Source organism: Brachyhypopomus gauderio, chromosome 21, assembly GCF_052324685.1.
Source record: "Brachyhypopomus gauderio isolate BG-103 chromosome 21, BGAUD_0.2, whole genome shotgun sequence".
NCBI lineage: Eukaryota > Metazoa > Chordata > Actinopteri > Gymnotiformes > Hypopomidae > Brachyhypopomus > Brachyhypopomus gauderio.
In genome coordinates, this window is record NC_135231.1 from 9,428,581 (window position 1) to 9,496,271 (window position 67,691).

The 67,691-nt window shown below is 44.4% G+C and overlaps 8 protein-coding genes across 17 annotated transcripts in view; 5 read left to right on the top strand and 3 right to left on the bottom strand.

Annotated features, from left to right (window-relative positions):
* lima1a (LIM domain and actin binding 1a) overlaps window positions 1-758 on the bottom strand; it is a 12,671-nt gene extending 11,913 nt beyond the window's left edge. The window contains exon 1 of the mRNA XM_076983716.1: window positions 507-758. The gene's annotated coding sequence lies outside the window, so the exon portion shown is untranslated. The remainder of the gene's footprint in view (window positions 1-506) is intronic.
* Window positions 759-2,902: 2,144 nt separating this feature from the next.
* Window positions 2,903-5,377, top strand: LOC143484796 (uncharacterized). 2 transcript variants are annotated; one of them, XM_076983719.1, is made up of 4 exons: window positions 2,903-3,015; window positions 3,764-4,090; window positions 4,213-4,290; window positions 4,571-5,374. In XM_076983719.1, the coding sequence occupies exons 2-4, from the start codon at window positions 3,778-3,780 to the stop codon at window positions 4,852-4,854; spliced, it is 675 nt and encodes a 224-aa protein (XP_076839834.1). In that variant the 5' UTR covers window positions 2,903-3,015; window positions 3,764-3,777; the 3' UTR covers window positions 4,855-5,374. The 2 variants fall into 2 exon arrangements, with proteins under 2 accessions (XP_076839834.1, XP_076839836.1); XM_076983721.1 differs by lacking the exon at window positions 2,903-3,015 and adding an exon at window positions 3,022-3,380 and having other exon boundaries at window positions 4,571-5,377.
* A 1,780-nt stretch (window positions 5,378-7,157) lies between these two features.
* Window positions 7,158-11,881, top strand: csad (cysteine sulfinic acid decarboxylase). The gene is made up of 14 exons (XM_076984323.1): window positions 7,158-7,306; window positions 8,069-8,220; window positions 8,309-8,435; window positions 8,553-8,643; window positions 8,891-9,113; window positions 9,298-9,377; window positions 9,476-9,530; window positions 9,778-9,894; window positions 10,184-10,248; window positions 10,370-10,451; window positions 10,736-10,935; window positions 11,081-11,132; window positions 11,224-11,313; window positions 11,438-11,881. Exons 1-14 carry the CDS (start codon window positions 7,255-7,257, stop codon window positions 11,609-11,611), a joined length of 1,560 nt encoding a protein of 519 aa, XP_076840438.1. The 5' UTR covers window positions 7,158-7,254; the 3' UTR covers window positions 11,612-11,881.
* A 1,337-nt stretch (window positions 11,882-13,218) lies between these two features.
* znf740b (zinc finger protein 740b) lies at window positions 13,219-18,613 on the top strand. Of its 2 annotated transcripts, XM_076984165.1 has the most exons (7): window positions 13,219-13,337; window positions 14,461-14,616; window positions 14,858-15,088; window positions 15,477-15,611; window positions 15,698-15,827; window positions 16,344-16,462; window positions 16,857-18,613. In XM_076984165.1, exons 2-7 carry the CDS (start codon window positions 14,572-14,574, stop codon window positions 17,031-17,033), a joined length of 837 nt encoding a protein of 278 aa, XP_076840280.1. In that variant the 5' UTR covers window positions 13,219-13,337; window positions 14,461-14,571; the 3' UTR covers window positions 17,034-18,613. The 2 variants fall into 2 exon arrangements, with proteins under 2 accessions (XP_076840280.1, XP_076840281.1); XM_076984166.1 differs by lacking the exon at window positions 14,461-14,616 and having other exon boundaries at window positions 13,253-13,337.
* Window positions 18,614-29,524: 10,911 nt separating this feature from the next.
* On the bottom strand, window positions 29,525-35,513 carry copz1 (COPI coat complex subunit zeta 1). The gene is made up of 9 exons (XM_076984135.1): window positions 35,389-35,513; window positions 34,433-34,501; window positions 33,614-33,695; window positions 33,366-33,457; window positions 33,002-33,057; window positions 32,822-32,899; window positions 31,557-31,608; window positions 31,282-31,320; window positions 29,525-30,094 (listed from the first exon to the last, which is right to left on the bottom strand). Exons 1-9 carry the CDS (start codon window positions 35,407-35,409, stop codon window positions 30,047-30,049), a joined length of 537 nt encoding a protein of 178 aa, XP_076840250.1. The 5' UTR covers window positions 35,410-35,513; the 3' UTR covers window positions 29,525-30,046.
* A 6,270-nt stretch (window positions 35,514-41,783) lies between these two features.
* On the top strand, window positions 41,784-48,146 carry nfe2 (nuclear factor, erythroid 2). Of its 4 annotated transcripts, none has more exons than XM_076984492.1 (6): window positions 41,784-41,939; window positions 42,273-42,485; window positions 42,695-42,779; window positions 45,245-45,323; window positions 45,432-45,584; window positions 46,160-48,146. In XM_076984492.1, exons 4-6 carry the CDS (start codon window positions 45,276-45,278, stop codon window positions 47,366-47,368), a joined length of 1,410 nt encoding a protein of 469 aa, XP_076840607.1. In that variant the 5' UTR covers window positions 41,784-41,939; window positions 42,273-42,485; window positions 42,695-42,779; window positions 45,245-45,275; the 3' UTR covers window positions 47,369-48,146. The 4 variants fall into 4 exon arrangements, with proteins under 4 accessions (XP_076840607.1, XP_076840608.1, XP_076840609.1 ...); XM_076984493.1 differs by having other exon boundaries at window positions 41,837-41,939; window positions 42,044-42,485; XM_076984490.1 differs by lacking the exons at window positions 41,784-41,939; window positions 42,273-42,485; window positions 42,695-42,779 and adding an exon at window positions 43,006-43,378.
* hnrnpa1b (heterogeneous nuclear ribonucleoprotein A1b) lies at window positions 47,643-51,773 on the bottom strand. Of its 3 annotated transcripts, XM_076984496.1 has the most exons (12): window positions 51,621-51,773; window positions 50,944-51,063; window positions 50,714-50,860; window positions 50,426-50,636; window positions 50,254-50,346; window positions 50,079-50,171; window positions 49,764-49,847; window positions 49,473-49,646; window positions 49,243-49,386; window positions 49,068-49,154; window positions 47,832-48,880; window positions 47,643-47,735 (listed from the first exon to the last, which is right to left on the bottom strand). In XM_076984496.1, exons 1-10 carry the CDS (start codon window positions 51,630-51,632, stop codon window positions 49,084-49,086), a joined length of 1,149 nt encoding a protein of 382 aa, XP_076840611.1. In that variant the 5' UTR covers window positions 51,633-51,773; the 3' UTR covers window positions 47,643-47,735; window positions 47,832-48,880; window positions 49,068-49,083. The 3 variants fall into 3 exon arrangements, with proteins under 3 accessions (XP_076840611.1, XP_076840610.1, XP_076840612.1); XM_076984495.1 differs by having other exon boundaries at window positions 47,832-49,154; XM_076984497.1 differs by lacking the exon at window positions 49,764-49,847 and having other exon boundaries at window positions 47,832-49,154.
* A 511-nt stretch (window positions 51,774-52,284) lies between these two features.
* cbx5 (chromobox homolog 5 (HP1 alpha homolog, Drosophila)) lies at window positions 52,285-59,070 on the top strand. Of its 3 annotated transcripts, none has more exons than XM_076984498.1 (6): window positions 52,285-52,417; window positions 53,776-53,847; window positions 53,997-54,213; window positions 54,392-54,614; window positions 54,725-54,825; window positions 56,576-59,070. In XM_076984498.1, the coding sequence occupies exons 3-6, from the start codon at window positions 54,074-54,076 to the stop codon at window positions 56,715-56,717; spliced, it is 606 nt and encodes a 201-aa protein (XP_076840613.1). In that variant the 5' UTR covers window positions 52,285-52,417; window positions 53,776-53,847; window positions 53,997-54,073; the 3' UTR covers window positions 56,718-59,070. The 3 variants fall into 3 exon arrangements, with proteins under 3 accessions (XP_076840613.1, XP_076840615.1, XP_076840614.1); XM_076984499.1 differs by lacking the exon at window positions 52,285-52,417 and adding an exon at window positions 52,969-53,240; XM_076984500.1 differs by lacking the exon at window positions 53,776-53,847 and having other exon boundaries at window positions 52,297-52,417.
* Window positions 59,071-67,691: the final 8,621 nt, after the last annotated feature.

Here is a 67,691-nt window from a genome sequence, read left to right on the forward strand (position 1 = left end):
AAAGGACACAGCTGTACATGCCAAGCAGGACATGTTCATACACCAAACCCTTGTGCTTCTCTCTCTCTCTCTCTCTCAGCCACATGGAACTGACATTTTCTGGATTTTTATATCTTTTGTGACACTACAAGTTTAAACATTTTCATAGATGTAAAAAAAAAAAAAAAAAAATGGACAATTTTCTGCTGGTGATCCATATGTAAAATACTTTCAGCAGATTTCAGCAGAGTCAAAAGGACAGAAGTTTTAAAATTTTAAATAAATTTATAAAACAAATATTTGAGCAGTAGCACAATGTAACTCAAACAAGCAAGAGCCAGGTGTGTTTCTAACTAAAGCCACAGGAATGAACATTAGCCCGCTCCACTCTCAGAAAACTGTATAAACCTTCAAGTGGACAACTTTCTAAACTAAACTACCAATACAGCAGTGCAAGCTGTTTGTCCAAAACTACTGACTACACTTCAAAACAGTGATTTGCTCCACACAACAAGGACACCACGTACCTTGAGTAAGTGGACTGTGTGGCTTGTTAATCCTGCACTCACAGTCAGAAGTTTGACGTCTGCAGGCTCTTCTGCTGAGAGGAAGCTGCTCTTCTCCTCTCCTGCGTCTGTGCACACTGAGCAGCTCTTGGCCTTTACACACTGCTTCTGTCCAATGGGCTGTGTAAGCACTCAGCCAATGAGAACACAGCTCTCTCCTTCACCTAGCAGGTAAGGCCCCGCCCATTTGACAGACACACCATCTCCCCATCTTGTTAGACACTGGTGTTGGGATTAGGGTGATTCAACACTAAAGGAAGTTGGAATGCCCCTCACAGTTCCTGGAAATAGCGATCACTCTCCACCCACTTCCAATAAATCTGAAAGCAGCTACAGTCCGTGACTGTGATGAAAGTGATAGTGGGGGCAACACTTTGTGTTAGATTGTTTTCTTAGGAAGTCTTTTTAGACTGCATGGAATCTTTTTCCCGGGATTGTATGTCTGGCAAAGAAATCAAATCAAAGCAAAGAACAAACCAGTGTCAAAGAATGATAATTTAGCCAGTGTCCATTAGCCACTAGACTTAAATTCTGCAAGGGCTATTTAAAGCTTTTAAATGTGGCTAAATGTTCCCACATTATTAATCACAATGTGCCCCAGGGCATAGCCTCTGGTGGTGACCTGTTCCACCCGGGCGGAGACTGCTGTCTACATGAATGTTTTGTCATCATAATAATAATCCCACGGATGCTTTGTGTGTGGGTGGGCTTGGCTCTCTGTGCCTCAAACTCACTCCTCTTAACACACATGCACATCTTCAAAGGAGAGTCACTCCTTTGGTGCACTGTATTATCTCAGGGGGGTGTGAGGACACCACAGCCATCTACGAGACACGAGTCATGAGGTACCTCTAGTGCAACTGTACAAGGACCAGATGTGTTTTGGACCAAGCCTGTACATGCATTAAACAGGAAATAAATAAAGTCCTTAACAAAAAAACACGAACGCTAACCCGGACTTCAGCAAGCACTTGGTAATGGTTAAGTATCCTGTGGCCAGAGTGAACAGATACAGCTGAACTTCTCTCAAATTCTCCCATGCTGCCCGGCTTTTTATAGCTCCACAATCGCAAGATCTCTGCACAGTCTGCTGTAGAGTCGACTGGATCGTACAGTCTGCTGAGAGGAGAAAAGAAACAGAATGAGGTTTCTGCAGCCCTTCCGGAGTTCATTCACTTGACCACACAAATATACAAACGTTCACATGGTTATATTTAAATGATTCCTTATGGATGCTAACTGAATGTACATGCTTTCAGGGCTCCTGATACAAGGGGCACTTCCCACAGAGATTTACCCCAGCCAGCGGACGCCTATTAACCCCATGTGACTGTTGGTCAGAGCACCATGTATAAAACACTCACCCTCAATCCCACATGTGTACACTGCGAATCAAATATGCTTAGTGGTTTTATTTTAGGCTGATTTAGGCACTGCTGGTGCATACTGATGTCTCAGGTACATGGAAAATACCAAAGCACGCACAGTAGCCACCTACGCATAAAATCAGTGTTTGGGTCCAGTGATATGTGATATGAATCCCAACTTTTCCTGATGAAGAGTTTGTGTGTTCTCTCGCCTCTCTGCTTTTGGCACGAGTCATCACACAGTTGTGAGGCTAATAAAGAGTCTCAGATCCACGCAGGCTGTTCAGTTGGGCCGTCAGAACAGCTGTGGTAAAGGCAGCTGGGTGAACAGAACTGATTAACTGTACTGGCCACTTTTGAGCAACAATAACGTGGCTATGTGAGCAGGGTGCTGGGCTAGAACTAACATCACTAGTTTAATTGCGTAGCAGTCTTGTGCTTGACCGTCAGCTCTTGTGAAACTGACTTACCTCTGATTTCCTCTGTGACTCTGCAGTCTCTATTGTAGCAATGCTGAGCTCCAGAGTCACTTCTGTTTTGTCAGATACAACCGATTCTGCACACACCCCACAGACAGGAAGCGCCTGACTTATCAACACTGCCCTCCAGAATGATATGCCTTTCCAGCATATTTTGAGTCAAGCCTGGGTAGATATGAGAACCTTTGGCAAAACACTTCTGTTTGATGACCCCTGTTCTTTAAACTCCATTCAGGCAAAGTGGAAACAGCACTCGCAAATTATACATTTGATATATGTTGCTCCATAGATTGACATTCAGCAGGACTGTTATCTATCTATCTATCTATCTATCTATCTATCTATCTATCTATCTATCTATCTATCTATCTATCTATCTATCTATCTATCTATCTATCTATCTATCTATCTATCTATCTATCAGTATGTATGTATGTATGTATGTATGTATGTATGTATGTATGTATGTTTTTGTAGACAATACGTACTTGTCATCTATTTTTGGACGTGACAATCATCCTCCGTCCAGCAGGTGGCAGTAGAGGCATGTCAGGATACCCTCCACACACAGAAAGAGGGAAAGCCAAACTGAATCAAATCTTCCATTCATGTATCCTAAGCGAGGTAACTCTAAAAAACTTAAGTGATTCACTGTGCTGCGCACCATACACATACATAAGCAAACAAATGCGTTTGCAAAGCATAACGCATGAGGAAGGATCTCGAAGTACGTTTTTGATGTGCAGGTTTAGCTAATCTACAGTTAGCACCGTCGGAAACACCTCAAACTGTGTTTATGCTAAATGAGCTAACCTAGCTAAACACAGGAGCCGAATAGATGAATCGGCTCAACACTCGGCTCACAAACTTTATTACAAAAATGTGCATTTTCAGCAGTAGTTTATGCTCATATGGGCATATTTTTAAAAAGTCTAGCAAATGATGCACGTTATTGATTATCAAGACTATAGTAAACATCTTTACAGCAGGTAAATATGGGGGTAAGAACATTAATGTGTTCTCCTGTGCCAACACACAAGCAGGCATTCAAACGCTGTACACCCGCTCATAAACGAAAATGAACTATTTGTCTGGCTTAATATAGATCTTTACCCTTTATGCGTTATTACTGTATACATTAACTATAATTGAAATTGTATTAAGATCCATTTTATAGCCACCAAATTGGCGTGATTTCTCGCGATGAATAGGAGACGCTCGGTCTCTGAGACAGTGACGGTCAATGCTACTTGTTGATCAAGTGAACAAATATCATTTTGTAAAAATGCTTACATAAAATGTACCTTAAAGAATGACTAGTACTTATAATACTTATAAATTGTGTTTTCTGTGTTCTCTACTGATGGTCTAGCGATGTAAAGGACAATGGATGGAGAAGTTCAGGGTGATGCTGGACTGTTGCAGAAGTTTAAACCCCAGCTGATTGATGCTCTCAGTGGAGACGCAGACTTCGTCCTCCAGAATTGCCATTCACTCTTTTTACTGTCCCAGCGAGAATATGACCACGTCAAAGCCACCGCCATCCCGTCTCAGCAAGTGCGGGACATCCTGGATTACATGATGACGAAAAACGACGAACGTATTCAGACCTTCTTGGAGCTCTTAAAGAAAGATGAGATGCAAAAAACATTCCCAAAACTCCAGTTCCTCAAAGAGCTGAGAGAGACACGGACTGCAGGTAACATCACACACGTGTTTAACATCACGCTGGAAACAATAAATACATTAACCTGATTCAAAAAGCAGTGGCTGCGCATGCTTTATGAAATATGCTGTGCTTCATATGCGTTTAATCTCCAGGAGAAAAGAGCAGGAAAAAAACAAAAGAGATGCCGGCAGACGTAGAAGATGTTCCCCAGAAGCAGCTTTGCAAACCGGGTGAGACTGAAGTGGCAAAGCCTTTTTCCAGAATAAGACTGAGGTGGCTAAACATGTTTACAGTTTTTGCGGCTTTTATATTTACCCTAAATATAGCCAATCAGCCAGTGTTTTAGATCTTGTTTGCAAAGCAAAGCAAGAGTACTGAAACAAGAACAGGATACCATGTCTTGTCTGTTGGACTGCACTGTACACAGAATAATTAGCCAAACCATCCCTCCTTTTAGACCAATAACGCTTTTCAGCTAACTGACTCCAGTAAGTTCTGCTCTCTCCACAGTCCCCAAGGTGGTGTCGGAGAAGCAGCTGATGCTGGTGGCCCGGTGCATCGGGTCCAGCTGGAAGGAGGTGGCCAGGGTGGCCCTGGACCTCCCCAGCACCAGGCTGGAGCAGATCGCCGAGGAGAACCCCAGGAACCACAGGGAGTGTGTGTTCGCTGCTCTGCGCTTCTGGAGAATGCGTGAGCGGGACAGGGCCACGGGGGCACGCCTCCACCACCTCCTCACCCAGGAGGAGGGTGCCGTAGACCCAGGAAGCATCGACTTCCTGCTGGGGGAGAACTGAGCAGCCCTGGTGCCCCCCCCCCCCCCCCCCCCCCCCCCCCGGGGGGTTAGTGAGGCTCAGCGAACTTGGGCTGTAAAACAGAACCCGAATGGTTCAGAAACCTTATGTGATCAAGCGTGTGTTTTGAAGATGCACTCACAAACCAAAGTCCCGCCCACCCCCCTTTTTTTATTAAGTCTTTTATATCAGTGTGAGTAATATTTTGCTGTTTGTTTTAAGTGGTATACGGGTGGAGAAGAGTTGTCCAAAAGAATGAGCCACAATTATCTCACAAAAATGGTTTTATTGCCCTGTGGTCTACATTGTCCCTTATTCTCTTCACATTCCGACATGTCCTTAAGACACAAGTGCAGACCTTTAATGTGGGCTGCTGGATACAAATACTATAACTTTATTGCTATAATGACAGTGATGCTTAGCACTACCAAATCCATGAAAGGATTTACACTGGATAACATCTGTGCACAGGATGATGTTCATAATTCATTTTTAAATAAATTTTTTTATATCCTGTTATTAGAATGGTGTTTTTTCTGGTTTTAATCACTGCAGTGTTCCAGTATCGACTGAAATGTCAAAATGACCCAGTTTGCTTTTTAAAGAAACCATCAAATTTAATGTCCTGAACTAAACTGGTAATTTTCTGTTGAAACTCTTCCTGCAGAGTTTGTCGGGATATTGGCGTTGGGATAATAGCTAAGCTTTTTCTCTGAGAACTCGTGTGGAGAGACGTGGAGGGTTTAAAAGCGTTTATGTTCCAACTTAAACAGTTATCTGGCGACTCTGCGGAGACCTTTGTTCTCTCGGCAAGTATCACGTTGTTTCACCCTGATGCATTTTCACCCTGGTGTTTCACCCTTGTTCACCCTTGTACTGTGTGTATTTTCACCCTTGCTCACCCTTGTACTGCGAGCCAAGCGTTCGGGCAGGAGGAGGAGCGTTGTACTATTCCGTTGCACAGTCATCAAGTTGCTAATACAAACTGGCAGTGTGGAGTATTTTTAATCCAGTTACTTTTGGAATTCTTGCTTTTATGTCAATACAGTATTTGCTAAAAAAATTCACAGCGAGTGCCATTTGGCTACATTTTGTTTGTTTATCTTTTCATTTTTTCTAAATCTTTTTTAGGGCTTTTTTTAAACAAAAGCTTCTGGCATTGGGTCCATTTTAAGCAAATAGCAAAAAAAAAAGAGAAGAAATTTCACGGTTAATTATTATCATAGTGGTGAAAAGGGCTGAAAGTTAACCAGTAACAGTTTTATCAGGTTTTATAATGAATTTAGATTTGTGTTTGATTTAAGTGTATTTATTGTTTTATGAGCTAATGCTTTATCAAGTGTAGATAGTACCTAAAGTATAAATTCCTCAAAAATGAGGAATGTCACTTGATCAGGCTTTACTTTTTGTTCAAAATAACCATTAGTTAGCACACTAGGGCCTTTTTATTTAGGATCTGTGTTTGATGGTGAATGGATAACCTTTTATGGCTTAAAGATTCAAAGGTTCCCACTGAGAATTTTCAGAATAAAATGTGTTCTTTGGTAACCATTTCTGTATTAAGGTTAAATTGAATATGACTCAATTATTTAGCTCTGTTGAGGGAAGGAGAGACTGCCTAGGTCAGTTCACTCACACAGGCTCATTAACTGATCTACTCAGAGGATCATAAGTAATGTAAATGGAAGCTTTGAGCTGTCACCCTGGTTAGAAAATATGACTGGTGTGGTGCATATGGAAAACTAGGAAACTAGGCTGTGACTAAAGAGAATAGCTTAAGAAGGCAATATGAACATTGATTTCATCAGAAATTTTTTATGTGGGAAGAATTGGGGGGGGGGGTCGTTTTATGTTAAAGTGATATTAATTGTAATGTTCATTACTCTTTATTGTTGGAGTATTTATGATTGTGGTTATTGTAATTTTGATATTTTGCTTGGTAGTTAACGTAGTAATAATATTTGGAAAGACATCTATAATGCTGGGTTTAAAAGGTTGCTTGCCTCTTAATGTGCTGAGTCTTTTCATTAAATAAATTCTGTTTTAGTTTAAAATTAGTTTTTTCCCCTCATAATACCATGTAATATCTAAATATTTAAACATAAAAATTTTTAAAGAGTCGTATATAACCCATGCATAGAAATGACGATGTACATACTTATTCATGACATAGCGCACTCTGACTTTTCCAAAGGCTATAAAGATTAAAATCTACAAAGATTTCTCTGCAATCTTAATTCTTTACTATCTTTAGCCAGCTACCTTACTGAGATACTGCTCTGCAAACTAACCCACCCCGAGCACTCTAACCCAATTGTACGCTTGTACATCCACGCTCCTAAATGTTCATTGGTCTGTTCTTTTGCTTAAATTAGACTTCAAATATCGAGTTACATATAGGCTATGTGTGATACCAGACCGTGGACTACAGCAATGAGTGCAAACTTTTCCAAAGGTGAGAAAGAACCGGGTTTGTATAAAACAATGTGCTGTTGGGGCGTTTTAGATGGGCATTTCTGAGGTGACAGAAAAACTTAGACTAGGGTTGTGCCTTTTTTTAACCGTGCGATAAAATGTTCATTTTTAATGCTCTTCTGTGTAGTTAAGTTAAACAGCGCTGCATTAAAGTAAGAAATGCAGGGTGAAGTTGTGGAGATGGTTTGGAACAGTAGACCCATTATTTCAACAGATCATAAGCGCGGACAGGCGCAATGCCATGACTAACTTTACTCATTTACTCTGCAACTTTTACTCCGTATGAATGCAAACACTAGGAACGTGAACATTGTTTTTCTGCAGATACAGTAGAGCGTCAGCTGAAAAACATGCATTACTTTTTAAACGTAATTCACAAGCTTTCTCAACGTGGCGATTCCCCTCCCGTCGGGCGGAGAGTGAATGAGGGGTGTTACCTCTTCACTTTCTTCTGGCTCCCTTCTGCGCTGCTCTTAGCTTTGCCCTCGGCGAAACCCACAGAAAACAGATCTCAGATCAGTGGGACATGTGGTTGTTTCATTGTTTCAACAGTGGTTGTCATGTTTTCTTGCAGTTTTCCTGACTGCTGTATTCACTTTTTATGCTCCTGTAGCAATCAAATGTAGATCTTCTCTTTCAATACCATATATATCTATATTTCTATACCAAGATCACAAAATCGCTAATTCGTTTTTAACCTTATTTGTCTGTTTTTTTGTGCTTAATTGTCCAACACCGTTAGATACCATCATCAGTAATGGTAATGGCTTCAACAGCCATTATCAGCATGCTGAATCTGAGCTGAACTATTCAGAGGGTGAGCTATTCCTCTCCGAGGCTTTCAGCATCATCTTGGAAGAGGCAGTTCACAAGGCTACAGACGTGAAGGAAAAGGTCTCTTCTCTAAATATATACATTTCACCATAACGTTGCGTTTCAGTAAACGTCACACGGAGCAAACATCATCTCCAAATCTTCACAGGTGTGTGAGTGGAAGGATCCTGACCAGCTGAAGGATTTGATGGATCTGGAGTTGAGAGACCATGGAGAAACCCACCAGCAGCTGCTGCAGAGAATCCGCAATGTGGCCAAACACAGCGTGAAAACCAGTAAGTCACTGGGCAGGTCTTAATGGAGGACATAATTATCCAAAGAGAGCTACAGTGTTGTCTTCTTCGTCTTCTTCTTCTTCTTCTCTTCCTCATCCTCCTCCTCTTCCTCCTCAGATCACCCTCGTTTCTTTAACCAGCTGTTTGCAGGGGTGGACTACCATGCCCTCGCCGGACGGTTCCTCACAGAGACGCTTAACACCAGCCAGTAAGTCTGTAGTCGTGTAAGCTCGTTCAGTCTGAACGCACACCTGCCATGAGTGACGGCTTACTAAAAGAAGTGCCCTGTTACACACACGTCATACACACATTTCTCAGGATTTCATGGTTCAGAGGTAACTGGATTATTCTAATATTTAAGCAGCAAGCAATATGCTAATATTTAATTGGATGATGGTTCGCTGACAGCTTTTGCAAAGTAACCAATCATTTTTCACCTGATGGACATCTCTCAGGTACACCTATGAGGTGGCCCCAGTGTTTGTTCTAATGGAGGACGTGGTGCTCCGTAAACTGCGCTCGCTGGTGGGCTGGAAAGAGGGTGATGGGATCTTCTGCCCAGGGGGGTCCATGTCAAACATGTACGCCATGAATGTGGCCCGATACTGGGCGTTTCCGCAGGCAAAAACGCAGGGGCTGTGGGCTGTCCCTCGCCTGGCTGTGTTCACGTCGCAAGAGGTAAACACAACTACCATAAAGCCTTTTGCTCTTGAAAAAAATAGGGCCTGGTATCATCACCACGTAATCCAGACATAAGACTCTCATTTGAGATCATATTTGAACTGTTTGCTTTAAGTGCATTGCTGTTAATGAGGATTAATAGGTATGGCACAAAGTAATTTAGCATTTATGCTCCTTTCAGGGTCACTACTCGATGAAAAAGTCTGCTGCATTTCTTGGTATTGGGACAGAGAACGTTTACCACGTGAAAGTTGACGAAAGGTACATCAAGCTCTGCGAGGCTGTGGTGGTCTTTTCTACACGTACCCCACACGACCTGCGGTGTTCTTCATTCTCCTGTAACCTCTCTGTACCCACAGTGGCAGGATGATCCCAGAGGACCTTGAAGCTAAGATTGTTCATGCCAAATCCCAAGTACATGCCTTATCCTTCCAACTGACTTTCCGCTATACTACATTTAAGCATCAGAATTAAGCATGAGGACCTTGAACAGAGAAACCCTACCCAAACTCCTGCAAAAGCAAATATCTCTATACATGCCTTTTTGTTTTGGTAGACTCTGGTGCACATTTGTGCTTGAGATGTAGCTCAGTATTACTGCAGCACTAGCCAGGGGATAGTAAGTGTACAACTAGACCTGTTCTCCCCTCTCCCATTGCAGGGTGCGGTCCCATTCTTTGTCAACGCCACGGCCGGCTCCACCGTGCAAGGGGCCTTTGACCCCCTCGACCGCATAGCTGACATCAGCGAGAGCAACGGCATGTGGATGCACGTCGATGTGAGCCTTGTCTCCTTATCGGCAAAATCACGCGAAACAGTAAACCAAAGGCGGGAAAATCATGTGCATGAGTACTAGTGTGAAGTGTGATAACGTAACGCACAGAGTGTTCTGTCCTCCCGGCGTAAATGACTTGTTACACACATACAAATCTGAAGTGGAGTCAGAAACCGGACGTGTACACGGCTGTGCGGTATGAGCACGAGGCCTGATGTGGAACAGTGATCTGGGTTTTAGGTTATCCAGCACACAGGCAGGTCTCATCACGACCGCCATCTCCTCCCCACAGGCCGCATGGGGGGGCAGTGTGCTGTTTTCCAAGAAACACAAGCATCGGATTGCAGGCATTGAAAGGTATGGACATGGCGACTCTCAAATTAGCCTTTCTTCAGGGTGACCTATGCCATAGATATAAACACAACCTCTGATGGCCAATCTTGACCCTGTGATTTAATGATGTCGCACTCATCTCCAGGGCAAACTCTATGACTTGGAATCCACATAAAATGCTTATGGCTGGTCTTCAGTGCTCTGTGATTCTCATGAGAGACACAACGGTATGGTCCCATACTACAGCATGTGAAAATTCAACATTTCAAATGTATTCCAATACATTAAACCTGGGTTCCCCTACCTTGTACAGTGTTAAATGTGAACATAAATTATATTTCTCCTCAGGAATACATCTAATGGTGTAAATATGTACTGTTAAGAATCATTAGCTCAACACTTTCTCAAAGGACAAAATAAGAATTGACATATTTTATCACTGGATTGAGTATTTTCAGAATGAACGGGCACATTTTTGGACGACGTCCAGTAATCCTCTTTCTCTGACCAGGACCTCCTTATGCGCTGTCACTGTGCCAATGCTACATACTTGTTCCAGCAAGACAAGTTCTACGATATGAGTCTGGACACAGGGGACAAGTCCATTCAGTGTGGACGCAAGGTCGACTGTCTGAAACTCTGGCTCATGTGGAAGGCCGTGGGCTCTCAAGGCTTGGGCGAGCGCGTGGACAAAGCTTTCACCCACACACAGTACGTTATGAGTTGCTTCGCAGTGCCAGGACTGATGTGTACAAAAAAAACCCCGTTAGCTCTCTTCTTTAGATTGGAGACTATGCGTTACATTTCTAATAACACCGGAGTTATTATAACCTTATTTCCTTTCTGCCTGCTCTAGGTATTTTGTTGAGAAATTGAAGAAAAGGGAAGGATTTAAACTTGTTTCAGAGGTAAAGTGTTTAAGCTAATCTTTCTGGTAAATACGGCAACATATTTATTCAATGTAGCACTGAAATATTTTTCCCATGGATTTCTCCACAGCCCCAGTTTGTGAACGTGTGCTTCTGGTTTATACCGCCCAGTCTGAGAGGGAAGGAGACCAGTTCAGATTACCTGGACAAATTAGCCAAGGTTGCACATTATTCCTATGAAACTGCAATGTCTTCATGTTGATATGGAATCTTGACTGCCGCCATAATTTATTTTCCATTAAAAAAAAGCAAAGTACTGTGTTATGACAAATCTTGTTCAACAGGTGGCGCCAATCATCAAAGAACGCATGGTGAAAAAGGGCTCGATGATGGTGGGTTATCAGCCTCTTGACGGGAGAGTCAACTTTTTCCGCATGGTCATCCTGTCTCCTCAGCTGACCCAGAGTGACCTAGACTTCTGTCTTGATGAGATAGAGAGGCTGGGTAGAGATCTGTAACTGGAATGACTGCTTATAATTCTCCTTTACATCTCAGTGCTCTTTCAATGTCCTGTATAATTGTCACTGTATGTGTTCTATTGATGTATTTGGCCAACCAGTAACTTTTATAACTCACTATGTAAATTTGTTGTTAAAGGCAGGTTACTGATTGGTTGAAACAAAGGATTAGACCCCCTGTGGCTTTTTGTAGACTGTCATTTAGTGCAGTAGACTGTAATTTACTGCTTATGTCTCCATGGACGTAGTTTTGATTTCATAAGTGGGGGGGACACAACCTGGGGTGGCGAACTGTTGGGGGGGGGGGGGGGTGCTGCATGATCCTAGTGCTAGATTTGTCGCTATTTGGATATTGGTTTTTTAACCGTTAAAAAGTGGGGGGGACATGACTTCGTCACTACTTAAATATTTGGTTTTAACTGTAAAAACTGGGGGGGACCAAAACCGGCTTTTGAAAAAGTGGGGGGGACATGTCCCCCCCGTCCCCCCCCAAAACTACGTCCGTGTATGTCTCTAACCTTTGAATCTACATTAAGCTACATTTAACCGGGTTTTTTCCAGTCATTGTCTAGGTGAATGTACATTGTACATAACATGTGATGTGTATGTTTAGACTGGACTTGCTTTCACCTCTTTGTTTGTTTTTTGTACAACTCCCATCTCTTCCACAGGCCAACAGTCTTGTAAAATATAGGCCTAAGGTGCTAACTCTTAATTTTCTATATGAGCCACATATTTTCATATATGCTCTGAATTTTTACACTTTTGCTTAATTCACTATAGTAGAAGTACAAGACTTACTTCTTGAAAATAAAATGTAGCGTTTGGTTAATTTTAATAGGTTAACCATTTTAAAGCTTGCCTTTATTAAGGCAAAGCAAAGGTTTTCTTCTTCATGATGTTACACAAAGCCTAACTTGTGGATTTTCATTCATAAGTACATTAGGTATTTTATGTACATAAGTACATTAGATACTTTTATAAGTGATTATTTGCTGACTGAATCCCTTACACATTTACTGCCAGTCAGGCTATTTTAATTCCTTCTTTGTTGCAGTGAAGGGTATATTTAAACTAGGCCTACTTCTTTTCCTAAGGTCCTAAGGTCTTTACAGTATTTCTGAAGACAAGTTTGTCAGTGAATAGAATAATGTGGCTAATATTAAATGCATGGAACACAAGAGTGCATGTCAAAGGTCTAAAATGAATAAAACTGTTTTCCAACTAACCTTCTATCCTATGGATTTTCTAGCTGTATGTGTTGTTGTGATTGTGATTTTCAGCTATTAACGGACATCAGATCATTTCAAACATATCAGTACTGTGATTTATTGTGATGAAATATTTTCCTGGAAAGTCGACAACCTATGTTATATGAACCACAGAGATTTTAGAAACATTTAAATAAGTCATTTAGAAACGTCCAGAGAGCCATTTACACTGCCACGTTTGATAAAACAGATAAATGTTACGAGCATTATTACTTCTGAATACCATTACAAACCAAAATCGAGAAAAATCAGGTTTGAAATGGTGGATTCTGCACAGATATAGCAGGTACTACAACGCCCCCTGTTGTACCGGAAGAAAAACGTCATGTGTCGCCAGTTTCGTGGTCACGTGTTGGGCTCTCCCCTGAGAGCACTTCCGGTAGTGTTTCCTGTGTTTGTAAACTGGAAAAAAATTGGAAGTCCGACGAAAAATATTGATCACGGAGAAATAGAAGGTAAAGCAAACGAAGTGTGCCTTCCTAAACAGTCATTTTAACGGTTAGCACTTAAACGTTTGTTTTTTTTCTTAAAGCGCGATCGTAAAACACAGAGTTAGGTGGCGGTGAACACCACCACACGCCCTGTTGTTGTGGGGGGATTGAATAGATACAGCTAGCTTAGCATCATGCTAACGACCCACAGCTGCCCAACAGTACTGTACTGTACTACATTTATGTGTGTGTGTGTGTGTGTGTGTGTGTGTGTGTGTGTGTGTGTGTGTGTGTGTGTACACACACACACAATATATATATGTGTATGTATATATATATATATATATATATATATATATATATATATATATATATATATATATATATTGTGTGTGTGTGTGTGTTTAAATACTCAGCAAACAATTATGCCCTAGTTTCAAGTTATTTAACGTGCTAGATAACTTACTCTATTTAAGGAAATTGCAATGTTATTTTCTCATTTGGTGAAGTGTTTTGTCTTCATTTGTAATGGAATAATGTAAATTTGTTTTGAGGTAAAAGCAGTGAAAGCTTGAACGTTTGTATAGCTTTAGGCGATTACAGCTCAATGGAGACCAGTTTAAACGCTTGTTGGTGTGTGATGTGTTTCTTAATCACCTGCATCTCATTTCAACGTTCCTCTCATGTAGTTCAGGTCATTGCGTCTTATTTGATTTTGACGTTTATTGGGTAATTTTGCTTTATGTTTCTGCTCTGTTTGACCCGTGTTACTTTGACTACTTTGACAGCCTTTAAAACACACTTGTACTATGTTTTAATAGGATTGTTCTGTGAAGACACCAATTCCCACATGTATCAAGCATTTCAGGAGTCCAATCTAGGACACCGGTCTAGGATTTAACTGTCCATTACAATAAGAAAGTCAAAAACTGATGCTAGAACAGTTGGTCTAAGAATGATACAGAACATTGAGAATCATCAGGCCTACATTCAAGGGACCCAGGGAGAATGTAATAGGACAAATGTCTGTATCTGTATACACAATTTAATTTATAGTCTGTATGATTTATATAATTTATAGACTGTCTAGAGCCGAACGGCTGTGTGTGTGTTTGCCCTTAAATCCGCCTCCTCCCTTTGTTTGTAGGCTTGCCTTCCTGATGATTGTGGCTTGTGTGGTATCTATTCATTCTCTCTATCAAGTGTGAAGCCCCCCAACACACACTCACACACACACACACACACACTCATCACTGCGATGTCCCAACTTTCCAACAGCTCAGTCCGTGAGCACATGAAATGGGTCAGTGTTTTTTTTTCCCCCCTCCTTATTTGCATTTTCTGCTGTTTCTGTTTCTACATTCAGAACATTGTCGCCTCACATGCGTCCACTGTCAATCCTGTCATAATCTGCTTGTGATCCTAATCTTTTTGTGACCCCTGCAAACATCTGAAAATCCTTACTTGTGGTAAAATAGACAGAAATGAGTATGTAAAAGTATATATCACTCGTGTATGATTGTGTGTGTGTGTGTGTCTGGCAGGCTGGGTTGCTGGGCTGTGAGGCGGTGCTCTCCAGTATGGCTTTGATGCAGGCCAGTTCCACGCCCAGCCATAAAAAGATGAGCTCTCCTCTGGGCCAGAGAGACAGCCACAGTCACAGCCAGAACCAGAACCCAAGTCAGAACCACAACCACAACCACAGTCATACCCAGGATGCCCACAGTCACCACAGTCACATGGTCCTGCCCTCTGGAGTCAGCTGCCCACCAATGGTAAGAAGCAGAGCGAGAGCTTGGGAAAGCAAACCACTGCGGCTGAGAGTCAGACTATAGCAGGAAAACACTTATTCTCTCCACCGACTTATCTTATCTTGCAGACTTATTAGAAAGGCACTAAAAACGCAGCGTATACGCTGTAAATCCACAGACTCAATGGTTTTAAGGTTCGGCAGCAGAGCTCAAGCTTTGTGTGTGTTCTAACGCGGTTTGTTGAGTTGTGTAGAAGTCTGTGGGCTGCGAGACGAATGTTACAAATGCTCGGCAGGCTTTTACACGCCTGCTTTGCTGATTTGTGTAAGTAAGCATCTTGTACTGGGGCGAGAGCGTCGCACAGGTGTAGCCGCAGGAAAATGACGGACGTCGCTTTTTTTCACGCTCGCAGCTCATCAGCAAGGACGGAGGGTTCCACTCCTCCAGGCTGCTGGAGGAGAAGGACATGCAGTCCGGCCAGAACCCACAGCCAAAGAAGAAGAACAGGAAGTCGGGCACGCCTAGCAAAGTGAGAGAGAAAGCACAGGTGAGTGCCGCTGTCGCCTGTGTGCGGGTCCTGAAAGGCAGCGTCGGTAACTTTGCTTTCCTGGTGTCTTGGGTGTGGACGCACAGGTGGAGATGTCCAACACCAACGATGACGGGTCCCTGGGCTCCCAGGTGCAGAAGAACTTCATCTGCGAGCACTGCTACGGAGCCTTCCGGAGCAGCTACCACCTGAAGCGGCACATTCTTACCCATACGGGTGCGTTCCTGAACCTCAGTTCGCCTCCTCCCACCCCACCCCCACGTCGACACGTAGGCTTAGACAAGTCGGAGGGCCAGCTCTGGTGATGGGGACCTTGATTCCCAGCTGTGCCGCGTGGCGTCCATGGCTGGGGGGGGCGCGCGTAAGGACATGCTCCATCACGTTCTCATCGGGGGTGAAGATGTGAAAGTCAGATCAGCCTGGTCGTGTGGCTGATTCTCCTCAGTTGGCTCTAAGGTGCTAAATAACACATCGAGGTCAGTCGTTTGAGATTTGTAGTGTCAGTCAGTGTACAGACATACCAAAGTGAGAACTGGTTAACATGAAAAGAAGTTTGAAGACTGCTAATGAAATAAGTTGAACTATGTGTTTGCCTCAGTTCAAAGTAGGTCTGATTGGATGATGCAGGTACAATTTCAGAATCCAAGCTCCGGTTGTCAACATGGAGAGGTGCACCTGTTTTGTCTGACTGTGGAAATGGCTGTGTGTGTGTGTGTGTGTGTGTGTGTGTAGGAGAGAAGCCGTTCGGGTGTGATATGTGCGAGATGCGGTTCATTCAGCGCTATCACTTGGAGAGACACAAACGCGTGCATAGCGGAGAGAAGCCTTACCAGTGTGACCGCTGTCAGCAGGTCAGACACACACCCACACACACACGTGGCCATACACATCTGCTTTACTAATTCAACTCGTTTGGAGCACAGACTTTTAAGACCATCTTGTCTCCACCAATTCACTGATAATGAACTCCCTTAAAAATGTAACCCCAGTTTGTGTACACTGCCGTAAAACAGTGTTTTTGGTTAAAAATCGCACCATTCGTTGCAAACATGTCATATAGCAGTTCATTGGTGTATGAAGGCAAAACGTTTAGTACTGTTGAGATTTTCATACCTGTTCTCTCTCTCTCTCTCTCTCTCTCTCTCTCTCTCTCTCTCTCTCTCTCTCTCTCTCTCTCTCTCTCTCTCTCTCTCTCTCTCTCTCTCTCTCTCTCTCTCTCTCTCTCTCTCTCTCTCTCCCTCCCAGAACTTCTCCAGAACAGACCGTCTGCTTCGGCACAGGCGTTTGTGTGCCGTCGGCGTCCCCAAGGAAGAGAACCAGTCCTGCTGCGAGGGCCGGTCGTACTCGCAGGATCCTCCCCAGCACACGGCGTCCTGGAGCCCCCTGCAGGCCAACAGCAGCAACAGCAGGCTGGCGGTGTGACGGTTACCCACCCCGTTCCCTGCGGGAGCCTCCGGTCATCCGGCGCGACCACCAGAGGGCACTCTAACTGTCTTAGACTGATCGTGGAGCTACTGGCAAAGACTTTGGCCCCCAGCTCTGCCGACCGGCTTGTGTTCAGACAGAGGAACGCAGATGAGTGTTTGTTTGTTTGTTTTTCTTTCTTTCTTTATTTTTATTTTGGTACTGATCTGATGTGGGAGGAGAGGAGCTTTTACATCCTTGTTTTCACTAGATGGTGCTGTCCCATGGAGGGTCAGACTAGTTATACTGCACAGGCAATAATGAGTTGTGTTAGCAAGTAGAGGATATGAGTGGGGGGTGTGTCCTACCTCCACTGATATGAGTGGGGGGTGTGTCCTACCTCCACTGATATGAGTGGGGGGTGTGTCCTACCTCCACTGATATGAGTGGGGGGTGTGTCCTACCTCCACTGACATGAGTGGGGGGGGGTGTCCTACCTCCACTGACATGAGTGGGGGGTGTGTCCTACCTCCACTGATATGAGTGGGGGGTGTGTCCTACCTCCATCGATAGCAACCAGCACAAGTGTAGAGTCGGGCTTACACACACGAGCCAGTTAATTGTGTGGTATTGTAGGTTTGTTCTTACCCAGGCCCAGGACTGATGAACGGGTCCTGGGTCCACAGCCAGGGTCACATGTGGCCTTTTCACTGTCTTATCAACAAGTCCACCCCACTATGCTTTCACACGTCCGCAGTAGCATAACCCGTAGTTCTTGCAAGAGGTGCTAACCGGTGTAAAACTGACTAATACAACAACCACTAGTTTTCTGTCCACCAAGTTCATTGCAGTTTTTTCAAGGCAAACAGATTCAGAATTTCTAGCTCACAAGGACATCTGCAGCCAAATTGTCATAAAAAGGTCATAAAATACATTTCTGTGTTCATCATTTACGATTCAATGTGCTTTTGCAACTGAACTGTGTTTTTTATTTTTTTTATTTTTTGCTGAACATCTTGGATCCAGGGTGTTAGTGGGTCATTCAGGCGTGTTGCGGCTCTCATTCGGTCTTGTATCTGTGACGCTGCGTCTTGAGTCCTGTTCTCTAACTGGACCAGAAAACACTGGATCAGCAGGGCCGAACAGAACCGTTCCTGCTTCAGTTCCTGCCCTCATGGTCAGTTTTATATTTGAACCAATAGTTCCTTAGGAGGCCGGGTACTGTAGACTATCACCCGAAACACAGACTACATGCAGTTTTCCTCTGCTGAATTTTAAGTTAATATATATTTTTTATTTTTTGCATTTTTAAGTCATTTTCAGTAGTTCTAGTTCTTAGCCTGCTGCAAGTGTTTAACCTGGTAGTCTCAGTAGTCCTGCCCCTCTTTTTGTACTAGGTAGGTTTGCATGATGTTGATTTCTTCAAATATGTATTGTGATTGTTAAGAGAAGAAAAGTATTTTTTTGAAATGTTTTTTTTTTATTATTATTTTTTACCATGCACAAACATGCACACTAAAGTCTTTCTTACCCAGCTAGGTATAATGTAGTGAATGGAATCACGGGGCATCAAACACCAATAAACTGACTTGTTTTTCATTAAATGTACGCTTTCTTTTGTGCTTGTGAATATTACCAATATGGGCGTAGACTTACTGTATATAATTTCGAGTTTGTTGTAGTACCGCGTGTCCGCCAGCAGGGGGCGAGTACGAGACATCTGGTTCTACCGACGAAGTCGAACGGCGTCAGAAGCGCGCGCTGCAAATGTGTGGCGCGACCTCCACGGCGCGTGCCGTGAGTTTGTGGTGATTTCTTGGCTATCGCTGGGGTTTATGACACGAGCAGCTGAACCCCTGCAACGAGCGTGCGAAGCATCTTAAAATACAGCGTTCTCGATAATGACGCCGGGTTAACGAGGTTATAGCGCAGTAGTAGATCCCGCCGAGGTGCTGGCCGTGCTGGGCTTTAGATCCAGCCGAACAATGCAAGTTTTAATTTGCTTAATATATATTTTTTGCCGTAGTTTGCATAATTTAACGCCCCTGTGAAGCATCAGCTATAATGTTCAGTACAGATGTTAGTTAATGAGCTGTTGCCTATGGCATGGATGTATGTGGGATGAAGCTGGATAAACCAACGTGGTTTAACGAGTTGTGTGGCGTTGGGGGCGAAGGGAAAGGATTATAGACCCTTTTTCTCTGGGTTGTACTGGTCGCCGTGATTTACGCTGCACGTGCGTGGGGAGTAATAAGCGCATTCTCCTCCATGATTAAAACAGTGGGGGTTGGGAGGGGGACCAAACCACTCATCTAATGCAATTGCACTTGCACGCGCACCACAGCACGCTCTAATCGTCACGAGTCCACGTTTAATAAACCGTATTGTCGTATTATTGTACACGTTGGCTTTGATTAGGGTATATGACGTGGTGAGATGTGTCACTCCATGGATGGGGCCACGTGGGCGACGTAAGAACACAGGGTTTATATCTGGACGACGTCCTTCTAAAGCATGGTGGCTTTCTAATATTATGGCTAAGGAGGTGGACTATGGTTAAGTGTTATTGCCGAGAAGGTGAATAAACTCAACGTAAATGCCTAAAGGAGCGAATCGCCTACATCAGTGATATCCCTCCCTGCGCTTGGACATTAACGGCACCATAGAGTTTAGCTGCAGTCGTAACCTGCACAGTCAGTGCAGCTAATTCAAGTCTTCAAGATTGCTTTAAGTGACGCATATACGGGACTGTACCTTAAACTGTGCGTGGGCAGCCGTGGTGTGTGTGTGTGTGTGTGTGTGTGTGTGTGTGTGTGTGTGTGTGTGTGAGTGTGTGGCTAACTGGCATGCAAAATCAGCACAGCCAGTGCATCCAAAACGCATACCGTACTAAAGAGTGTCCTCCTCGCTTTGGCCTAGGACACGCAGCCTGAGCGCACGTGCTCGTTCACGTAACAAATGGACCGGGCGCTCTTCCTTCGCCGCAGCCTGCGCGCGACCATCCGTCACGTTCCTGACACGCGCGTCTCCGCGTTAATTAGCGGTGATATTTAAGCGCGTGGAGGTGCTCGGTGCCGTCAGCGCGCCCGTGATCTTCATTAACATTTCAGTCCTGCCGTCCGCCCACCGTCACGTATCTCGGGACACAGCTGTATGCACGCGCCAAGTATTAATATAGTACTTGGGCTCCAAAATGATGAAAATTAAATATTAATAAAGCGTCTCCTTTCCTCATGAAACCTCCAGGCTATGCCTAACAGTGAGTAGATAAGTTACGTTTTGGAGACATTTAAGTGTCGTGGATACAAACTTGGACCATCTTTCTTTTCCTTCGTAGATTAAATATTCTAAAAGCATCTCCCGTCCTCGGATAGTGTATATGCCTGACTCAAAATTATATTTACTGCAGTAATTACGCTGAAGTATATTCAATAATGAAGACACGCAGCGTCTTGCTGTGTTTCATGAATAAAAAGTTTCATCAGTATGAGTCGGATTAATCATAGTCACAGACTGGTCTCTGTCTGTGCGCCCTAAAATTTGATTCTGCTCAGAAAGTCCAGTAGATGAAAACCGGTACTGGAAGACTCATCGAAAGGAAACTGATCAGTAAGGTCTGATGGTGTTTGGTTTTGATGCCTGCGATTTTTTCTTAAAATTCTCCATTTTGTCATGCACTTTAACAGCATAAGACACGAGGTAACGACAGTGTGGACAGAGAGGAAGATTAATTAGGTCTCTCCTGTTCTCTGTTACTGCTAGAGCCACATGTCACCAACATGACACGGGACTCTGGGGGATTAGAAACAGCTTCTGGACCGCAATCCCGGTCTTACCCAAACAATTCATACATATTCATACCAAACAGAAAATGCTTCTGTTTACAGCTGCACTGTTTTCCACTACAGGAGCTCCCACACAGTGCAAAAATAAACATCTGAAATGATGAATTACACCTTCCTCTTTTGTTTTTTTGCATTTATTTTTCTGTTCTACTGCAACGACTATGATCGATTCCCTTAATAAGCACGAGGTTTTAATTTTGACACGCCGTACAAGGAAGTGGCACAGTGCAAAAGTTCAGGGGCGGATGCATGCACGACAACGTCACGGTTTTCTGAGAGAAACGCATTTGCTTGTGGAATTAACTTCATTTGCTTCTTGCTCAGATCGACCACGTTGCGTGTTTCCGTGGAGCGTCAGCCGGGCTGCGGATGACCGGCAGCACTTTGGCGAGATTTATCTCGCACGAGCGCCATCCACATTCTCCGTGACAGGACGAACGGCCCCCGGCGCCCCGCCGCGAGCGCAGAGATCGCTCGGTGAGAGAGGCGTTTAGCCTCGACGGATACATTAACGCGCGGCGGGGTCCGTGTCGCGCCATCAATCAGCGGGTCGTTGGGGCGCATTGCTGCGCAGGGACCGGCAGGGGGCTCTCTCCCCTGGGCCCGAGCTCACGGGCCTTGTGCGGCGGCTCCTGGACGGAGACCTGCCTCCTTCTTGTAGGTCACGACTCCCCTGTCATGCATATAAGCAGAGGGGTCCTGGGTTAGATTTGCTGGCTCGCCCATGCATTCCAGAGTCCTCGGGAGAGGCCACCCTAAGGGCACCTGGAAGAGGTCAAGTCATGGTAGCGGGAGAGAAGTTCCTGGATGGGGAGAAAACTGCAAACCCATAGGAGAACAGAGAGATTTATCAGTCAGGACTCAAACAAACACTAACACGAAATGGGCAGGTCTGCGAGGCCTGTTCGCAACACAGCGAAGAGCTCAGTCGGTGTGAGTGAAGTCAGTCATGTCTCCTAAACTCCAGATCAGGCCTGTAGTGAGACCAGCTCCAATAGTGTTTGGTTAGCTCACAGCACGTTATGGGACTCCATAACAAAGACTCTTTTTTTTTTGCCTGTCTGGTCTTTTGCTGCATAGTATTCATATTTACCACAGCACCTCTGGTTATTCGGTTTAATTGAAAGAGCAATCTCGTTTTCCTCAAAACAATTCATAACGGTTTTCCCCAAACATATACATTTTATGACACAATATTTATTACATGCTCACGTAATTAGTTTTGTTCAAAATTATTACACCATCCCTAATTGGTCGTCGTTCCGAATTATACACTGGACATTTTGTTTGAAATTGTGTGCGTGTGTCATGGGTTTAACAACGTTATTACTAAAGTATGCTTTCAGGTCCCAAACTGGGAAGTATTTATCCGATTGTTTTTCCTGGGATAGATCCTGCTGCTAATGAATCTAATGAAAGCAGTGAGTGGTTAGGCCTCCCCGACCCTCCAGAAACACCCGGCGGGGCAACAAATCTGCATCTGTGTCCCATGAAGTGCTGCTTTGTTCAGGGGAATACGCAGCAGCGAGAGTGCGGTGCTCCAATCTACCGCCGACCGCGCCACGCAGGGGCCCGGGCATCTCACACGCCCGCCCGGGCCCCGCCACGGCCCCGCCCCTTATGCGTCTCTGTAGACGTTACGCAATTACTTTGGACAAGGAGAAGGTCTTTGTATGACTTTTCTCTCTCTCTCTCTCTTTCTCCCCTTCTGTCATTTTTTCTCAATTTTTCTCCCCTCTCTCTCTCCAACAGTAATTTTCCACATGAGCAGGCCAAGAGGAGGGAGAAGCCAAGGCGGGGAGGCACTTTGGGGTTGGGGGGGTTGGGGGTGGCAGTCTGGGGGGTGGTGGGTAGGCGCAGCTCCCATCCGGACGAGCGTGGCGTGTCAATCCTTGGGCTTTGACGAAGGGCGCCGTCCTCGCCGTCTCACCCCAGGACGTTTTTCACGGGTCACGGCCGTGACAAGGGGCTCGGCCGGCCCGCTGACGAGCTCTGAGGGATGAGCTGTCAGCCTGATGGCCTGACGTGCAGATAAGGGCTCGGAGCAGGTAGAATCCACCGGGCCTCCACATAGACACTAGGCCAAAGTGACTTTGGCAGTTTGCCTCTGTTGATCAACTCAGCGATACACTGATTTATAAGTGGCCATTAGGAGTCCTTTGAAGAGATGAGTCATGGTCTTCTCCACTGATCTCAGGGGCAAGGTAAGGGCACGAGGGATAAACTGTGCCTCTGGATCCATATTCATAAAGAATCTCACAGCAGGGGCACTAATGTAGGAGCAGGTTCTTCCTCTGTTTTATCTGCGCTCTGACTCACATAAATAGGTACGAGATCAGTGTGTTCTCTGAAATGTTTTATGAATTCCAGGCCTGATTCTGGAAGGGAGCCCTGTGATGTCCTAATGAAGGCCTCACTTCAAGGGTCGCACACATATCATTGATACCTAATGAATATCTGTGGGATGTAAAGCTTGATAATAAAGGGGAGAGATGAGGACTGGATTCGGCCAACTTTTGCTTATTGCTGGGGAATTTTCAAAGATACTGTTCAGACTGCTCATTTTTCAAGTTAAATTGCGGTGCAGTTTTACACACACACACACACACACACACAGATAGACATCTACAGTGAAGATTTATGTGACAGTCAACTAATTGCATGTTTCCATTTGTCTTGAGGAAGTGTCATCTGATCTACGCTTGGTTGGTTTAAAAATGTAACTGCAAGAAGAAACAAACATACCAAATAAAACAGCTATTTACTGAATGTTCATCACCGTATGAAAGGACTTAATGTGTTCAATCTGGACTAAATATTTTGAACATTCTATACATCAAAGGATAAATGGAAACGTCAATATCGAAAACAACTCCAGTTTGTAATGAAATATAATTACCTCAAACGTGCATCTCACGGTTCATCTCTGTTTTGACTGTTCTTACAAGAGTAATGAAGTAAATCGTGTGTAAAGGCAGGAAACTGTATGTAAAGACTTTGTCCAAGAACAATGCCTTTCCTTTCAAAGGCCAAGTGATTAGGGTTAGGGCTAGGGTTAGGGCTAGGGTTAGCTAGGACAGACCACAACAAAGAGGACACCCTGGCAAAGCATATGATTGGTTAATACACATACGTACATACGTATGTACGTGAGTTTGTCCATAAATATCACTGGACATCAGGGGATGCTGTTCAGTTGAGCATCACTGTCGTAGCCACGTCTGAGCAGTGGTCCGCCATGTCTAGAAAACTCACTCTGTGACCCCCCCCCTGTATGATCGAGCTTTCAAAGTCCTGGTCAAGACAATCGCTGCCACTGTTGCTGGCATTTGAGACACCAGTAACTGGAACAACAGTAACCACAGCAACAGCAACAAAAACAACACTACATGTATGGGCCACAGATGGGAAGTTAATCGCACGCTCTGTAATTAAAGCCAGAGCTCACCCTGGTTCTAGTGTTACTGGTCAGGGCCTTATCGGTTCTTTCATACGGGGAACGTAATCATCATTACCAGTCCACAAATTCATAATGTATAAACACTAGGCCCATAGAAATGATGTACGGTGAAGGCCATCTCCTGAAAATCATATTTACATTTCTACAGGACTTCAAATAAACACACGACGCTGAATGTAGTGTTGTTTTTTAGTGTTGGGCGTTGGAATGGGATATTATTTCAAGTAGGTGAATTGGATGTGAACACATTCCACAATTCTTGACCGGCTCTGTGAGTGAAAATGACTTCAGCTTTAAATCATTCGACCACTCTTTCTTTCTCTGTCTCTCCCTCGCTCTACCCCCATGGCTTTCTCTCCCTCTCCTTCCCTCTCTCCTTCTCTCTCTCTCTCTCTCGTTTCTGCACTCATGACGTCAAGAATGTAGTGCCCGCCCCGCACCTTCCCTGAGGGAGAGGGTTTTACGATTGAAACCTGACACCATTTCTGTGTCCCATAAGCAACAGAGCTGTAACTCACATCAAAGGCATCCAGCATCAAATCACAGCGCAGCTGTAAATTTACCTGTCACTAGCGGACCAATGAGGGGCCGGCATTAAATCAGCTCTGTCACGCTGGCGGCCAATGGCAGAACGGCGGCGTTAAATCTGTCAGACCAGGGTCTGTTAACGGGCACCGTGGTGCAGACGGGGAATCCATAGGGAGGGGCAGGGAGGAATGAAAGAATATGAGAGAGAGAGAGAGAGAGAGAGAGAGAGAGAGGTGTAGGGGGGGGGGGGGGTGGCAGGAGAGACCAAAAGTGAAAAAGAGATGGGGGAAGGGAAAAAGGGAAAGGTAGAGAAGGGTGAAGGAGAGAGAGAAAAGGGGCTCGAAGAAATGCTGAGAGCTTAGATATGTGCTACTAAAACGCAATATTTTTCTCCATCTTTCTTGGGCTACATGAAAAGCCACAGGCAAGCAAATCATAATAAAATTAAAGAGCATGGAGCCCGTTAGCACTGAAACTGAGTGAAACAAGACCGAGCACAACCACATGAGAGAGAGAACACATGTTCCCCTCAGGGCTGCATTCGGGATAAATAACACCCTAGGAAAAAAAAGAAAAAGAAAAAAAAAAGAGTCATAAAACTTTATTGCTACCACCGCTATCGAGTGTCGAGTGTCTGCCACAAAAGTGAGTTATGAGAACGTTTCACTTAAAAATTACATCACTAACTTTGGTCCAGATTCAGATCCTGAGTACATTAGGGTCAATGCAACACTCTACTTGTTGCAAGACCTGCATTAGATATGATACACTCAGTAGGTGATATGTGGATCATAGGCCAACAGTTTCATATGTAGAGCCATGAAACAGTAACCCCTGGATCTGAGCTGCACACAGGCAGATTTGAGAGTGGCGACCAGATGTGCTCACACAAGGGCAGTTGCAACTACAGACAGCGGAGTCTGAACGAGGATGTATGTGTATGTGCCTCGTGGGGGTGTAGCCCAGGAGGACGGCCTCGTCGGAGGTTTCTCTTGCATCCTAAATTATCCTGGAGCGAAAAAAGAAGAGTTGGGGGGGGGGGTGGGATGGGTTGGGGTGGGATGGGGGGGCTCTAGCTGGCTTTCAGGGGTCTGAGAGTTCCATGATCGTCTCCAAGCCCAGCACAAAACGCCTGTTTTCAGTAGGGAAGCCACTGCCAAAGTCAATGACTGATAGCACAGGCAAATCGAAAATAGAAATATCCAAACAGGCTTTTGGACGTATGCGCCAGCACAGCTGATGGATGTAGCATACATCCGCTTGAATTTATGTGCTTTTGAAACGCCCAGTCGGGAGACATGAAAACAGCCCCGTACTCGTACACGCAGATCTGGCCAGAGGAATAACAGCTTACTCTATCGGAATGCTCCTAAAGTCTTTACTTGTTGTTGTACGTACGGATATCGTGGAAATGGGAAACGGACGATAATTTTGTCGTCAAGCAATTTTTCATTTTGTCGTCAAGCAATTTTTCAAGCGGTTTCTGCGCGCGAGGACTGAAAAGTGCAGCCTGCCATTTAGTACTCTAGAGAAATTCAGTACTGCCAATTAAGTACTCTAGAGAAAGGAGACAGCTCGCAAAATAACAATAAGAAGAATAAAAAATAAACGACCAAAACAGTACAAAAAAACGCCTAAACAAAGATGAAGGCAGTTGTGTGAGTTATACACGAGGGCAGAGAAAAGCTGAGACACTCATGTTGTTTTTGGCCGCTCCAGCCTCCGAGCTGAGATGATTTTTTCTTCGATGTGGATCCGTAAACGGGTCCACAGAGGGCGGAAGATGCCATGAAGCAAGTCACGCAGCGCAGGGCCGACGAGCGTGCCCGTGAGCGCGCGCGCGCCAGGCTCCACACCGAAGCGGGCCCGCTTATCTCGTCCGTGCCGTGCGCGCGTGCGAACCCTTCCCGCGCGCCCCTCCTCCAGAACCGAGCTTTGACCCGTTCGCTCCTGCCAAACGCGGCTGGCAGTCCTGGCGGGACGCAGCGCTCCGCTTATCGGCGTTGGGCTGTTTGCGCAGCGAAGCGTGTCGGGGGCGCGATTAGACCGGGCCGCTGCGGCCATTGTTCCGGTAACACGGCGAGTGATGCACTATGGTGTTCACCTGCGGCCCAGTGCGAGGAGGGAGATGGCGGTCCAAACAGCAGTCGCACACGCGCTCTTTAAAAGGAGGGGGGGGGGGGTGGTTGGGGACCCCGATAAGAGCATCCACTCACGTTCTCTGAAGCAGACTTAAACACTCCGTAAGCTTGCAGATAACTGTAATTTATTGACCATTCTTCACCCATGTGTGTGTACGCACGCCAAATGGCCTGCACACACACACACACACACACACACGCACGCACACACACACACGCGCTATGCATCTATCAATTACAGGCCTCTAGCCCACACACCTTTGACAACTTTATGGCACATTATGTACAGCATGTCAATGCGTGGCGTTTCAGACCATTATACTCATTCCTGTATAATTAATATAAATTACCTTTTTGCCTTTATTTTATGGCACTGCCATAGTAATTAGTAGTTGACGGTCGTCAAGAGCCTGCGAGAGCTCCTTGAATATGAGAAGCTAGAGGAACAGCAGGTAGATGAGGAGGAGATGTGGGATCATCTCACTTCCTCTCGCCTCGGTGGGGCTACAGACGTTCCTGACGCCTGATCCGGCCCAGGATGGAGCTCCACGCCTGCACTCCCGCTCCCCTCTCTCCAGGTGAAGGGCGTACGGTCCGTTCGTCCGCTCTGCACACACGGCACGTCCCACCGAGAGCACAAAGAGACTTTATGTTCAGGGTAGACACAGAGCTGCATCCCGATCGCGGAGAAGGCCGGGCCTATCGACACTTCGACCGTGGTTCTTTTTAAATTAGTGCTTGCGGGAGCCTGGTACCAACACTGGAGTGTGGTCAAGCTGGTGTGGACCAGACCCAGCGTGGCGGGCCTCCGTGCAAGACCCCCGCCGACAGCAGCGGGACCGAGCAGCAGTCAATCACCTCCTAATGAAGGAGCTACTCCGCTCGATCGGCGTAGGAAATGGAGCGGTGCGGCCCGTCGCCTCCCAGATAAAGCTTCCCTTCATGGAAGCCTCCAGTGAGACCCAGGCAGGCACAGGCAGGAATGTCCCCCTGCCGGGGTGGGTTGCTCTGGACCCTGGCGGGAAGCCCCCCCTCCCTCTCCCCATAGGTCAGCAGCAGTCAAGATAAAGGCAGAAAAGGGGCACACTGGAACATTGTGAGAGCAGTGCATTGTGGGTAAGAACACACAGCGTTCGTGTAAACAAGCTTTGAAGCTATTGAAGTGTGACATTACGTTCGATCACATGCGGGCGCTGAATCCAGTTAGCCAACGCAGAAAACACACCCAGGTATCTGCAGACCCAAACCCAGAGTACTGCCAACAGCTTCACTGCACGATATTCTGACCTGCAAATCTCACAAGTGCTCTTTGCTAAAAACACAATCAAGGGGAAAAATACAGAAACACTGTACTGCAATCTGAGTCATTAGAAACAACCCAACGGCACTTGACACCATATAACAAACAATCTGTCCAAACAAGTTCTGACCCAAACCTGCTATTCTCAGGCACTAAACACAAGGGCAAGCTCCAAAGTGGCTGGCGCTGTTCTGAAACAAGGACCACTACCATTACTTCCTATCAAAAGACAGGAGAGGAGCTGTGAATGCTGATCTGAGAACAGCTAACAGAGGCCCGTCTGGGTCCGTGGGCACGGGCTATTGTTTCAAGTCCTGGTCGAGGCCTGATGATGGTTGCATCCAGGTTGTTAATGGGGTCGGCCCTATGCGTGACTACATCAGTGAGAGTGCACTTATGTCACCCCTGTCCCCCCAATATCCATCATCCATAACACCCTGCCTGTCTCTCTAGGGGAGCACGGTCATTTGCATAAAACAGGAGGTGTGTGGGGGGGGGGGGGGGGGGGGGGGGGGGGGGGCACCAGCCCCTGCTGCTGCCTCTACTGTGACAGGCAAACGCTGCCAAGATGCCCAAGAGATTTCAGGACAGGGAACAAATAATTAGAAATTTTCACAATCTCTAAATAGGAGGACTAGCACATACTCATGGACTATGGACAAAATATATTTCAAAGGGGTCATGTTAACCAACCCTGAGTATGTTTATATAGTGTCATACATACATTTACATTATGCTGACTATTTACGCATAAGGGCCTTGCAAAGGACCATTTTATTTACAGGCTAAATGACAGAACTAAATAGCCCAGTTCATCGTACACAGATAAACCCGTTTGCACCAGTGTGCCATCACTCACAATGCAATTTCCTGGCTCAAGTTGAAAAATATCCTAATATAGTTATGTTGAACCCTAGAAAGTAAGTTACATTCGCCTCATAAACCACTTACAGTCACTCTGAATGCCAGTGGCGGTGTGCGTGAAGACTGCCCCATATAAGGGAAACGTGTTTCAAAAGCCCAGCGTCCTCTCCTTTAACGTTGTGCCGTTAACTTATCGCCAGTAGATGGCGCCCTTACCTTGCCTATTAATCCTGTTTTTTCGCAGAGGAAACACGTTGATAAATGATGTGAACTAATAGTTCTAATATTTATTAAAGTAATTTGATTTGGAGGAGTAACAGGAAGAAATAAAAAATTCAAGTCAGCCAGAATTAACCAATCCAACAAATGGCCCATGATGAAAAGGTGGTTTTTATTTCAGTCATAACTTGGAGCTGGAAGGATAGAAGAAACCTTCACCACTGGAATGTACATGAATCATGTTCTCAGTTCACACAGTACAGCAGCGACATCCGAAATGGGGCAATCAGAAAGTCCCTGGTACTTTTCCTTAATGGGCAGGTCCAACAAAAAGAAACAAAACAACCCAGTTCTGGATCTCTTCTTTGGACGGGTGAAAATGTGGATCGCAACAAAGTCTACTTCCTTGATCCCGTTACCAACACATACAGTATGGCCATGGCAAAATGAACAGAAAAATCCTCTACAACTGAACAGAGGTGGCGTAATTAAACCACACGTCTCTGCACAATGACCTCCAAGCTCTGTCTTGAGGTAAGAGGGGCATTCAGAAAAAAGAAAAAAAAAGACCTACATGGGGGGGGGTGCTTTAACAAGGGGAAGGAATAGGTGAGAAGGATGAGAGGGGACTTGTGGCATCCTCGTCCTTATCACGAGGGGGGGACGGTGGTGTCCTATCGGAGCAGAGACCATTTGATTTGCTCTTTAGCAGACTGCAGCACCTGAAAGGGGGGGGGGGGGGGGGGGGTAAGTCAAACATGAAATCATAAATCACATTACAATTTATGGAAACATAATATATTTAAGCTAAGAACTTGCTGAACACCAAGTACAAAAACAGTATTATGGACATGATGACTTTACCAATTTTGAATAGAACAAAAGCTAATTACATTTAAACCAGAATCAGGTTTTCTGAAAGTGTGTTGACCTTTACATTCCCATCAATAAACAGACACTCAACCAGAATTGGTAGAAATCTTTCAAAACCATTGGGGGATGACGAATTGAATCTTATCACCCTGATGCAATGTTGTACCATTAAACCATTTGTTCCTTATTTACTGTTATTACAGAAGTGTGTCGTTGGCCACCTGGCGTTGACCTTTTCTGACGGAACAGCTGGGCACTGTCAGCACCTCCGGTTCTGGTCACCTCCGCCACATCGCTAACGCACTAAGCAGTTAAGGCCATTAAACCCCGAGCCAGTTACGGACGCAGAAAGCAGGGGTCATGAAAAACACAGGCATAAACATGCAGGGAGAAAAAAAAAGCCAGAAAAAAAAACCATGGAACGAAAGAAAGAAAAAAAAAAACAAAAAAGTTGCACCCAAAGCCAGAGATAGAGTAATGCAGGTGTGGGTGAAGATCCAGGAATTAATTAATCATCTTAATTTCAGGGAAGGCGAGGAGAAGCATAACCATAAAACAGGAGGACAAGGAGCAGCATTAATCAGCATCGCGGGAGGGTGCAGGCAGTCTGTCGCAGGCCTCTTAAATGAGACCATCAATCAGACGGCGCTCACAGCTCCCACAGCCACAGGGAGCCGACGCTGCCAGACAGCCGCCAATAATTAGCCATCATGCTTTACATGTGGCAGGCGCGCGGGGGGAGGGGGGCGGGGCGTGGGGGCGTGTCATAGTGCCAGGCTCCCAGCGGCGTTGATGAACACAGAACGGGACGGAACGCGGACTCGGGCACAGCCGCGGGGGATCGGCGACGGTTTAACGAAGGAGGCGAGTGGCAGAGTGTGTCGTGACCGCGGTAAACAAGGGGGACGTGCGGAGGGGAAAACGGGTAAGAGGACGAAACGAGGGCAGGGGAGAGCGAGAGAGAGAGAGAGAGAGAGAGAGAGAGAGAGAGAGAGAGAGAGAGAAGATGCGTAGCGGCTGGGGAATGCTCTCTCACCTGAGTGACTGTCTGTTCTGTCAGAGGCACGTCATCGCCCTGTAGGAGGTGAGAAATGAGAGATGACACCCGGCTGCCTGCAATATGACTTTTTACCCATTTACCCCTTCCATCGTTTATCCGCCCATTTACCGTATAGTGCAAGTCAGACCTGCTAGTCAACATACTCGCCAAAACACGTACACCCCAGCGTACAAAACGCACACAAAACCAGGGCATGACTGCAGGGGCCTGGTGGGTGAATAACACTAAGAAAGCAGGACTATGGCAGTTACCCTCAGAGCCACTCGGTGGACCACCTGCTGCGGGTCGCTCTCCAGGATGACCCTGTGGGGAAGAGGAAACACCGATGAGGAACCACGCTCATTCAGCCAGAGTGCAGGACTGTAGTCCCTGCCGCAGGAACGGGACAGGAACCGCAGACAGAGCGAACACAAACCAGCTACGCACTGTCCAGAAGTCCCTTCCTTCTGTTCGTTGCATGCGCGTGGACTGATCAAATAATCATTTTTCATTCCCACAATGGAAGAGCCAAGCCTTAGGTTAAATACGTGCATTAGTCAACCTTCGTGAAACAGCACCTCTAGTGGACAACACTGGAACAATTTCGTCTGCCTTCCATTCTGACTCATGAACGTGAAGCTTGACTCGAACATCTTCAGTGGCCGTTGAAGTTCAGTTCGTTTTCTAGCATTAGTGAAGTTTCACTTCTGAGCATTGAGGTAGTCTGTTTATTAATAGTGCTTCATAATTTAACAGGTGGTTGGCAAAAGCAGGTCTCATGGTAGCCATTATCCAGGATGGGAGTACGTGTATGCAGAAGGTGGATAAATGATAAATATTAATAGAAGGCTACAATGTTGCTGAGCAAAGAACTGATTTATTTTACCTAGCAAATTATAATGACATGCCATTTACAATTTTTTTTCTAGAGACGTGGCTTAATCATTTTACCCAAGGAATCCAGTAGTGTTTGGGCACCAAACTCTCGAGTCTGTGGGACCTGATGGTATTGGCATGTAACTACATGTCATTTTGCCCAAGACGAATTTTAGTTTCTCGATATTGAAATAATAAACTTACAGACACTTAGAATTTGGCTCTGTTTGTTTAGTTCACACTATACTGTGTTGGTATTGAATTTTGCAAAAGTAAACTTAAAAAATAAAGAATCACACCAACTCGCTGCTGTTTTGTCGGTACTTCATTGCAATGAGCTCCGATGTGTTTGAGTCACTTCCTGTGTTAGCTAGTTAGCACTGCTAGCTGCAAGGAAGTATGATGCAGTTGACCAGCATCACACACATTTCTCTAAAGGTGGTTTACTCAAAGCATTATTGTAGTAGTGATAAAGATTCATCTACTCGATTTGTTACACAAAGACAGTTCAACCCATTAGGAATGTCACTAATAACACACCCAATGTCTCCTTCATGTGTAATAAAAAAGAAAAACACTAAGGTGATAGAAAATATTTTAGCCACATCCAAAGCATCCCTAAAATGGAAGCTTTTTCCAGAGAGAAGAAAGAAGAACATACCCTCCGTCTACAATCTCATCGACAGCCAAGAAAAGACCCTCCATATTCTCAAGTAAGGCTCTCTTCTCCACATTTTTCCTAAAAAAAATAAGAGTAAAAGCATTAAAGGGAAGTAAACAGCAATGTTAATGGCGATGTGAACATTACAGAATGTGTTGGACAGTCGTAGATCACTCTTACCTCAACATTTGACTCAAGGAGTCGAACAGACAGTTTAGCACAGACATGAGCATCAGCTGTGGATCAGATTAAACAGACACGTCTGTGACTTCACGATTCATGAAACAGACTCATGCGTGACTTAATGATTCATTAAACAGACACGTCCGTGACTTAATGATTCATTAAACAGACACGTCCGTGACTTAATGATTCATTAAACAGACACGTCTGTGACTTAATGATTCATTAAACAGACACGTCTGTGACTTAATGATTCATTAAACAGACTCATCCGTGACTTAATGATCCATTAAACAGACACGTCCGTGACTTAACCATAGATGATTCACTGAATTTTGAGAGTCTGAATTCTTGGAATTACCTCATTTTCATGTGAACTGCCAATTACATAGAAATACAAATCTATGTTACTCTTGTACACAACAGTAAGACCTTCAAGCAAAGCGATTTCACCTGTTAAAATGAAGCACAACGACATATGAAAGAACCATAAATATCACATTCCATTACATACATTTGTTATTTGTAATAACATAATACATAAACTAAACCATTTGCTTTCTACACATGTATGTGCTTCTGAAATACATCAAAATAATCATTACTTACTGTCTGTTCTGTGCGTTTTGTTAAAGATGTTCTTCTCAAATGATTTCTGTTCCTTAACTGTAGGGTAAGTGTCATCATAATACTGAAAAAGCACATGAAGCAGACCAACATTACAATATGACCCACAAATAAACTCTTGCATCCAAGGACTGACTGAAAATAGTTAACACCACACAGCCACCTCTAGCTACACAAGTCAGCCAATCACTAAGTATGGAGCGCAGACCCCTCATTACACTCTTTGACCACCACTGCAAAAAAAAAAAAACCCTCACAATCTTTTCTGGTTACATGGTATTCGGTTACTGGTATTCATTTTGGTCAGGCCAGGCACAATATTAACAGGGAATTTCCTCAAGAAGAATGCATTTTCAAGGACATGCTTTTGTAAGACAGCCGTGTCGCTAGTGAAGTGCTGTTGGGTTGTGGGTCATTTTGTGGTCACACACAAGTGGGGCACAAGCCATCCTTACAGGGAGCGTACACGATCACAAGGATGAAATGCAAGTGTCTGCGGATTTAGAGAGTCGGCCACGTGCTGAAAATGTAAAATGTGTTTCACACACAAAGGAGATGTGGGGTCTTCAGCTGAGCTTCAGACACTGACACAGTAGAACAGGGCAGTGATTCCAAAGCTCGCAGAACCAAGCGCACAAGTTTAATGCGTTTCTTGCTCCCACGCAACTACAGCACATCCGGAAAACCTTTAAAACAAGCCACTTCTTATAAATCAGTTGGATTAAATCACGAGGTCCATGAAGCCATGCTGTACCGGGGGACTTGTGGGACGGTAGTGGGCAGGCAGCCGGGCTTCCTCACCTTGGCATACAGTCTCTCTCCATCGTTGTCCATGATTAAGACCGCTTTCACCGTGTACAGCGAGGGCTCCTGAGACAGAGGTCAGACACACGAGAGCATGAGAGTTAATCAGTAAGCGCCGTTACTGTGAAACTACACTCACAGGCAAAGGTTGCCTGGTGCCTCTTAAGTGACCATATGAGCAATGAACGAGTAAAGCACAAAACCAGCTGAGGTCACTTGACAGCATCAGTAACCTACTGCCTGCCTGTATGTGTTATACACCCTACGTGTGTGTGTACTATACACCCTACGTGTGTGTGTGTACTATACACCCTACGTGTGTGTGTGTGTACTATACACCCTACGTGTGTGTGTGTGTGTGTACTATACACCCTACGTGTGTGTGTGTGTGTACTATACACCCTACGCGTGTGTGTGTGTACTATACACCCTACGTGTGTGTACTATACACCCTACGTGTGTGTACTATACACCCTACGTGTGTGTGTACTATACACCCTACGTGTGTGTGTGTGTGTGTGTGTGTGTGTACTATACACCCTACGCGTGTGTGTACTATGCACCCTACGTGTGTGTGTACTATGCACCCTACGCGTGTGTACTATGCACCCTATACACCAGCCTAGGCAGGGATTAGCTAGCTAGCACCTTCACTTACACAGCTTTATTGTTAACGGCTAGCTAGACAGCTACTGTATAGAGCTTTATCTACGTGGTTAAGTGCACTTACATAGGGACCAAGTTAGCTAACCTGCGCTATCTAGCTAGTTCACTTACCTGAGGGAACACTAGCTAGGGAGGAAACAGCTTCTAACAGCTGCTAACATGTAGCTACACGGCTAGCTCGTATTGCTTTAGAGCTAATTCTTCATGCCATTGCATTTATATGACGTTACATTTCAGACTAAAGCGATGTACAGTGAGAAGAGCGTGAATATTAATGTATTTATTACCAGTATGAACGTGTCCATCATTCCCACGGCAGCTGACTACAGTAGCGATAGTTACGGGCTCGAGATAGTGTCCTACTTCCGCGTGTGATGTGGGGTGAAAGGTCAAAGTGGAGACGGATGTTGCGCCTGAATGTTCTACGTAATATCAAAACAAACAAGAGTTACTTTTTCTGTAACTTTTTCTGTAACGTTTTTTTGAACGTATTGTATTATTGTAAATGTTTTTCTTATATGGTTAAAAAAATTGTGATGATGATGATAAAGGCACTTATAGTAGTAGTAGTAGTAGTAGTAGTAGTAATAATAATAATAATAATAATAATAATAATAATAATAATAATAATAATAATAATAATAATAATAAACAACACACATCATCATCATCATTACTATTATTATTATTATTATTATTATTATTATTATTATTATTATTATTATTATTAGTTTTCATTTCCTCACCTCTATTTGTGGGCTTGATGATTTGAACAACATGCAATAACATAGGGAAGTTTAAAACTGCTGTGGTGGCACACAGCAGGATTGATGTAAAAGCTATCGGACCTTATCAGAGAAAGCCATTATTTTTACATTATCTTGCATACTGTGCTGGCATGATCTTATCTGAATGAATTTAGTTTAGTGACTGCTCCAACGCATTGACCTCATGACCTTCCTATAGAACTTTGTGGACAACTCAGCATATTTGACTGTTCATTCAGAGATGTCTTGGCTCTGCTGAAACCTTCCACTTATCACACTTGATTCAAATCTATTAAACCACTGTATCACACAAAAATGGCCCTTGACTTTTACCCAATATCCAGTCAGCACTCAGTACTCAGTACTCAGTACCTTGGCCCAAATAGTAAGTTTTGGGGTGTAGACAGAAGCCTATTGTTTATCTGATGTTCATTTGTACATTTAGTCATGTTTAAATGTTAGCTATTCATCTCTTACATTTTTTAAATATATTTAGTATTTGTCAAAGTTTTAATTTGAACTCTTAAATGTATGTTAAATGCATCTTAGGATCCGACTGTAACAAACGGATGTTTCAGAAGAGTTGAATGTGCAAAGAGGGTTACACTTCTGCATTTAATTTTTTTTTCTTTTTTGTGACATACACTATATTGCCAAAAGTATTTGCTTACCTTCATTGACTCACATATGAGCTTAAGTGACATCCCATTCCTGATCCATAGGGTTCAATATGACGTTGGTCCGCCCTGTGCAGCTAGAACAACTTCAATTCTTCTGGGAAGGCAGTCCACAAGGTTTAGGAGTGTGTTTACGGGGATTTTTGACCATTGTTCCAGAAGTGCATTTTTGAGGTCACATACTGATGTTGGACGAGAAGGCCTGGCTCTCAGTCTCCGCTCTAATTCATCCCAAAGGTGTTCTATCGGGTTGAGGTCAGGACTCTGTGCAGGCCAGTCAGGTTCATCCACACCAGTCTCTGCCATCCATTTCTTTATGAACCTTGCTTTGTGCACTGGTGCACAATTATGTTGGAAGAGGAAGGGGCCATATCCAAAAGTTGGGAACATGGAATTGTCCAAAATGTCTTGGTATGCTGAAGCACTCAGACTTCCTTTCACTGGAACTAAGGGGCCAAGCCCAGCTCCTGAAAAACAACCCCACACCATAATCCCCCCCTCCACCTAATTTTACACTTGGCACATTGCAGTCAGACAAGTACCATTCTCCTGGAAACTGCCAAACCCAGACTCGTCTATCAGATTGTCAGATCTAGAAGTGCGATTCATCGCTCTAGAGAAGGCAGATCCACTGCTCTGGAGTCCAGTGACCATAGAACCCCAATCCATGAAGCTCTCTGCGCACTGTTCTTGAGATAATCTGAAGGTCACATGAAGTCTGGATGTCTGTAGTGATTGACTCTGCAGAAATTTGCCGACCTCTTCGCACTATGTGCTTCAGCATCCGCTGACCCCGCTCCGTCAGTTTACGTTTACGAGTTGCCGTCATTCCCAAACACTTCCATTTTCTTATAATACAGCTGAGAGTTGACTGTAGAATATTTAGGAGTGAGGAAATTTCACGACTTGTTGCACAGGTGGCATCCTATCACAGTTCCACGCTGGAACCACTGAGCTCCTGAGAGTGACCCATTCTTTCACAAATGTCTGTAAAAACAGTCTGCATACCTTGGTGCATGGTGCATATGGTCATGGAAGTGATTAACACCTGATTCTGACAATTTGGATGGGTGACCGAATACTTTTGGCAATATAGTGTATGACAGCACACTAAGCTAACACGCTAATGTGATGAAGAAGAACGTTCTCGCAAATTGTACAAATTAAACTCACTAATTTCCTTTCTCACGTTTGCTTGTGTTCCTAACCAGAGCAATGTCTCTAATGTCTCTTGGGTCTATAGTTCTTAATGGAATTCAAAGCACTTTGTTGACCAAGCTCCTTCACCAACTAAACCTGCTTTATTCTGGGTCTTGACCAAATTGTGGTTTTACAACTATACACGTTATTTGTGGATTTGTGGATATAATGATATGGGTCTTCTCAGTAAAGACATATGATCCCATATGGCTCCTCTCTCCCCCCACGTTCATTTAACAGATCCTCCTACAGCCATAATAATTGCACTGGCCACATCTTCTGGGAAGCACGACTGTGAAAACCAATCTCCGAGGGGATTTTCCCTGCATTGAGTTCACATCTATTTACTACTCCAGCTACACTGACATCAGAGGTCTTTCTCTCTGTGCTCAGCCCTTTTGGTTACACACGGTACTTTCAAGGTCTGTCTGGAGACCCGTGTGTCATGTTGAGCAAACCATACTTTACCCGTGCTGACTTTATTTATTTTGTTCTTTGTTGTTCACAGCAACAAAAATATAGAGGAGGGTGGACAGGCATTTGGAAGCCACATGCCTGCTTAAACTTTGCATTAAATAGGTGTTTGGCATTTTCTTAATCAAACCCCACTGGCAGCAGTCCAGTAGTCTGTCAGCTTGTTATGCAACAGATCACTGGGTTTTCATAAGTTCACCACTAAGTGTGTTTCGAAATGATTCTCTGTGTTGTAGAGGATATAATATGAGTTGTCTGTTTGCATCCGGTGAAAAGATACAGAAAAGATATCTTTTGTCAAATCTATCTTTGGTCAAAGCCAAACGTTTGAGATCTATGTACTTTATTAATTTATAATATGCTGCTGTTCTGCGTATTAGTCATGATCGTTAGAGATTCAAACAGAAAGGTCAGCGCAGATATATGATGCACGAAATATACTTTGGGCAAAGTTTTTTTTTTTAACACATACATAACAATAACGCAGTTTGGCACTTTCAACCCTTCACAGTTATAATCAGGGTTCTACGGCCTTAGAGGCGGTTTTACAAACAGCGTCTAAAGCTTGTCGGACTCCGCAAGAGGCTGATGAAGTTGACCTGGGCTTTGTACTAGACAGCAACTTCACTGTGAACAACCACACCTCTGTTTAATCTAAGGCTCTGGCTTGACATGTGTAAAGATATGAAATCACTAAGCAATTAGTGAATATCGTTATTATCAAGTTATGAAATGGATCATGTTGCGTCTTCAACAAGGGGTGTGGGACTGTGACCACTCACCTTTTTTCAGCTCTTAGCACAGAATTGTTGTCAAGTTAATGCAAATGTTCTGCATTTTAATCTAATTTTCATTGTTTTAATATGCTGAATTACAGAGTCACAACAGCACAGCTTGTGATAGTGCAGGGAAAACACTCTGTGGTCTGTCTATGCTCCACACTTGTGATACCTAAGGGTGTTTTTCAAAGCACAGGCACTTTTGAATACAATGTGCAGTTAGCAATTAGAGTTTTAAAAATGTGTGTCCTCAAGTTATATCTATTGTCATTTGGCATTCGTTTACTCCATTTAATTAAGGTCTTCATCGATTACATGATTTCTGTTGCCAAACAAAAAAATGAAAACAAAATCAGGTCAGAGTTCAAAAAGATGATTCAGTCGTTCATAATTCTTCCATAATTAATCCTGTGCTAACTCACATATCACTAATTGCACCATCACAGATTTAATAACCTTTGGTTCCAGGTCTCACTTTTAAAGTAGTAAAATGCTCTCATATGTTTATAATAAATCCATATCCTGGTTGTATACAGTATGCATGCCATGTTTTTTGGTCCTAATTGACCTGCAGCTCTGTAGAGTTATTGCAAAAGAACAATGATGATTGTAAGTAGAATATTTAAATTTCACATACTTTTTATTTATTTTTGCTTTCTATTCATTTGGACTAACCAAAATGACAGGATGTGGTCTCATGTCTAAAAGACATGAGTGTATTGTTGTTGTCTTTTAATATGTATTAGTTTCTTCTTTCTTCAGTTTGACAGAAACATCTCATTGTTCTCAAGTTACAGAGTGTAACTGTACTTCAAAATAAAATGTTTTTTATTTTTTTATTTTGTATTCATTAAACATTACTGTTTAATGAAAGTTCACAGGTGTCAGCCCTTACTGGTTAGCTTCTGAGAACCTGCAGTTAAATGAAATGTGCTTCAGAAGAATGTTTGTCACTGCTAACGTTGTACCTGGTCAATTCCAAATGAGGAACCTGTACCCACAGTCTGATTGCGTACAGTAACTGTCTCAATAGGACTGAGATGAAATGAACTGATAATTGAAGGCCTTTCGAAATTATCTGCTGTTATCTCTTCATGCACACCCCTGACTGTACTCATGACCTCTGGGCACAAAGGTGGTTGAAGATGGAGACCGCGGTCACTTGTATAGCCCTTGTTATGTAGGTGGAGGCTTCAGCTGGAGGGGGTTTGTGAGAGTGTGGTGAAGGCAGCAGGGTGTGTGTGTGTGTGTGTGTGTGTGGCATCAGAGCGAAGGGGGATGTAGATGGCGGAAGCTTTGTAGCACTGCAGGGTGCTGATAAGGGTCTCCCGCAGTACTCGCGCTAACTGCTGCGGTTTTTAGGGCAGGAGAAGAGGTGTCCATTCTGACCGCCCCCTTTCCTTGCCCACGCCATTGCACAATGAAACACACATCCCATGTGCTGCTTTCACACACGCACTGTACGTGCTCACCACGCGCGCATACAGTCCGACCTCCTATTTAGGCAGAGTAATGTACAGTAATATCCGTGATAAATTATCTTTAATGATGGCAAGTGGGCTATTGGTACAGATATAGAAACATTTGTTGCTTTGCATATATTTAACACGGTAAACGACACCATCCCTAGGGAAGAGGGATGAACGTAAACACACATGTGTGTAATTTCCATCTTTCCCAGTAGAAGGCTAGCATGAATTTTCCAGTATGACCACAAACCAGGAAAACAAATGCCTTTATCGCAATTAGGTGAGGATGTTTTTCCAGGCATTCAGTGGCATGTTTGTTTGCATGTTGAGTTTGTCCGTAGATTAACGGTGCCAGAAGATCTTGGTCTTGGTTGGTTGGATTTTTTTTCTTATTGCTGGAGTATTTGGGTACATGGAACACCGTTATACCGTACAGATATAAATTTGGGACTGCTGAAATTGTGGAAGAAGGGTGGATGGGTCAGTATGTTGTTGCAGGGGTGTGCAACTTCCTGTGGACCGAAGTTGGTCATGCAAAAAAAAATAAATGGACCAGGTCACTGAGGTGCAGATGTTTGGGGTGGTGGTGGTGGTGGTGGGGGTGAGGGTTATGGGGGAGAGCCCAGACACACAATGTGTAAAACATAGGCGCAAGTCTGGGAGGTCAAATGAAATGTGTGGCGAGGACGAGTTTGAAGAGGCTCGCGGGGGACCCGGGGGAAGAAACCGTGCCGAGGGAAAGCGAGCCGGAGTGGGCGTGCATCTTGGAATGAGACACATCCCTGACCGCTGTGGTTGCTGTAATAAAAAGCTGGGCTTGCGTATGTGTTCGGAGGTGGGTGAGCTGGGTGGGTGGGTGCTAGGAACCAGGGCCCGGGAAGTCCCAGCTCTCTGATTACTGGCAGGCACCCACCACTGCGAACAATGTCAGCCACCTACGGCCGTCTCCGCTGTGGTGCGTTACAGCCGCAGCTCTGTATTGATGATGCAATTTTGCTTTCAAATTTATGGTATCAAATTTATTCACTCCCCCATGAATCGCCACGGTTTCAGGTATATAAGCCTCATTTCCCAAAATATCAAAGACATGATTTGAAAAATCAGAAATAAACTTTTTATAGCTTTTGTTTGATTTTGTTTTGAGTTTTTTTTTTGTTTTGTTTAATTTAGTGGTGTATTTTGAGCTCGGCCTGTACGAATGTGATGGCCTCACACCAGGATTCCAAGAGTTTCAGGGACTTCTAATTTGTAGTTCTGAAGCCCTGACTGTGGGATTAATTAACATCAGTCATATTGATGTGCATCGGTCACATTACATGCAAGGCACAAACACCCTCTGCTTTCTCTAAAAACACTCGGACACCGTGACAGTGATCCGTCACCCTCTGAAGCAACAGATAGTGGGGCAGGGACGGTCAGGAGCGCAGATGTGTGTTCTGGCGGTCAGGACACCTTTAACCACCTGGATCCAGGTATGGTTGCTACCATCAGACATTGCATCCTAGACTGCACAGTGTTTCAAAACCATATTTTAATACAACATAAGTTCAGCATTTGGCTTAACCACATTAATCAGGGGACGGGAACAGAGTGTCGTTGAGAGATTAGCAGTGTCTGATGGCCGTGCAATTTTAGATGAAGTAACGAACGAACCGGCTGCTGACTCCGCCATCCTGGTTAAGTTGCACTTCAGATACATGATCAGTCTTTGGCATAAACAGACACTCTGTGTGCAGCTAATGATTGTGGACGGCCGCACACCTGAACGCTCTTAAGTGGTGTAATACAGCTGTCTTTGTCCACAGTGTTACTGAGGGGTCCGTAACATAAGGCGAACCGGCCCGGTGCGAGTGGTCAGACGAAACGAAGCGCTCGAGGTGAAGGAGAGAAACGCCGCGCGCCCAGCCGGGTTGGTAACGAGTGCTGTCCCAGCACGCTCGCGCCCAAACAGGCGCTTTATCCTGTTTGCGTGGTGGGACTCTGGCATGGGGCTGGAGACTCCGGCGGTCACTAGCTATGTAAGACATGTTCTCTTCCTTCTCTACATCCCACCCCTCCACGTTCTCTCCCTCTGTGGCTGCCAGATATAGGAACAATGTGGCCTTTCTTACCTGTTGGAGGTGTACATTCCATCTCTACTAAACCAAGTCAAAAACCAGCGACCCCCCCCCCCCCCCCCCCCCAACCAACCCCACACATCTCACACAGGCCCTCTCTACTCTGCCAGATTTACCTCCAGGTGCTTGAGCATGAGTTCTACAATCCTTCACCACATCCTCTCCTCATGGCTCTCCTTCACATCATTACTTCAGGTAAGTTTCACCCTGCCCTCCCCAAAGCAGATGAAATTGATTCTTAAATACTCAACAGAGTTCACACTCAGTGGATGCACAGGATTTTGTCCATGGCGTGACTCATAAATTGCTAAACAATTGTCTGCATAGCCCGGACTCTGCATTTTGGACACTGATAAAGGGGGCAGGGTGGGTACTGACTCTTACAAGGCACATTAGTGACATGTTTTGTGGTTGCTTTGTGGGGATCGTAAATTTGAGAGGTCAGAGTGTGAGGGTTGTGCTGAGGACAGAGGTGGGCAAGAATGTGAAGGAACTTTACAGGAAAGTGGCTTACATCGTTCACAGACCCATCCCATTTATACAAGTGACAGTCACGGCAGAGGGGAGTCAGAGAGAGAGAGAGAGAGAGAGAGAGAGAGAGAGAGAGAGAGAGAGAAAGATCGCTCAGATACACTCTTAAAGTTCAGAGCTTTCAGTTAAAAACAAAGAACAAAGATGGAGACTGATTTGTGAAGCTCTCCGTCTGAACCTCAGGGTCAACACCTTTGGCTCGCAGGACAATTTGGTATTTGCAGTTATTCCACCTGAATTCAAGGACCTAAGGAAATGTTGAGGTATTGCCTTCTCTGTCATTACTCTGCCTCTCTCAAATGCTGTGAATTCTGCAGTGCTAACATGCTTGTGTTAGTTTTTTGTATTTTCATACTGACACTTTGAACACGTCCCAGGTTTTATTGCTTATAATTACAGAATTGCTAAACTTTAAAATTAAAAATTTTGAACAGTTGTTCAAAATGCACTACAACATTTAAAGCTTTTAAATTTATCTGCTTAATGTACCTCTAAGGAGTCACAAGATTCAGGAATGATATCCGGACTTATTTATACATTTTACACATTTATTTACTTTTCTTGCTCCCAGACTTGAAGTGCTAATTTTGGAAGATTCGTAAAGTTTATTTTTTGCTGTTTGATTCAACACAAGGTCAAGGTCTTACACTGTGTATTTACATATAATAAGATCATGTATTCTGGATCCAGAGTAACTTAACTAGACATAAAAAATAATAAACCGAACTGCTTTGAACATATAATGTTTCATAAACATCTATTTCCATGGCTGTAGAATGACATTGTTCATCATCTCAAAATGCCCACGTATGAATGACATGTCCGTGAACATGTTACTGACTGATAGAAATGTAATTTCATTTTCACAGGTCCACTGTCATTTATTGTACTGTGTATTCATGAAATACGAACGGGCGGCATTCATGACTGGCAGGATACTTATTCCTTGTTATTGCACTGATATAGGGGTTTATCCGTCACAATACTCCCAAGCACTGATGCATGTGCTGAGCAAATGGTCTTGCTATATTACATCTAATGTTGAAGGGTGGCGGGTCTGTAAGACCTGTCCCCTCAGTTAGGGAGACCAGCCCGAGGAAGCCAGCCAGACACAACGCTGAACGCTTTCGGTTTTACTGTTGTCAATAAGTAGGGAGAAAGATCTCTGTAGCATTTTGACATGACATGACAAAGTTAATGTATTGCTACAGTCATAGCCGTTTCAATTTTATTATACGTCATATTCATGTTTGTAGTAGTTTTTCATTTATTGATCAAAATTAAAACATACAGTACATATGGATGCTCAATTACATTTGACTTGTACAAACACATTCATTAAAATGGCACGCAGAAGAACTACTAAATGCCACTGTCAACATATGCCTGTGGAAAGATTTCCTGTGAATCTAGAGTCAGTGGTGGCCTCGGCCTATACTTTCTGGAGACCAGTCTGGCTCCCATGAGATTGTCTTATCAGGACGTGACATTAGCCCTAAAAAGCCCAGCTGATAGGACCAATCCGACCCAACGGAACTCTGTCGGCTGTGACAAAGCCACGACATTTACAGAACGCGGGAAAAGTCTCTTAAAATGATCCAAGTCCAGTGGCCAGTTTGAGATGGACTACTGCTGACAGCTCACACATGTCCTACTCTGTGACAAACTATAACAATTACATTTTTAGTTTCTCTCCCTTAAACTGTATCTGGTAAATAAAGGCTTATGTTTACTGTCTGATCATTCACCCGTAAATGTTATCCAAGAGTTTAGATAGTAATGGTAGTCTGGCCGTTAAGTAGCTACTAAAGGTTAATTGAAAAGGCTTTTAGTCAAGGGAGGTCTAGTTTAAAGTCTTATTGGCTTTACTGTATCAAACAAAAGGAAGAATTCTCTTGCAAAGATGTTGAAGTTGAATGACGAAGTTCTGACGAAAATGGGAGTAAAATGAGTAAGACGTAAATAGGAGTATTACTCATTAATGTAGTTCAAATACTTCAAGCACTGTAGTAGGGACCATTCCCTTACAGGCTTTTTAAATGTGGTATCATAATTTATGCATTTGCTATTTTGAACTAAAGCTCAGTCAGTTTGTGGTGACACTATTTCGTTTTAACTGTTCACTCCAGAGTGAGGAATAACAGCTTGGCCCTTTCCTGAATGTGTTCAGCTGTAAATAGTGCTCTCCCCTTTAATTTCAGTTGTGAGGTGAGTCTTTGTACAGCAACGCATTATCAGTCACACAATCTGTTTTAAAATAAAAAAAGTGCATAAAACTAAATGTGAGTTAAACTGTCTCCTATTCTTGTTCCTCAGGGACTGGGAAACTCTAACAGACTTCATGGGGGAGTGTCCATGTCTACTACTCATAGGTTCAATCCGTGCGGCGGGTTCCGCCCTAATCCCGCCCCCCAGCAGTTAGAGATGGATTTGGCCTGGCAGGAACTGATGGCCATCACAGAACTGCAGGTCAGTTTGCGGCATTAGAAGTTGTGTCTCATAACCAGTTTCTTTTCGTAACCAGAATGGTCAGAAAGTAAAACTGATCGGGGGAGGTGAAGGTGCATCAAAAAGAACATTTTACATAATTTACTGATAAGACAAATTATCCCCCCCCCCCTTTATGGGGTGGCAGGGACTTATCTTAATGAAAAATCAAGACATATAACATTTAGGGAGCGATGAATCCCTCCATAACACAACGTTTGCGCTAACGTGTGCAACAATAGGCCGATTGAGTGACGCAGGGATAAAGGAAAGACGGAAAGGGGGGGTGAGTGCCACAGGTTGCCAGCAGCCCCCCCTAGGCTGCACAATGACCATCTGTTCCAGCGCGAAACCTGAGCGGGCCAGAGCAAGCACTGCACAAGCCCAGCACAAACACCGGCACAGGTGGCCTGCGCGCGCAAGCCGAAGTCTGTGGACAACCTCTGAAACGCCATCGTGTCTCAGGAGCCTCATCTCTTACGGACTGCTCTTCTATAGCAAGAAGACAAAACAAATGTACGTGATTAGTGATTTAATGCATGTTCTCTGTTTTGCAGGAGCTTGAGGCACCAAATGAGAGTCATTTCGAGCCCGTCCCGTGTCTCTCCATGGAGTCTTATGGGACCTGCGGAATGGGTCCATCCCTGGCGGGACCTGCCCCCCCGGCCTGTGAAGCCAGCCCTGCCACTGGCTATGAAGGTGGCTACGCCAGTGCAATGCCCCCCTACCAGCGCCATAACCCGCACGTGGAGATGCAGTACGGACACGTTGGGGGCCAGATGGGGGCACGGTCACAGCCAACCGCACAACCGCTTCAGCCTCCTCCTATGAGCCTCCTGGATCACATGGGCGTGATGACCACCAATCAGGGACGTGGGAAAGACCACGCCCGACGCCCATCAGATGATCTCGAATCAGATTCGGGTCTGTCGCTGGGGTCAAGCCCACCACTCGCTTCACCGGAGAACGCAACACACGTGGTGCCCGTCTATGTAGCCCCAGACGGCACCCTTGGCTATACTGAGGGTGAAGGGTCATGTATTGGGGACCCTTGTCGTATGAGACCAAACATACCTGGCTCTGTGGATTACCAGAATGCATTTAGCCCCTATTCTGGGACATACTTTCCTTTAGCACCTAACTTGCAACCTCCACTCCAGCAGGTGGCGCAGTCTCAGCAGCAAATGACTTCAATGAAGCAGTTGTTACCTACAGCGCTGCATGACCTCCAGATGAATGGCCTGAGCATGTCGAGAGGAAGCTCGTTCGAGTCCCCGAACCCAAAATCGCGAGTGGGAGGGCCCCCAGGGCCGCTCAGCAGAGACGAGCGCAGAGCGTTGGCTCTAAAAATCCCCTTCTCGCTGTACAAGATCATCAACTTGCCAGTGGACGACTTCAATGAGCTACTGTCCCAATATACGCTCAGCGACACTCAGCTAACGCTGGTGAGGGACATTCGCAGACGGGGAAAGAACAAGGTTGCGGCACAAAACTGCCGCAAAAGAAAACTGGAGAACATTGTACATTTGGAGAATGAGTTAGGCCAGCTAAGGGCTCAGAAAGAGCACCTAGCCAGAGAGAGACTGGAGTTCCAGCAAAACATTGCCATTATTAGGTGCCACCTCTCAGATTTATATACCAAAGTGTTCTCTCAGTTACAGGATGAGGAAGGACGGCCATATTCTTTGGAGGACTATTCACTTCAGCAAACTAACGATGGTAATGTTTACCTTGTGCCACGAAACACACCACTGGAGGTGGAATAAAGGAGAACTTGGGGCTGCTGCCCTCACTAGCCAGGTCAATTTTGGTCTGAGCATACATTATAAGACAGTCTGTCCAAGTGCCTGAATATCTGGGCCAAAAATGGTCCTTCGAGGTGGTGCTCAGACCCAAGTGCCACAGCCGGTTTTACACGAGGGCTACATTGAAAGTGTACCATCTCAAAATGTATTTTTATTTTGCTATAATGCACTCACATCCCAAGCATTAATCACAAATCTGCTGCTTACAAAAAAAAAAATAAAAAACACAAAAATGTCACATTTCACATCAAAAGCTTTATTGATTTGTAAAAACGAATAAAAGTGTTTAAAAGTACATTTAAAAAAACCATCCATCAGCTCCTTGGTCCTAAAAAGAACAAAACACCATCATTAAGGCTCACGCAGCTACAATAGCATCTCTGAGGGTTGGAGGGGAAGGGGAGTAGCTGCTAATGTTTATTACCATTAAAAGAACCTGTGATGACAGGCAAAAATCCATCCAGGATCCGAGATGCATGGCATCAAATTCCTAGGAGAAACGCAGTGACCAAAGAGTTAGCAAATTAGTCATGACACAAACCACAAAGCTATATGTATTTATGCTAAAAGCGCATGCATTAAATTTGAAGGGACACAAACTTTGGATTGTATTATAAGCAGTTTGTGCCAGTTCAGACACATTCATCGCTCTGCAGTTACTTCCCTGTTAATTGACACTGAATGCAAAAGTTCAGAATACTGTACTGCATCTACAATAAATAAAATGAGTTGAGTCCAACGGTTGTGGAGATGTCTGTTCTTACCTACAGGAGGCTATAAAGCCCTTTTGTTGCTGCCTGCTAGTCTTTCAGAGGCGACCTGTACTCAAATGCTCCCTGTTTCTTCTTATGGCGACGATCGTGCTACTCCTCTCTCAGATCGATTCCATGGCAGTCACGCAAGCTAACCGTTTTACACACGCTAACCAACGGGCAGCCTAGAGCGGCGTTCTACACAGGGTTCACCGGCTGGCTTTTACTTTGGCTTGTTGGTCCCTTTTAAAACGCGTCACTGTGATAACTGCAACCAATCACATCCTAGGGTTCCAATCAGGTGACGAGACCAACCTAATTGATATTTCAAAATATCAAGAGGTATACCCAGCAATACCTCTCTGCAAATCCAAGCCTGACTACACAACGCAAACCCCAGCAATCCCCAGAGACTAAAAAAACAGCACATCTCTTAAAAAACACAAAACATTGGAAGATGCTTTATTTCAACTTGATTCGAGTTACACATAGGGGGCTGACTGAAAGTAATTCTACATAAAAACGTATTTGGAATGCGTTCCACAAAGAAAATAGAAATATTAAAAAGCCAGTATGACGGCACAAAAAAAATGTCGAAGTTCCACTCATGATAGCGCTACTGTACATCTCTTCTGATTGGCTGAGCAGATTCTAGGGAGTAAACCTGCAGCTGCCCTGTGAGCCCTCTCGCTCTCCTGTCTCCTCTCCTAAGTACTGAGTCCTGTTGAACAATATGAACAACAATGTTAAGCTGCACACTGCCCCTCAGGCTTTCATAGATCATTTACAAAAGTGAATTTCACAGGGGGTCCAGTACAAGACTATGTGTTGGCATAGACCATTTCCTAATACTCATCGCTACAAAACCACCTACATGAACAATACCATGATGGTGAAATTGCACAAACCTTTTTAAAAAAAAACTTAAAACCGCCGACCTCCGCCCGAGCCACCACCGTAACCCCCACCACCTCCTCCTGAATTGCCTCCATATCCTATCGACAGAAATAAACCAAGTTTAGGCAACAATAACCTATACCAGAAAGTAGTTTACTTAACAGACGAAGAACTCAAGACCCTCACCACCATAGGGGCCACTGTTCCTGCCACCTCCTCCTCCACCACCACCAAAGCTCCCCTTCATCGGGCCGTAATTTGACTGCTGGTTGTTGTAGTTCCCAAAGTCATTGTAGCTCCCACTGCTGCCACCACTACTTCCAAAGTTACCTGTGTACAGAGGTCCGTGCGTCACAAGCAGGAAATCTCCATGACAAAACAACGCAGAGAGAGATGTGCGTTACCTCCTGACTTACATGACTCGCCACCTCCAAAGCTCCCGTTGCCGTTGTAGTTATCATATCCATTGCCCCCGCTGCCCCCACCACCACCACCACCCCCGTAACCTCCACCGCCATGGTTACCGTAGCCTTGGCCACCACCATACCCACGGCTGCCACCGTATCCTCCTTGGCCACCACCATAACCACCTGTGAAGAGAAGGTGGGACTCTGACCATTACTTCATCTCACACATCTCTGTTTGTAAACACGACAGACAACCTTTCACTTGAAAATCTCTACTGAAAACTGAAGCAGAACACATACCATCTCCTCCAAATCCATTGTTGTAGCCATCACCACCTCCATAACCACCACCACCACCACCTCCTCCACCACCACTACGGCCTCCTGAAGACGGTGGAAAGAGAGGAACAAATGTACACAGAGCTCCAGGTTAGGTTTGAAACGGGACATTTACCAACGAAAAACTATGAACAGGCTTAAGAAATCAATAAGACTCTGCTACATACACATCATACATGTTCAATCTGCACTGTGGCCATGACACTGCATTTAAATACTCCAAAAGCCCTGGATAAATAATGTACAACCTTCGCTTTGGTCACAACACATACGCACCTCGACCACCAAAATAGCCATCTCTGCCACCTCCGTAGTCGTTGCCATAACTACTGTTGCCATATCTACCACCAAAGTTTCCACCGCCACGTCCTGTAGGGAAAGAAACACGTTGTTCCTCCAAGTCCAATAAACCAAGAGCACAGGCACTAACCATACACGTTACAATTCTTACCCCGCATGTTCATTGAGGAGTTTTGCATCTCTTGCTTGGAAAGGGCTTTCCGCACTTCACAGTTATGACCATTTAGTGTGTGGTACTTTTGAACTAGGGAAAGAGAGTTGCGTTAAGCCAAATAAACAAAATTAACTGTCTTTTAGCAAACCAAAATGAACAAAACACTTACTGACAATACGATCCACAGAGTCATGGTCATCAAATGTGACAAAAGCAAATCCCCTTTTGTTTCCAGTCTTATGGTCCACCATTATTTCAACAGCTTCGATCTTTCCAAACTGTTCAAAGTAGTCACGAAGATGCGACTCCTCTGTGTCTTCTTTGATGCCACCCACAAATATTTTTTTCACCGTCATGTGAGCAAATGGTTTGTTGGAATCCTGGAATGAAATATTTACATTCACTTAGACACAGACCAAGCTGTGCTCCTAAGGAGAACTCAAATGCCAGCACCCACCTCTCTAGACACAGCTCGTTTGGGCTCTACGAGTCGACCATCGACTTTGTGAGGACGTGCATTCATGGCAGCATCGACTTCGTCCACATTGGAATACGTGACGAAGCCAAAACCCCTTGATCGTTTGGAGTTCGGATCTTTCATTACCTGTAAAATAAAACAAAAACAATTAGCACATCCACACACGGCTACAAAACAATACCACATGGGGAAACACACACGAGACTCACCACACAATCTGTTAAGGTGCCCCATTGCTCGAAATAGGAGCGCAGGCTGTCGTCCGTGGTCTCGAAGCTCAGGCCTCCGATGAAGAGTTTCCGGAGCTGCTCCGGTTCGCGTGGCTGGCCCTGAAACACAAACGAGGGCGTCATTACACAAGCCTTACATTTGTAATCTGTTATCTGTGCTTTTTAAGTTGGCATTGTATACTTTATTTCGATAAATCGGCAATACAACCAATTCCAACACAACTTTTCACTGCCGATTTGTAAGGCCTACACATCTATTCGGATCACACCGGACGAGGTGAAGCAGTGTATCCGCCATGTTGACGCCAGTCACCAAAATATACCCATTAATGTGACGCGAAATCCCATCATCGGGACATTTTATGCGCGATCAGCAATCAACTAATGGATTTAAGATCTCGAATAATAAATCTCGCCAAATAAAAAGCGGTTATTCGGCCAGCTATACCAGCCAAGATAAGTGGCCGTGGTCGGTGCGGCCTAACAATCGAATCAAAATGGCGGAGCTCAGGCATGCGCCTAGGTAAACATCCAGTGATTTTTTTGTCCGTACCTAACTAATAATTACTGTAAATAATTAAATGCCAAAGACAAATACGCATGATGAAACTACGTATATCCAATCTGGACAGAAATATTTGGTTTTGTCAGCTTACCTCTTTCGACATGCTGGGTTATCTGCCCTTGCTGCGCTTCGCGATACACAAGCCGACGAAAACGCCGAGGAGGAAGCGCATCCGTACAATAAATATCCCCCGCACATGGGACCGCCCACCGCGGTCGCCAATTGGCTTACGATTCCCGCTCCACACCTACAATTTTTCCCCCTCGGAATCTGATTGGTTTACGACCACGCCAATCATGTCGTCAACGTGTATCGCGGTCTGAATGAGCAAGTTACGTTGCAGCCGAGACCTAATCGAAATAAATGGTGATACGAGTGTATGCGAAAACAGTCCTTATTTTAATTCGTGTTTGGTTAATTTAATGCCTCACTATAATTCATCTAACACTTTAACAGTATATAAGACCTTATTGTGCTATTTTTCTTCAGTATATCTGTCATATAATGCATAGGAACTGGCTATCTTAGCTGGTTAAAGCTACCTAACCTGCTACCATTCCCCCAATCGCAATTATTTCGTTACAAGACGCGTCTGATTCGGTGACTAATTTCATCAAACGTTAATATTGTGCGTATTTAGAATCGTTCAACACAGTACGAAACATAGGTATAAAAATATACGTATACGTTATTTTAAAAAAGCTGATAATTAGTTTCGCGAGTTGGGGGGGGGGGGGGACAGAGCATGCGTCGTGTGCGCGTGCTATTGTGTGTTTTTGGCGCGCTGCGGCTCACGCGCGCACACTTGAGTCGCGTGAGCCCGACTGGCTTCTAGGAGGGAAAACCGCGAGAGAGCTCGTTGGCCTCAGAAGACCAGAGAAGACCTATGTGAGTGTGCTGTTGTTTCTGATTGAACCACCAAATAATGGTTTTTCCATGTTTTTGCAGCGTATGTAGGATGCGGTTCAATAGATATTTAGTTATTAAATGGACCCCTCCCCGTTCATCATAATTTACCCCCAAAATTTAGCAAGCAGGCTAGCTGAGGTGGCTAAATTGAATTGATGGGCAGAGGCTGGAGGTTCACGACAGGGCCTCCGATGTTTTAAGACGAGTCAGACTAATACACAGCGGGCTACATCGGTTAAGTAACGCGTACAAGTCGTGAATTTTCGACGTTCGGTCGGTAGAGCTATAATGAGAAGAAATCGGCCAAGATGAGGCTAGCGAGGCTAGCTAGCTAGCCAGGCGGTAACTGCGGCGCTTAGAAACGTTCTAGTCTAAATCACCATGGCACCCGACGTACTCGGCGCGCGCGCTGCTAGCTCGTTAGCTACGTTGTGCCGTTACATGATGAAGAGTCGCTGCGTTGTCGCTGTAGGTAATACGAAGTTTTTAAGTTTATTTATTTGGTAGCGGAAGTCGGCTAGCTAGTCTTAGGCAACCTAAGAACGTAAGGATGGTGGTCGCGCTAGCTTCACGTAGCTAGCTAGCGTCCAACCGACACGGTCGCCTCCTAACGCCCCTCGGCTGTGACGTAACAGTGCAAACGGCGAATTTACGAATCGAATAGTTGCGGTGTGATCGAATAGTCGTGGTGTAAATAATGTTCAAGTAACGTGGTTGCTTGGGCGAGTTTGCTTAGCGCTAAGCAGCTAGCTGCTACAGTGTGTGGGGACGCTAGCAGAAAGCGTGATGCTCTTCGAGCTAGGTGGCTAGCTAGCTCATTGTTGGGGCCGTCGTTTTATTTATTTTTTAGGTAGCCGAGTAGAAACAATTAATTGCGCGTTTGTTTACACTTTAGCATATTTATATAGTGTTCTTGGTGTGATGTGTGTACTTGGGTTATTTCAAATAGCGTACTGAGTTACTATTAAATTGATGTTCTCTAGTTCCAATCAGTGCAAACTTATCTTGATGGGTAGTGAGTGTCGGTATTTATGTAAACAGGGTTTGTTGTGTGTGTGTGTGGCTAGTTGATTTCAGATAGTGTATATTATAGCTAGCAAGTGAAGGTATATATTTTTTTATAGCTTGTATCACAGTTGCTCTTCTAAGAGTACACTCCAATTTAGTTTGGAAGTGGAATTCAGTAGTACACCTGTCCCTGTAATCACGTTTGTAGACCAATTTTTTATTGCAACCAGTCTCGGTGCTAAAAGTTTTTCTTGTTATACTTCTTTTTTGTAATGCTTATTCAATCATAAATTCACATGGTAAACTTTGTTGGAAATTTTACATTTTAGGCGGGGCAGTTTATGCTGTGATTTTACACCTGCAGCTGAGCCTATTCTGCGTGCTCTGAGGTAGAATTACGGGTAAGCACTCAAAGTAGCTGCCGCAATAGGTGAAAATTGCAAAAGTATTGCACTGAAAGGCATGAACAAAATTGACTGTCTTTTCTGTCCATGTTAACAGCAACTTTGACCAGACAGTCTTTCTCAATTACCTTTCTCTTTCATCGCAGAGGGACCCCTTCGTTTAGCCAGGGAGAGTTCCCCTCTCTTAGTTGCGCGTGGGAAGAAAAGGGTTTCAAACACAGTCATGGGGAAAAAGAGCCAGAACCGTGAGGATGACGAGTCTGCGTCCACGGATGAAGAGGAATATGTGGTGGAGAAGGTCTTAGACAGAAGGGTTGTAAAGGGCCGTGTGGAATATTTTCTCAAGTGGAAGGGTTTTTCAGAGTACGTTGCCATTTGAGTGACCCCCTCTCTCTACTTTCATTTTTAATGAGTGTTTTTGCATATTGTAGTTTCAGCAGTAAAATCATGGTATGCTGGTACTTTTTAATTACTTACAGAACGTAGAATGAAATCAAGTCTTCTACAGATAGCTTTGTTTGTTTTTGTTTATTTTACCTAGTAAACACAACACATGGGAGCCAGAGAAGAACCTGGACTGTCCAGACCTTATTTCTGAGTTCATGAAGACGTACAAGAAAGGCAGCAGTGGTCCAGCCCCCCCGAGCAGCGCTCCCAAATCCTCCAGCTCGTCCGGGGCCCGCTCCAAGGATGGGGGCGGCAGCAAGAGGAGAAACTCTGACGAGGAGGAGGAGGGCGGCAGCAAGCCGAAGCGGAAAAAGGAGGTGAAGACACACCTGGCCTTGTGCCTTTCTATGTTGCTGGTGGTAGAAAGAGTTGCTGGAGTTTGAGAATAAAGAAAAGCTCTTAACCAGTGTCGTCATGTTTTGCTCAGGATGAGATCCTTGTTGCGAGAGGCTTTGAGAGGGGCCTGGAGCCGGAAAAGATAATTGGAGCGACTGACTCGTGTGGGGACCTCATGTTCTTAATGAAGTGGTGAGTGCGTGTGAACTGGACTCCATAACAATATAGTCACAGTGCTCCGTTGTTGGCTTTACCGGAGGCTATTGGGTTGCTAGATTACATTTCTGTTCTAATGAATTTAGTGCAGTTTTAGTTTAAGCTCCAGTTCATTTAAAAGTCTGCCTTGTTTTTGTTCCACGTTTCTCAAGAGCAAGAGTGATCTGTGTGAGAATTGCTGTCGGGTGGAAAGACATCCTAAATGAGTTTTTATGCAGGTCGTTGATGCTAACATAGTCATAAATTATGGAGTCCAAGCTTATTACTTTAGCATATAGGTTAGTAAGGTGATGGGCACTAAAATAGCCAATGAAATAATTTACCTTGCATGGAAAATTTACAAAATTTAATTTCAAAATACATATAAATAAATAGTTTAAAACCTATAAAGCAAATGGAGAAACTGGAGACGATAAAATCGCCTAAAAACCATGTGTTGCAACGTTTTAAATATTTTAGTAAATATGCTCAAGGCAAAATGTATGACAGGAAATATTATATTACGGAAGCAGGTCATGTGATAGGTCTCACCTTAATACAGTGATCTGGGATCCTACATTCACTCATTATACAGTATTGCAGTTATACATCCAAATAATAAAGATGTGAACCCAAAGATGAGTTGAAGGAAGATGAGTCCTTTATTGCAAATTAAAGATGGGACACATTTGAGGTGTCCTCCGGAGAATCTATAAAAGGTACAAGGGAATTCAAAATTTTGTACACTCTCAAGACTAATTGTTAACCCCATTATTCCCCCCCCCCTTTTAACATATTGATCTTTGCAGTTTCCACCATTTTATCAAAATCATACATTAATTAAAGTTTAATCAATACTAGTTGGAGTTTGGTACCATTATTTTCAAATGAAAGACTTTTTTTAAGGACTTAATCTTAAATCACCCTGTACCTGTAGGATACAGGGGCCCTTTCTCTCCACACAGATTTTTATATGGATACAGAATCTGTTTACTTTCTGTTTAGTATCCTCACTGTTTCTAATTCAATATTTAAATGTTTTTCTACAAACTCTTTTCATTGCCTCAGATTCTTCGTTTTGAGTAGGTTTCTCCCTACCTAGACCACGTCTACACACTTGCGCAAGCTCCGATAGAAAAGTTAAACCTCTTAATCATCATAATTGGTGTATCCCTAAACAGCCCAACCATCTACATCAAGTTTGCTAAGGTAATTACAGACCATAGAAAGGGAGTCCGACCAGATAAATCCAAAATAATAAAATGTCAGGAGCATTAACATAAGCCAAGGCGAAATATTTTAGAAAAAAATCAAATATGGGAGGCTTGTGATCGACCTACTCGTTGGAGCGATTAAATTAGACAGTCGCCACAAAGTGTGCAGGCAAAACGAGTGTTTCTTCAGCGAGTCGAGGCACATTTCAGTTCACGGGTGCCCTCAGTTCAAGGGTGTGGATGCTACCTGCTCAGTATGAGCCATTTTGATGCATACTAGCAAACTCGCAGAATTAATTAATAATATTGATATTAATCCTTGTTAATAAAGCCCCAAAGAAAAGAAAAGAATGTGAAATGCGCATGAGTATTTGAAGGCTGTAAATGGTTATCCATGCCAGTCCAGTTGTACGTTACTGGGGATAATGGTTATTGGTCTCGCACCTGAGTACGGCGAGTTAGTGTTTAGCTGCATTAGCTGTGTCGCACACCCCTGTCCCAGACGACTAACGTCCACCCTGCGGTCCCAACAGGAAAGACTCTGATGAGGCCGACCTTGTGCTTGCCAAGGAGGCCAATCACAAGTGCCCACAGATCGTCATTGCTTTCTACGAGGAGCGTCTCACCTGGCACGAGGACGGGGAGAAGAAGGAGAAGGCTACTGCAGCTGTGTAGGAGGGCCAGCAGGGGGCGTGAGGGTGACCGGCCCCCTTTCCCCCCCAAACACCTCCTCCCTCATACCCAGCCCCCAGGAGACAGACACGTGTGCACTCACAATCCATATTCTTTGTTACGGACCATTTGAAAAACACCACGGGCTCCCCAGCAGTGGCGGCTGCTACTCTCATTGTTATTCCCCCTTCAACGCTGTCAAGTATTGAGGGACTGGCAAGTTATTGAGAACTACTGCAAGAGCTTGGGAATGGGAGGTGTTTTACTGTCGGAATAATGTGCTTAGTGAGTTATTTTTTTTATCTTCTCAAATCCTTCCTGAGCTATACCCTTCAAGTATTTGTTCGCCCATGAGCGTTTTGTATGACGTGTGCCGATGTGATAGTGTAGATGTGGAGGTCGGCGTGTGGCGCGGCAGATTCGGACGGCTGCCGTTTTGGTGGCTCCACGCAGGTTGCCCGCCGCGTGTCCGCAGCGCTGGACTAGTCCGAGAACAGGTTTATCTTCTCGTCTTTACCGAGCACGCCAAGTCATGAATGCCCTTCCTGACGTGTTCCTCACGCATGATCCGGTTGAACTGCGTGTCCCGTCCGCCCGTCGCCGTCGTTGTTGTCCCCGTTTCTTCAGAGTATGTAGGACCTTGTAAAAGTCGACTTTTTAAATTTGTAATATTCACAATAGGACCGTCATAATATAACCCTTACAGCTGGCCCCTATTGGTTGTTACAAATTGGATATTTTAGCTGCGTTTGCTTTTGGCTTTTAATGTGCGGATGTCAATTTCTTAGTATTTTTCATTGAAATCTAAATACGGTTAGTTTCCAAAAATCTGTTGATGACGAGAACTCACAACTGGTCATCTGTAGATTAAATCCCCTGTACCTGGTCCAACATTGGGACAGAAAGCTGTCGTTTTAGTTTTTTTTTTTTTTTTTTTTTTTTTTTTTGTGCAGGGACGCTCCATTGGTCACTGTAAGGGCAAGCTTCCATTCAGGCATCCATGATGGTCAGACCCAAGTGCTCCACCTTGTGGCCAAGTAGAGCGATTAATGCTGAGCATTGAAGTTTGTGATTATGTAGACTGTGACCATATCACTGTTTGCCCTTTCTCTGTCCATTTTTAAAGGGTCGATGTTGGGTTCTCATTTTAATTCTTTTTCAAACAAGAATTGAATCAAAGAAATCGTCTTTAATGGGGGTTATAAACTCAGGTGTGTAATTCTGTGTTTGTAGAGCCACTGGACAAATGTTACCCAATAAAAATCCTGATTTTCATTGCCTTGACAGCTGCTGATTCTGATTAAAATGTTTCACTAACCGTGTCATTGTGAATGTAGTCAAATGATATTTGTATCAGATACATTTCAACAGGCCTTCTGTTTGCATCCTCAAGCGCTTTGTATGTGTTTCATATTTCCAAAGTGGTGGTACATTTCAGAAAGTTAATCCCTTTGATCCTGAACATAGACGACATATGGACAGCAGGGCAAAATGGTCAAAATTTCACCTTATTGGATTGATATGTTTTTTTAGATTATCAGTTGCTGTAATGACCCAGCCTCTGTTTGAATGGTTTACATCAACTATGGAGTCTGTTTGGAAGTATTCGTTTTCTTTTCAAATTTCAAGGAACTGCTCACACATGAAGGAGGGGCGACTTCCTACTTTTAAATAAAGCCGCAGGGCTATAACAGGGTTGTGCATATATCTCTCAATTGCGAATGTATAGCTTGACTTTGCATTTTTGTCATTTTATGTTTTTGTTGCTTTCATAGGTTAGGAAGACACCCTCCCAGCCCTTAACATTTTATTAAAAAGATGTCCATTCAATCAAGTTTTTTCAAAACATGCATTTGATGTCTTTTAGCTATTTTTTTCTAAATGTCTTGTATTAGATTGTGGTAAAACTAGTTTTCAACACATTTGATTGTTTTATCGTTTTGTTCAACAAACTGATTACATTTCATTGAAAACATGTCTGTTTCCACCCAAGTACATAATTCTTGGTTAAGGTTGTACAGGCAGTCAGGTAGTGCTTAATTATTCCCAGCAGGTGGTGCTATTCTACTGTGCTCTATTATTTATTTATAGAACGCTAACTTGAGTAGCTCACCATACCTTGTGGAAGGGGTATAGCCTTGGATGGTATTTAATTGATACTGTACATATTCCAAAGTGAGATATTTGAGTGGCACAAAATACCGTAGGAACATGTCCATACATGGTTGTATCTTGTTTCTTTTGATTTGTGCAAGCTGCCTTGGGTTGTTGAGTTGTTTCAAATTCTGTTGCAAGCATGAAAAGTAGCTACACACTGCCTCCTAGTAGTAAATCTTTTTGACATTTGGCCTCTTGATATCTGATGTCTGTTTTATTTATATTCATACGGATCATTTTGTAATGTACCCACATCCTGCTCATCTGCAAAATGCCTTTTTGCAATTTTTTATCGAACATGTCACGTTTTGCAGCAAAATTCTTATTTTCATAGACAAATACCAGGTACATCTTAAGTTATCTGAAAACAAAAGCATCAAACCTGTGCATATAAGTGAAATAACTCTTAGAAGCATTTACTGCAAAGTAAGTGAGACTTAAGTGTGACGGAGCCCTCAACCAGGGGCTCCTGGGCCTGTTGTGGAGCTTAAGACAGAAGCAGTCTTTCACACGCGCGCACACACACACACACATATCCTTACTCATAGATGGCTCCTTTCCTGACTACCTCAGTGCCAGTGGAATTTTCCAAAGTGGGGGGAGAGGAGAGAGAGACACACACAGAGAAGCAGCTTTGCTCCAAATGGAATGCAAAGGTCACCAGTAAATTTGCTGCCGTGAGGAGAGCGAGGCAGTATGGTTTATGGGGAGACGGGCCCCTCTGGCCCTATCGACGTCTCCCCCTGGAGGAGAGGAGCCCCCGGTGAGCTGGACAGTGGCAGACAGGCAGCTAGAAGCTCACACTCCAAACAGGCACCAGGTTTCTAGGAATTGAGGGTTCTGACCGAGCATCTTGCCAGGTCTTGGGGGGGAAAAAAGGTTTGAAGCCTTTAAATGGACTAAAGCTTGATGTTTGTGTTACTGACATTAAGGTGCATGTATACCAGTAGTTAAGCAAATACAGTTTTACAGTCTGTGTATGTATGATGAGATCAAATTGAAGAATGTGTGTATTTGAGCCCACACCACCATCCCCCTCAACAAGCCTACAGCATAAATCAACACAGTGTTTGAATTTAATATAGTTCAAATTAGTGTGAGCGCAGAACACATCCTCTACAAATCCACCGGTGAGCTAAAAGAGGAGCTCAGTTTAGTGGGTGTTTATGGGCATGTTTGTTACAGGACCGGGGGGCCTCAGGACAGGTCCACGGAAGAAACAGTTTGTCTGTGTAACCTTTCGGACAAATGAGCTCCGGTGAGCTTTTCCGGTGTCGAGGTTCGGTGCCGGTGCACATTAGCCCAAATGGATGGGTGTCAAGGGGGCTGCTGGCTGTCTGGTGTGGGGGCTCGAGTGAGGGGACGGGTTGCTGCAATAGGCTGCACCCAACACTGCAGCCCCCCTCCACACACACATACACACACTGGGGTTTTAGGGCTTCAGTGTTACTGGGAGGAAGAAAAATATAGAGCAAGTCTGTGTCCTCACGGGGCCCCCGAGCATAATATAGAAACGACACAAAGCATTATTTGATTTTTCCACCATTTTCTAAATTGGGTGGTGGATGCACGTGTGACACGAGCAGCAGGCTTTGTTTGTCTTGTGTGGAGGCGTGAGGGCCCTGGGCCTCCTACCTCCTCACCTGCAGACGCTCTCCTGCTCTGCTGTGCTCCGCCCTTGACCTCTGGACTCAAGGAGGTGACTTTGTGCTGCGGTTCGTTACTAATCAGAGAAGGGTGTGTGTATGTGACGGGATAGCGTCGTGGTAATTTGGGGCGCCAGCCGTGTTCTGAGCACAGCGAAGCTTCCAGAGACAAAAACCCCTCTTGCCCCCAGCTACCCCCCCCCCCCACCTCCTCCTTCGTCCGAGAGAGCGGGGAGAGTTATGGTGGCCATAAAACGCAGATAATGCATTGTTAACTAATTCTGTCTGCTCGGAGCTGATGTATCCAGCACACTAAATCTCCACGCCTCCAATAAAATGCAAATGCTAATGTTCACTGCCTGCGAGCTGGTGTCTTTCCGAGCGAGCGGGCTGGAAGTTAAATGCCACAAGAGGGACCCCAGCACAGGTAGCGCCAGGGCTGGTCACTGGGCAAGGCTGGCACCGAACGCCCACAGCCTCAGCCAGGCCCCGTCACAGGAATAGCACGGCGTGGGCGTGCGTGGGCGTCGGCCCCGCTGGACGGGTAACCCCACCCGCGTTGCCAAGGCTACTCTGTTGCTGCCTCCACGGACAGACGCAGGAATGATGGGAGAATAAATGTCAGTGTGTAATGCCCTGCGACCTGATTCATGAGCTGCTTTAAATGAGCTCAGAGCAAATCATTGTGCTACTTTATATGTATTATTTACAACATACTGCATTAGAGGTCTCAATGGAAAAATATTAATAGTGTTTGCCTCTAATTATCAAAATGTTGAGTGATGAATTGGATGTTCATTTTAAGGATTTAGATGTGTTAAGGATACTTTCCAAAGAATATCAATTTATTGTTACTGTTCATTTTCATCAAGCACAATTGCTTCCAATAGTTAGCTCCAGTGCAACAATTTCATTAAGTAATATAAAAACATTCCTGCTTGGTTGAGTCGATGTATTCTGTTTTGTACCTTCTGTTTTAAAACTAATCTGAATAAGGATAAAATGGCCATAACCTTCTCACTCACTTTCATGTCTTCTGGGACTTCTGAATATCGATTCAGATCTATATTTCAATTAGCAAAGGGTAGTTTAGCACCATCAGTTAATGATGGCTGATTTGTGCTCTTTCATAACTGCAGCCTTACACTGTAATTAGACAATAAATTAATTTGCGGAAGGGAGGTGTGTGTGTGTGTGTGTGTGTGTGTGTGTGTGTGTGTGTGTGTGTGTGTGTGTGTGTGTATGAGAGGGAGAGTAAGAGATATAGTGATTAAAGCCATTATTTCGAGTATGGCAACTGAAATCATGACATATATCTCAGTGTGCTTTTTTCTGTATCATCAACTAACGTATATAATTTCATTCGCGCTGCAAAATCTACTCCTAAATTCCTTTGAAAAACACCGCACCTGAACAGATTGCCTTGGGCATAAGCACAATTCTCTATTTCGTTCTGGATACTCGCAGCAGTGTATTTACAGCGTTTCTAAAGTATGCCCACTCTGTATCTGAGAAGACTTCCAAACTTCTTCTGGCTTAAGGTGCAGTTCAGATAAGTAGTTGAGCAAGGCAGCGGACCTTTGTAAAACGTCTGTATTGCCCTTCACACCACCTAGTTTGACTTCAGGCCTACATCCCTGGAGCCCGGAATGGCCGGGCAGACGTGCCCACCTGCTGCTCTCTGCTTACACACCGCGGTCCCGAGCACCTCTCTGCGGTACCGGCTTGTTTGGGACGGCATGTGTTCCCAAATTTATGAGGCCGACTTATCGGCGCCCATTCAGCGTTAAAAGTCTTCTCGAGTTTCCTGGAGAAGCTTGAAGTGTGGTGAACGCTAATCCGCTCGCATTTAAAGCGGACACGTTCGGATTCGTGCCTGAACGGACCAGACCGTGGTGGGACTGGACGTGATGTTAATAAAGCGAGCTTCCCAAAAGCCTCTTGATATCCGGCCGCGGCCAGATGAAAGGGAGGCGCGCTCCCGCGCAAAGCGCGCCCCGGCTGCGCACGGTCCCCCCGGGAGACCAGAGCGGGGGCGCATCATATCTGTCTCACGGAAAAGTCGGCCCGTCACATGCATCTCATAAAATGTCAGAGGAGGACTGATATCACGTTCGGGAAAAGATACACTGTGAATGGGGGATTATTCTATCGAATATCCGTAAAATCCCTTGGCTTATCGATGCAGACATGAGACGTGGTTAAACTACCGGTCTCAGATTTGTAGTTCAGAAAGAATTCATATACGTAGACGCAGATCTCAGAGATCTGGAGGAGTTCCAATATCACAGAAATTACGTCTAAAAACTGTTTTACCTCAAGTCCTTTGTGAAAACTATACGCAATAAAAGTGGCATGCAATAAATATAGTGTGATTTAGCCATGGATATTTTAAAAGCGGTATGGATTAAGTAGTATATCATATTCATCTGGTATGCACCAGTCATCCAGTATCAGAAGGTGACCCGCATATAAACACTGGTTGATATGTCAGGATCATCTTCATCATCCTCGGACCGCGTCGCTGCTGTCGTGCACTGAGTGTGGTGAAACACGGACAGGGATACTCGCAGGAATCCCGAAACATCCGAGAATTTGGAGGGAGAGACAGATGGTATTTCCAGTATATACCCGCCTAGATCTACATTTGCATTCTTCCCTTCGCCCACCCATTTTATCCCTTGCTCTCTCTCTTTCTCTCTCTCTCTTCACCCCCTCTCCTCTATCCAAATCCCCCTTTTCTTCCCCTCCAAATCCCTCCTCCCACATTTTAAGCTTCGAGAGAAGTAAGTGGTCCACGTTGTTCCTTTTCCAGACGCGTAAATCTGTCGGCGCGGCGCGTCTCGATGGGGGGGGGGGCTGCGTATAACTACACACCGAAAACCTCGTGTCTCCCTGAGCCGTCGTGGCTCGTCGCGCTCAACGGTCCATCCTGAGACCGAGAGAAGAAACCTTACACACACCGCACTAGCGCGCATTTCCGTCCCTGACCTTCCGAGTGGCCAGCTGCGTTCTTCCAACTCACCAGAGAGAGAGAGAGAGAGAGAGAGAGAGAGAGAGAGAGAGAGAGAGAGAGAGAGAGAGAGAGTCTCGCGAGGCGCGCGGCGAGGACAGGGCGCGCGCTTTTTATGTGCACGCCTTTCGGATCGACACGCAGTTACGTAGCCAACAGAAACCTCATTTCGAGTGCTGAGCTAACTTCGTTGGACATCAGTTAAAAACACATTTATGATGCATGGCATGATCCTATTTTTGGTGCGGTGGAAAATATAACACGTGGCCGCAAAATCAAACCATCTTGAAACCAATGAAAAGCAGCAGGTCATTAGCCTGTGTCAGATGAAGAGGTCTAAGGTGCGCCGAACTACATCACCTCATTGTTAGTATATCTGGCTTTGATTTAGCCAAGTATTGTGTGTTTGAAACACTTCAGAAGGCAAACATCTTTTTAAAAAGAAAATTATCCAGAAGCTCTTCGTGGAGACCTTTAAAAGCCATGCCAAACTATGTGAAAATGTATGTCAGATGTGTTGCCTGGACAACGGGGAGGTCGCAGAAGGCCTGTGTGTGAAGGAGAAGCTCATCTGTTTCTTATAGTGGTGTTGCAGGAACCTGTCCCCTTCACACTGACCTCAGATCAGCCTGGCCGTTCTTTCGGTAAGGTTACTACATTTCTGGGTAAAGAGGACACTGATCCCGAGTCGGCACTGACTGTGCAGCTTGAACACAGTCTGGAGAGATAGTAATCCAAGCAAAGACTAGAAGATAACTGCAGCACGAACCGAAGGAATTCATAAATTGCTTAAGTCACCGTACCGATGGACGCGTAGACCCAAACCGTCCTCATGTGTGTGCGCGCTCTCCGTTCACATCTCCCGACACTGATTTGACTGGACGATAAATAACAATCAGAATGATTAACGGTGTCGTGATGTGAACGAAGAGCAGGGAAATCAAGCGGAAAAGACTCTTTGTTGGCCTTGGTTGCGTTACAGACTGATCACAGAACAGAAATCCTCGCCAACTACAACCGTCTCTGTTTTTATAATCAGCAATTGAAAAATAGCTCGTCCGTCGTTTGGAGGCGTGTCAGCCTCTCTGCAAAGCATTACCTCGGTTGTACTGCCCCCCGGTGGCGCGCATCGGAAGTGCACCCGATTCAAACAATGGCGTGAAAAAACAATGGTTTAGTCATCTGTGGATTCAACAGAAATAAATGTTATCTAACATTAAAAACAGCTTCAGTAGCCCAGAGTCGTCTTAAGAGCCTCACGCTGGACCGTGTCAGTTGAATGTAGTAATTCAGGGGAAGTACGTTGGTTTTGTTAGCAGATTTCAGAACAGGTTGCATTGGCACACGACTCTTAGTAAATCACAGAGCGGGCACTAGTGGGACAGAGGCCAAGCACAGCTCTAAACAGAGTTATGAGCTCCCGATGAAGACAAACTGGGTACTTAAGGACGCGTTTACTGCCGTAAATAGACGAGGCATAAACGAACACTGTGTTTGTACCTTGACCCTATTTTGGCTTTGAAATTAGTGCTGGGTAAATATGGATAGGAAAAAAATTAATACGATGGAAAAATAATAATGAAAATATAAATATTTTCTCTGGGGTAAATTAATAAAATATCGAGCTTTTAAAGGTGTATTCCAATAATTGCTTTTGCTGTGCTCTGACTGCACATATGAAATAGAAGATGTTCAGGACACCCTACTGAAATCAGTTGTCAGATCTATGCTGACATTTGTCAGCCTCCGTGATCTAACGTGGACACATTCGAAGTCAATATTATTTGCGTTTTTTATATCTGATTTTAATTTCATACTACGTGAAAATCATAAACACTGAAATAGTGTATCGACTTGAATCGGGTGAACGAGAGGCAACGCGTGCTCCATGTGGAAGTAATTGGGCTGTGATAGGAACGCTTAAAGGCTAATTGCCACAAGATGGCGCTGTCATCCGAGTCATATTGGGACCACAACTTAAATTTGTGACATTCACGAGACATTAGAACGTTTATAGTTAGCGCCAGATTTTGTTGCTGGGAATGTGGGAGGCTGTGGTGGTGATTCCAGACAAACTTAAAAATCCGTAACAACAAGCATTGCGTTTTTAAAGGAGATAAATTTGATGCAATGATGTATTCCACAATCGTCATTGCATTTTTTTTAGACAGACAGGGAGAGAGAGAGAATTCCTCTCATCCGTCTCCTCGCCGGATTGGAACTGAAGTAACTGTTGTAACATGGGTACCACGAGCATGTATTATGTGTTCGCACATCAACACATCACACGACACAACACATCATAATTTCCTAATGTGCAACACGTCAACAGCAGGCTACATAACAAATAACACAAGTTTGATTTGACTCTTAACAATACACGTTTTCCTAGTAATGTGAATGCGTTTCTACACAATATTATTATACCACTATATATTAAAAAGCAATAACTACTAAATAGTGTAAGTTACCCCGAGATTATCTGCACACCTACATATACAGCACATATACAGCACAAAAAAAGGTGTTTTTTTGTCCCATCAGCCACCAGGTGGCGCTCTAGTGTGTTTAATCTCCTGAACGCTGAGGTGTGTGGCCCAGTGACAGATGATTATGGATCCTTTTTATTTCCTGTCCTTTCGTTTTGGGTCACCCATAGTATATTCCACTGAGAATTTACGTCTCCGGATAATAGGCATTAGAAAACCGGCACACTGTAGAAACAAATGAATAAACAGACCGCCGAACCTCCTGCAATTGATAGATCTGCTCTGCCACGCGCCAGAGACGCAGGCAATACATTTCACGCGCTACATAAAGGGATATGATGATGTAACGTTCACAGTTCATTGACTCTCGGCCTTGATGCTCGCAATGAGGTCAGAGCAGCCATTTTCAAAAAAGTCCAGTAAATTATGCTCTGACCTATTAAAGTCTGTCCAAGATTTCTTTTTTCTTTTTTTCCCCTAAATCTTATTTTGTTATTCCTGGGAAAAGGTTGTTTAAAATAAAACCCCAAAACAACAGGCGGGGTAAAGAGGTGCTTTGATTCAGCGGTAAAGTAATTTATTGATCATAATTAAATTTACTATGATCTTGTAGTGGCTACTAAACGTGCGCGTGCTGTTGTCTCCCTAAAACGGTGTCCGTTAATTGGAACCGGGATTAACGACGCTACGGAAAGAAGGAAAGGCCTTTTTGTATTTTCGCGGTGTTGCCGTTACGTCCTGGCCCTTATTTTATGTTGGTCAACGGCTCTCTTTACTTGTAATGTGCTCTCCTCACATGTAAGCTAATATTTAACGTTTAAAAACGGGTTTTCGCAATTGTCTTGTCTGTCCACTTGTCAAACAAGGTCATCTTAACTGATAGAAAACAGAAAAAATGGCGCCCACGAACCTTGTAAAGGTAAAAAAAGATTTTTTTGTGTGATTCTGTGTGATTCTCAAAACCGTGATTTAAAAAATTTAAACTAAACAGCTTCGCACCTTAAAGTTTCATTTGGCCGTGTCTTTGCATTTATACCAGTACATGTATTTCCCCATGATACTGTATATTTTACATTTTCTTTGAAACACCTTTCTCAGTTCCAGTTAAGATCCCTGTATCACTGTGTTCTAGAGGTCTTTCTTAGGCAGTGCAGCTGCTCAGAGACTTCAAAGGTGAGTCTTGCTTTATATCCTCCGATGCTGGCCTGCAGTTTGAGGTTGGGACTCAGTCCAGATCTCTGTTGGCTGCGTCATTTGCTCCACGATAACACTGGCATTTGGCAAAAGGCGACCCTACTCAGAGATGAATGCCTGAATTCAAATTCGAGCCGTGTTTTCCGTGGCCCCTGTCCAAATGTTTTTGGGCGTAATCCTCTGACATATCCTGCTGCTACACATGGGAGAGATTTTGGATGGAACTAGTAAATATCTGGTTCAAGTCAGCGTTTCTCCGAATTGAGGGCCCACAGAAGAGGCCTGCTGTTTTCCTATGTGCTGTGGAGGATACTACTGAAGCCATTGGAAATGGCCTTGTGGTCAGAGCTCAGCGGAGGTGCTCCAGTTTCAGTCTCTCTCCTGCTGTCCTTGGCCTTCTCCTCGTACATGTAATGCGGAGAGTAATGGTGGGAAACAGGACCCCAAAGTCTTATTTTCCCCATTTCTCCCATACATC

What these genes read in the sequence shown, in the direction of transcription:
- LOC143484796 (XM_076983719.1), top strand. Translation starts at nt 3,778, where the DNA reads ATGGATGGAGAAGTTCAGGGTGATGCTGGACTGTTGCAGAAGTTTAAA. An exon ending in GAGAGAGACACGGACTGCAG is followed by an intron (nt 4,091 to 4,212) that starts GTAACATCACAC and finishes TTTAATCTCCAG; the next exon opens with GAGAAAAGAGCAGGAAAAAA. An exon ending in GAAGCAGCTTTGCAAACCGG is followed by an intron (nt 4,291 to 4,570) that starts GTGAGACTGAAG and finishes CTCTCTCCACAG; the next exon opens with TCCCCAAGGTGGTGTCGGAG.
- csad (XM_076984323.1), top strand. Translation starts at nt 7,255, where the DNA reads ATGTGTGATACCAGACCGTGGACTACAGCAATGAGTGCAAACTTTTCC. An exon ending in GAGTGCAAACTTTTCCAAAG is followed by an intron (nt 7,307 to 8,068) that starts GTGAGAAAGAAC and finishes CAACACCGTTAG; the next exon opens with ATACCATCATCAGTAATGGT. An exon ending in ACCTGGACAAATTAGCCAAG is followed by an intron (nt 11,314 to 11,437) that starts GTTGCACATTAT and finishes CTTGTTCAACAG; the next exon opens with GTGGCGCCAATCATCAAAGA.
- znf740b (XM_076984165.1), top strand. Translation starts at nt 14,572, where the DNA reads ATGTCCCAACTTTCCAACAGCTCAGTCCGTGAGCACATGAAATGG. An exon ending in AAGTGAGAGAGAAAGCACAG is followed by an intron (nt 15,612 to 15,697) that starts GTGAGTGCCGCT and finishes GTGGACGCACAG; the next exon opens with GTGGAGATGTCCAACACCAA. An exon ending in AGTGTGACCGCTGTCAGCAG is followed by an intron (nt 16,463 to 16,856) that starts GTCAGACACACA and finishes TCTCCCTCCCAG; the next exon opens with AACTTCTCCAGAACAGACCG.
- copz1 (XM_076984135.1), bottom strand. Translation starts at nt 35,409, where the DNA reads ATGATGGACACGTTCATACTG. An exon ending in CAAAACGCACAGAACAGACA is followed by an intron (nt 33,458 to 33,613) that starts GTAAGTAATGAT and finishes TCATTTTAACAG; the next exon opens with GTGAAATCGCTTTGCTTGAA. An exon ending in TCCACCGAGTGGCTCTGAGG is followed by an intron (nt 31,321 to 31,556) that starts GTAACTGCCATA and finishes CACCTCCTACAG; the next exon opens with GGCGATGACGTGCCTCTGAC.
- nfe2 (XM_076984492.1), top strand. Translation starts at nt 45,276, where the DNA reads ATGTGTTCAGCTGTAAATAGTGCTCTCCCCTTTAATTTCAGTTGTGAG. An exon ending in CCTTTAATTTCAGTTGTGAG is followed by an intron (nt 45,324 to 45,431) that starts GTGAGTCTTTGT and finishes CTTGTTCCTCAG; the next exon opens with GGACTGGGAAACTCTAACAG. An exon ending in TGGCCATCACAGAACTGCAG is followed by an intron (nt 45,585 to 46,159) that starts GTCAGTTTGCGG and finishes TCTGTTTTGCAG; the next exon opens with GAGCTTGAGGCACCAAATGA.
- hnrnpa1b (XM_076984496.1), bottom strand. An exon ending in AACGAGCTGTGTCTAGAGAG is followed by an intron (nt 50,637 to 50,713) that starts GTGGGTGCTGGC and finishes ATTTCATTCCAG; the next exon opens with GATTCCAACAAACCATTTGC. An exon ending in GAACAGTGGCCCCTATGGTG is followed by an intron (nt 49,155 to 49,242) that starts GTGAGGGTCTTG and finishes TTCTGTCGATAG; the next exon opens with GATATGGAGGCAATTCAGGA.
- cbx5 (XM_076984498.1), top strand. Translation starts at nt 54,074, where the DNA reads ATGGGGAAAAAGAGCCAGAACCGTGAGGATGACGAGTCTGCGTCCACG. An exon ending in AAGTGGAAGGGTTTTTCAGA is followed by an intron (nt 54,214 to 54,391) that starts GTACGTTGCCAT and finishes TATTTTACCTAG; the next exon opens with TAAACACAACACATGGGAGC. An exon ending in CTCATGTTCTTAATGAAGTG is followed by an intron (nt 54,826 to 56,575) that starts GTGAGTGCGTGT and finishes CGGTCCCAACAG; the next exon opens with GAAAGACTCTGATGAGGCCG.